Genomic DNA, 72,089 nt, shown 5'->3' with positions numbered 1-72,089 from the left:
GTGCCGCGGCTGCTGTACAGTACCGTTGGTTCGCGGAGGGGAGGGGTTTCTGGAGAACCAGAAATGCCCCCTGCATGCGCCACTGGACAGAAGGGCTAAGAGAGAGAGGTACATGCACAAAATTGGAGAGTGAAGCACTAGGGGAAAACAGAGCTGATATAGACATGAGGATGAGGGTAAGAGACACGGATGAGACACACAAACATGGGGGGAGTAAGGAGTGAGCGGTGGGCTGGGGAAAGTGAAGGACTCACCTGAGTAGATACAGGGTTGGGATCTATATTATTTAAGCTAGCTAGCAGCATGCAGTGCAGAGGAGGAGCTGTCCCTTTAAGAAGGCGCTGCCCCCAGAGCAGCAGTAGTAGGCTGCACAGCACCTCTGCCTTCTTCTGGCAGCGCCATGACGCCTCTGGGGTGATCGGACTACAGAAAAACCTCCGCTGAGGTCAATTACTGGAGGTGAAGGAGATTCGCACATAGAGGGGTTTTCCAGGCAACTGGAACCCCCCCTAGGTGTGCCCCTGAGGTCATATCATAATCATCAACTGAAAAACAGCTATACACTAAGTGTACCATGTATTTACATCAGATCGATAAACTTGATTTACATGATTATTGCTGGTATAACTAGTGCTCAGATGAAACGCAGCTCTCCGGCCAAACAGAGCATCGTAGGGCCTGTCACATGGTGCGATGACCGAGCCAAGGACCTCTACCCACAATGCTGTTCACCAGATAGAGCCGGTTAGTGTGGGGTGATTGAGCACCATCTCTATCGCGTAGGAGGCACTTGATCTTGGCGTTTGTCCAGAAGTAATGCGATATATCTGACTGAAACCTGCAGCAAGAACTTCAATAGCCCAGAGGGGCAACAAGGAATATTTACAATCTACATTTTGACACCGTGGGCCTGATTCATTATCAAAACAAAGGTATTGTGCGGTTTTTAAAAAAATGTACATAAATCGGGCATACACTCCGTCAAGGTGATACGTCTGGTGATGAATACAGGTCTAGGTCCGCTCTGCTCAAACAGACAGTACACTGCAGGATACGTCCAATACATACGTGGAATATGAAGTCTCCACAGAAGGCACAGGAAATAATAAATTAAATTAGTAATATAAGGCCTGATTCATTAAGGCATACTTACCAACTTTCTGTTGGTGAAATCCGGGAGCCTGCAGAGGAGGTGGGCGTAACGGGGGGCCGGGGCTCCAAGTGGCGTCATTTTGGACCTGCCCCCATGACGTGATGACGCAAAATGCGTCATTTGACAGCGGGGGGCGGGGCCAAACGCCGCGATTCACCGGGAATCGCGGCGTTTGGGACTTAATTCTGCCCACTTCACTAGGAAGTGGGCAGAATTATCCAGATGCGGGGGATTGCCACACTCGCCCGGGAGCCCGGGAGACTCTCGCAAAATGCGGGAGTCTCCCGGATATTTCGGGAGAGTTGGCAAGTCTGCATTAAGGAAAGGAAAAAAATTGAGTAACTTTGAACCTGGGCACAACCATGTTTCATTGAAGGGGAGGTAAATTTAAAATGTGGGGACAGATTTATAGTTGGGGTAGACCATGTCCTAGATCAACTTTATATTTCAGTGTAAAAATAAAGCTAGTAAACAGCCAGTATTGATCTTATGTGCAAAATAATAAACTCATTTGCACTCCTTGCATTGTAACATGATTTTGTCCAGGAGAAAACTAACTAATTTTTTTGACTTACTTTCCTTAATGACTTAGGCCCATAGTCATTAATGACAAAACATTACAAAAATAAGAAAAAGAGGTTTTTTATGCTTTGTTTTCCATCAAATACAATTATTAGGATGTTATTAATGTATACTGTACATAAAATACATTTTTACAGTTTCTCCTGATTGCAAACACATGTTCTGCGTGGCATATCGGCATTTATGTACCTTAATAGATCGAGCCACGTGTGTCCAGGGTTCAATCCGATACCTCCCGGGTCACAGAAGTTCTGATGGCCGCAGTTTCACACCATGTGGGATAAACCATGACGTGGAAATGATGTCATTGAGGATGAAAGGGTTAAAACAAAATCCTTTGGAAATAAATAAAAATTCTATTACTAGAATCATTTATTCTGACTTTCAACTGTTTACTAAACCTGGTGTGGAAATCCATGCCCGGCTCATCTCCAGTACTGAGACATTATCCCCGTTCTGCAACTGACATTCTCAGATTTACCATAAACACTTTTTAAAATCAATAATTTGTTTCTCCTGCTGATGAGACCTGAATACCAGAAGCCGCCCGGCTCATAGTCAGTGCCAATAGATCAATTGTGTTCTCCGACATATCTTATTTATACACCTCACCCATCGCTGGCAAATACACGTCATCTACCCTTCATACTGCAAAATATGTGATAGTGTTCAAGCCAGTAAAAGAGGGGCAGACCGGTGGGATATTGCATTAGACAGCGCACACTTCAGAGGGCAACTTAGAAAATATTTTTATGTTCAAAATTATTTTTCCGCATTTGGGCTTTTGTTCCCAGTAAAAACTATTTTGTTTTGGAATTTTGTAAGTGTTGCTTACACGTGGGTGTTTCAGTGAGTCCGATGATGACTATTATGCTCCCATCTATGGACTCTTTCCGCTGCTCTGATTGGCTTATTCACACTAACATTTGGGTTGTCAAGGCCCCTCCCCTTCTTTTCATGTAAATAAGAAGTTCACAGGGAGAGACTTTGAAAATGCCAAACAAGAGCCACCTGAGCAGGAGGGAACTGTCCTTGCTTGTGTCTGTAGGCAGGGGGGCAACTGCCCCCCGGGCCGCTCCCATATTGGACTGCTTTGGGGGCGAGTCAGTGGGCTACCTGCATTTATTCCCTTTAAAATGTTCTTAACAAACTGCCGAGCCAAGTCACAAGCCCCAGGCTAAATTATAAGAGCAAGCCCCTGACTGTAGGTCAGTACATTTATTTTATCTTGCTTAAACTTAACCTAACTTAAATCTAACTTTAGTTTTAACCTTTAGTTTGACATAACATATTAAATAATATGTTCAATGTGAGTGCGAGGGCACATTACTGAATTGGCGCAATTTACGCCGCTGTTTGCTTATTTAAACATCGGGTATGCCCAGCTGACAATTTATTTTTCACACTTTGGCATCACTGCAAAACATAGAGTAGACGATCAGGCTCAACGACATCACAAATGGATAACTGTCAATTGGCCGAATTTAGATAGGACCTTCCCATTTTGAAGACTCCGTTCCCCTCATTGTGATGTGGCCACGCCCCCATCACAATGTGGTTACGTCTCCTGCACCAATTGTAGGTTCTCTGATAGGTTCTCCAAAGTTGGGCGGTATTCATATAAATCACAGATAAAAGTCGCACTATCTGTAATTGTATTAGGATGCAGGGGAAATTTAATCTCAATTTTTTGCAGTAGTTGTAAAATGAAGTGATACAATTACTAATCCCCGATAGCAATCACATAGATGAAAAGATTGGCTAATCACCAGAAAAATAATCACTAATGATAAGAATTTGTAAATACTGATGATAACGATCCATAATCAATCATAATAACATTACTAATAATAATCATGAATCACTTCTGATAACAATAAGGATTTGCTGATTAGATTGGGAGCCCTAAGATGAATAAGCAATCCATAACCATTGATGATAGCAATGATTAATCACTGATATAACAATCACTAATCACTGATACAATTAATTAATATCCACTGATATTAACACACATTAATTACCGATGACATAGCAATCAGTAATCACTGACGAGGTAATTGTCGCTAATCACTAATGACATCAATTACTAATCACTGATGTAATGACAGTGGTTAGTCACTAATGACCTTATCTAATGAGTCACTAGTCACGGATTATAATAATTACTAATCCAATGACAATCAATTATAACAATTATAATTACTATTAATACTAATACTAGTAACTGATTATAAAAAAAACACTAATTACAGATGATATAGCACCAATCAGCTATAATTATCACTAATCCTTGGTGGCATAATCGCTAATCGCTGATGATAACAATTATTAATCACTGATGATAGAACTGTCACTTATAACTAATGATAACAATCATTAATGAGAACAATGTCCAATAACTGAAAACATAAAGGGTGAGAAGGGCTGTTCCTGAAGAGCAGGGGGTTGTACAGAAGCAGACAACTCCTTTACGTTGGATCGCCGTAAAGAACATACAGTTATGCCGATAAATGACATAACCGCCATCGTCATTTCTTTATAAGGCACCGGAGAATCCGCAGCGCCGCACAGTCAACTAGACTTTAATGAGAACAATATACAGATAAATAAGGGACGAGCGAAACAAAAGAATCAGTAAAAATCAATACAAGAGACTAGGGACAAATGCAGGATTTGTAGAGGGGGGTTTCCACACCACGCCGCCAGTGGGCGTGACCAGCATGCATGGGGGTGTGGCTATAATATTAGACAATGCTTGGCTGCTCTCCAACTCTTCCTATCCCCATAATATACATGGACAATGCTGCGTGCACTACTGTTAGGTGCACGCAGCTCTCACTTTTCAAGCAGAGCCGTGTGAAGCGGGAGCAGGGTCCAGCCACCTCAATTATACAGTGCCCCAGGCTTGGAGGGGGGTTTCCATGCATTAGGAAACCCCCCTCGGTTTGCCAATGGAGACTGAAGAGGGAGTAGAAGACACAACTAGAACAGAGAAAACATTACAACAAGGATGGGGACATAGGAGGTAGAGAGGGCCAAGCTTGTGAGCGCTAACATTCAGTATGGGCAGGGATGTTAGTGGAAGAGGTGTGTGGACGAGAGGAGGGAATTGTTTAGGATGGGGTAGGGTGACAAATGGACACAATAGGGGGCAGTGGGAAGTGAGTGGAATGGGCAGGAGGAGCGTGAGGAAGGAGTTGTGTTAGGGTGGGCAAACATAAAAATGTGAGCCCCCTGAGGGTGGGGCTGTGAGGTGGTGATAGGAGAGGGGGAGAGGAGAAGGTCACGGAAGAAATAAATGAGCATTTTATACTGACGTACAGTAAATTCTAGGATCTGGGGCTGTTGTAATGAGTTTTGCAGTTTCTCAATGGGGAAAACACAACACTTTGTAGTTATTGTCTACTTTTTTAAATGTTATATGCAATAAAATAAAGGAGGTAAAAAAAAAAACCTATGCTCTAGGCAGTTTATATCTTGATTTATATCACTTGCAGAATTTGGGACATCCTCAGAAATATGGCAGGGTTCAGTCAGCAACTTTTGAATGAGTGAGTAAAAGCTCTTCTCACATTTCCCAACATAAAATGTCTCTGCAGGTCTTGGTAGAGCCAAACTAATAGAGATCATCATCATCATCATCACCATTTATTTATATATCTCCACTAATTCCACAGCGCTGTACAGAGAATGTTTGCCCCTGCCCCATTGGAGCTTACAGTCTAAATTTCCTAATACACAAAGACTTGATAGCAGCCAATTAACGTCTGGCGGTCCTGCGATGGTGCCGCATCCGAAGAGTGATTGTTTAACAGCAGGTAAAGTGTTGCAATCCCTTGTATCTGCAGAACTCAAAAACTTCATAGATCCCATAATTTGGCATACTCTATTTGATTTTGACAGGGGTGTATTAAAAAGAAGGTAAATAAAGCTGCAGTTACAGGTCCATCACGTAAGACGAAAATCCCTCTACCAAATGTGCAAAATGTCATGGCCAAATAGGGAATTAATTATTCTTATATTTCATGTGACAGTTTTGAAGGTTTCTCCTTATCTCTAGTAGGGAGAGCGACAGTGACACCTAGTGGTGAGTTACCTAACTTCTAACTACCACAACTATTCTTTTTCATTTTAATTTTTTTTAAATCAACAACTCATTCATTAGTAATTGTACAATATTGATTGTTTTGCTCTAAATACTTTATAAAATACTTTATAAAGTAAATAAGTGTTAAATCTTGAGGGGTCTATTTATGAAAATGTAAAGGGTTCAACATACTATTTTTGACCTTCCCCAAATCATTATCTCAATAAAAGTCCTTCGTCTTCTTCTGTCTCAAAGTTTACAGACTCGACATCATGACTGATGCACAGGCTGGACGTTTGTGAAAACATTTGTAGAGGAAAACGGTGGTTTGACCAATTACATTGAATCAGATTCTAACAGTCAGTTTTCCAGAGCAGTATAGAAAATAAATGTATATATCTCATTGGGTTCTGTGGGTTCCAGCACATTTTTCCTATGCAACAATGCTTATAAATGTACAGATATATGATTAGATGCCAGATTATCTCCTAAAATTTGTATCTCCTGTGAGAATTTTTGCATTCCGCATTCTTAACTGTATTGATACATAAAATAAATGCTCTGTAGTTCCTGAACATAACTTTATTTTAAAACTCACCGATCTTAATTGAAGAATATTTTTTTTATTCATTAAAGGCACAAGGTCTAAATTTCAGCATTTGTCATCATGTAGTAATTTTTAAAAAATATTCCATTTTAACATCCTAATATTGTTTACGTTGTATTAAAAAAAAATTTTTTTTACATAGAATATTTTTTTTATTCAAGAATGTATTTTGGTTTTGACAAAACCTCCCATGGACAACTCGCTTGCAATACCTAAGCTGCCCACCCTTCAGTGTGTACTCGGAAAGAGTTTTCAGCACAGCCGAGAACTTTGTCAACGATTGGCATAGGAGGCTACTTCCTAAAAGTGAGAAAAAGATGATCTTCATTAAAATGAACTACAAAATGAACTACAAATTCCATGAGAAAGGCCTTTAATGGCATTTAGATCAAAGTACGGAAACGTCTGTAATGGTGGATTCCAGCGGGGATAAATTAGTATTGTGTAAGGATGATGTACACACTGATGAGGGTGAGGATGATGACAGTGTAGATTGCAGGTGCTGGGATCTAGCTGAGAGAAGGGAGCTAGCTGATGCTGGTATGCTTGTTAATGTTTTGGGTAGAATAGCATGTTGGCAATTTTATGTTTTTCTACAGTAAACTTTCACATTTATTAGAGAGGTGTTTTTTTCTTTAAAAGGTTAAAAGCTTTTTTTTTTACATTTTTGTTTCCATGACTTAAAACCACTATGCACTTGAACATAGGCTTTAGCAGATGAGGTAGAGGGATTAGTATCATCATGACTGAGACTGGAGAGTGACAAGAACAATGTGACTGAAGAATGGAGAGTGACAAGGACACTGCCACCCCTCCTGTTTCTGTATGAGCAATGGCACAGAGCAATGTGACTGGAGATTGACAAAGACACTGCCACCCCGCCTGTTTCTGTATGAGCTATAACACAGTACAATGTGACTGTAGACTTTAAGAACACTGCCAGCCCTATTATTTCTCTTTCAGCACTGACAATGAGCAATGGCACGTAGACTGTAGACTGTCAAGAACACTGGCACCTCTCCTGTTTATGTGTAACTTATAATGACAAAGTACAATGTGGCTGGAGACTTTTAAGAACACTGCCAGTCATATTATTTGAATTTTTGTTTCAGCACTGAACACTGCCACCTCTCCTGTTTGTGGGTGAGCTATGGCACAGTAGAATGTGACTGGATACTTTTAAGAAAACTGCCAGCCATATTATATGAATTGCTGTTTCAGCATTGAACACTGCCACCTTTCCTGATTGTGGGTGAGCTATAACTCTTTAGAATGTCACTGGAGACTTTGAAGAACACCGCCACCCCTCCTTTATCTGTTTTAGATATGACGCTGCCCAGCTACACTGGAGACTGCCAACAACCCTGCTACCCCTTCTGTGTCTCTCTGTGAGATAATGCCGACTCTGTGTGGAGGGCGGTATCTATAAATTCCAAAACCCGTGTGATCCGATGACACGAAAATGATGTTTTGCCTCGTTTTCAGTTCTGAGGGCGCGTGAAAGGACTCGGTGCTCGGATCACCTATGTTCGTTTGGGCTCAGTTTTCCGAAAACCGACCCAGAGCATCTCTACTAGAAAAGCTCAGTGTACAACGTTAATTTATGAAATGTCTTGTAATCTCTCTGTTTCAGGCTATGAAACAGTGATGTTTGTATTTATTTAGGATTATTGCAATCCCTTGATGCTAGGTGAATGCAGGGCCTGGAACACCATTCAGGATTGAAAGAGACAACGACATAACAGTGAACATTAAAGGTAACATTTATAAAAAAAAATTAAATCTTTCTAATCCCCTTTCTCACCTCTTTCATAAAATCTGGAGATCACTAGGTCATTTTGGATGCAATGTTGAACCCAGTGTGCATCTTTCAGCAAAACAATGACCCAAGCACACATCAAAAACAACCCAGAAATAGTTCAAGGCAAGATGGTGGACTCTTCTGAAGTGACCAGTAGTGAGTCCAGATCTAAATCCCACAGATCAACTGTGGAGAAATCTGAAAACAGCAATTGGGAAAAAGAACCTTGAAATCTGGGAGAACTGGAGCAGTTGGCACAAGAAGAGAGGTCCAAACTGCCAGTAGAGAGGGGCAGGAAGCTCATGCTAACAAATAATAAAGTATAGGGTGTCAATAATTTTGTCAATGCTATTTCTGTTTATTTTACAAATTAAAAGTATATTCTGTGCAACCCCACCGCTGTGTGAGGGATTTTGCTGGCAGTTAGATGGGTTGAGGAACCGACATTCCCCAGCAGCCTTCAGGTAAACAGAAAGTGAGAGGCTGGATGGAGGTGGAACACAATCAAAAGAGAGGGGCGAGTGAGGAAGGAGCGACAGCTGAAGAAGCTGAGAGAGAGCGGTCTAGTGTCTGTGGAGAGGCAGAGACAGTAAAGTCTGAGGAGTGACTATGGAGAGTGTCACGGGCACTAGGAGTCTTTACCCAGGGATCACCAGGTGATAGGCTTACCAGAGCAATATAGGTGGTATTATGGTACTCTGGTAGCAGGGTGATCACGGAACAGGAAATAGCAGATGATGAGATGCTCAGGAAAGTCTATGACTAGCAGCACTGGTAATATGGAGGTAATAATACACGAGGAACTGTATGGACAAAGGACACGTGAAGGTAGTCAGTGGTCTGCGGTAGCAAGTTGTACCACTGCTATAGTGAGGAGGAATGTCCAACAGAAACGAGGAGGTGATGAGAGTCAGCGGTCTGCGGATAGCAAGTTGTACCGCTGTCTTGAGTGAAGGAATGGAATCCAAGTGGAGGTATCCGGGGAGTCAGTGGTCTGCGTTAGCAAGTTGTACCACTGCTATGTGAAAGGATACTGGAACAAGTGACACAGGGAACAGGGATCAGTGGTCTGCCTCTAGCAAGTTGTACCACTGAATATATATGTGAGGAGGAGCACGGGGAGAGACTGCAACACAGGAAATACACGGGCACCTTAAACTTGATCCACAATAATATGCACAATATATAAATGACTGAACAGCACTGTAATAATAGAAAGTCTCTTGAGGTAATCCGGCACAAGATAACACAGTCAATGATGGCAGTAGACTCAGCGGATAGCAAACTCCAGAGAAGAACCAACACAGTCCAGCAAGATATGCAATACACCAGCACAGTCAATGAGAAGTATGCATACCGTGGTTCAGAAGCAGGCTGTCAGACAGGAGTGCAGAGATACCTGAACGGCAGGAGGCCGGCAGGATGCGAAGTCCCTGCCTGGATGGGTGAAGCGGTAGTCAAGTAGGTGCAGCGCACAGGTAGGTAGACCAGCAGGGAAACGAATACACAGGAATCAGTAGAGTGTGGAACTGGACTCCTGGAGGACCCTGAAGAATAGCGATGGTCTAGCTGGGAGGTAAGTAGTGAGACACGAATCCAATGCTGACAGGCGGGTAGAGACCAGCGGGAACACAGGAAAGCATGGAGAGTGGATCAGCAGTTGAAGGACGAGTAGAGATGAGGAGAAGCGGCAGCAGGACTCTGCGGACACACGGAGGTAGCCAATAGCAACCAGCAGGTGCAGTAACGATGGCACACGGGAGAGCAGAGTTGAGCTGGAACTGATGATCACGGAGAGTAGCGGATAGCAATAGTAGTAGCAGTCTCGAGGAAACACGGGAGAGTTGAGATGAGCTGAAGACTGAAGCGCACAGAGGCAGCGGATAGGAATCAGCCAAACAGTCACGATGAAACACAGACGAGTTGCAGGTTGAAGACTGTAGTGCACGGAGGCAGCGGATAGGAATCAGCTAACAGTCACGATGATGCACAGGTGAGTGGATGTAGATTGAAGACTGTAGTGCACGGAGGCAGCGGATAGGGATCAGCTAACAGTCACAATGATATATGATAGAGTTGAAGTGGCTTGAAGACTGTAGTGCACTGAGGCAGCGGATAGGAATCAGCTAACAGTCACGATGATACACAGGAAGGTAGAAGTGGTATGGGAACCACAGTAGTAGAAGTGGTTTGGAAACCACAGAGGTAGAAGTGGTTTGGAAACCACAGGAATCAGCAGCGCTGAATACACGAGGAAACACAGGAACACCTTCAGAGGCTCATGGGGAATGAGACTCCAAGATCAGGCAACGTGGTATTGACCACAGGTGCTTAATATAGGGAGTGTTGCCTGATCTGCCAATTAAGTTAAAGGAACATACACTGAAGGGTTAGAAAGGGCTGCGCATGCGCAGACCCTCAGGATGGAGGACGGCCACGGTTCCTAAATGTCCGGGAAGAAGCACTCACAGTCCGGTGAGTGACAGTACCCCCCCTTTTAAAGGTGGGCACAGAACGCCTGGAACCGGGCTTGTCCGGATTTTTGGAATAAAACTTCTTCAGAAGAGCTGGAGCATTAAGATCTTCAGCTTTGATCCATGAACGCTCTTCAGGACCAAAGCCCTTCCAATGAACGAGGAAACGGAGAACTCCTCGCAAAATTTTTGCATCCAATACCTCAGTAATCTTGAAATCTTCCTCCTGATGAACTTGAACTGGCTGAGGTGCTGAAGGAGGACTCGAGAAACGGTTGATGATGAGAGGTTTGAGCAAGGACACATGGAAGGCATTGGAAATCCGAAGATTCTTAGGAAGAAGAAGTTTAACACACACTGGATTGATTACTTGAATGATCCTATATGGACCAATAAAACGAGGAGCGAATTTCATAGATGGAACCTTCAAACGAATATTTTTGGTAGATAACCAGACACGATCTCCAATTTTTAGTGGTGGAATAGCCCGCCTCTTCTTATCTGCCAAAGACTTATATTTGTTAGATGTCTTCTTTAAACAGGTTTTGACCTGAGACCAGATATTTTTGAAGGTCTGACAAGCAGTCTCCACAGCAGGAACTTGGGTGGGAGGGAGGGCAGGAAATTCCGGAAAAGACGGATGGTGACCGTAGACCACAAAGAATGGAGTTTTGGATGATGACTCATGGTACATGTTGTTATGGGCGAATTCAGCCCAAGGAAGCAATTCTACCCAGTTGTCTTGATTGGCTGATGAGAACATCCTTATAAAGGTCTCGAGATCTTGATTGACCCGTTCAGTTTGTCCGTTAGATTGCGGATGGTAAGAAGATGAGAGTGCTAATCGTATGCCCAAGGTTTTACAAAGGGCCCGCCAGAATCTGGAAACGAATTGTACTCCTCTATCTGACACAATCTCAGACGGACATCCATGGATACGAAAGATTTCTTTAATGAAATGTTCAGCCAGAGTAGACGAGGAAGGCAAACCAGACAAAGGGACAAAATGAGCCATCTTCGAAAATCTGTCTACCACTACCCAAATAGTATTATAATTCTTACTAGGTGGCAAATCAGTAACAAAATCCATACTAATATGGGTCCAAGGCTTGGACGGAATGGGTAGTGGTCGCAGCAACCCTGCTGGAGTTCTGCGGGAGGATTTGAACTGAGAACATAAATCACAGGAAGCAATAAACTCTTTGACGTCTCTCCTCATTGAAGGCCACCAGTAACTTCGAGAGAGAATCTCAAGGGTCTTGTGTTCACCGGCGTGTCCAGAAAAACGAGAGGCATGGCACCACGAAAGGATTTTCCTCCTCAGAGTAGGAGGCACGAGGGTCTTCCCAAATGGTAGGATTTTGGTGGACGAAGCAGCCAGCGAGATACATTTGGGGTCTAGAATAGCATGGTTGGGAACCTCTTCAACGTCAGAGGACGTCACAAAAGCTTGAGATAGAGCGTCCGCTTTTTTGTTCTTAGCAGCTGGTTTGAAGGTTATAATTAATTCAAAACGGGAAAAGAAAAGAGACCATCTTGCTTGACGAGGGTTCAAGCATTGAGCAGACTGTAGATATGACAGGTTCTTATGATCCGTGAAAATCGTCACCGGATGGCGAGCTCCTTCCAATAAGTATCTCCACTCCTCTAATGCAGCTTTGATAGCCAGCAACTCCTTGTCCCCGATTGTATAATTTTTCTCTGCAGGCAGGAGACCCCGAGAGTAAAAGGCACAAGGATGGAATTTTTGTTGCTCCGAGCGTTGGGAGAGAATGGCTCCTAAGCCCACATTAGAGGCATCTACTTCTAGGAAGAAGGGAAGTGTCACATCAGGCTGTCGAAGAATGGGAGCAGAGGAGAAGGACTCTTTGAGAATTTGAAAGGCTTGGAGAGCCTCAGATGACCATTGCTTAGTATTAGCCCCTTTACGAGTCAGGGCCACAATAGGAGATGCAATGGATGAAAAGTCTTGAATGAAGCGTCTATAGTAATTGGCAAAACCTAAAAAACGCTGGATAGCACGAAGAGTAGTTGGCTGGGGCCAATGTAATACAGCATTCACCTTGTCTGGATCCATCTTCAGGCCAACTCCGGAAACTATATACCCCAAGAATGGAATCTGGGGCAACTCGAATGAACATTTTTCTAATTTACAGAACAATGAATTTTTCCGTAGTCTGGAGAGGACCTCTGCCACATGTTGGTGATGAGAAGGCAGGTCCTGTGAAAAGATCAATATGTCGTCCAGGTAGACAACGACACATACATATAATAAGTCCCGAAAGATCTCATTGATGAAGCCTTGGAAAACAGCGGGGGCATTGCACAACCCGAAAGGCATTACTAGATACTCGTAATGCCCATCTCTGGTGTTGAACGCTGTCTTCCATTCGTCACCGGAACGGATTCTAATTAAATTGTAGGCACCACGAAGATCCAACTTAGTAAAGATCCGAGCTCCCTTGATGCGATCGAATAGCTCAGTGAACAGCGGAATGGGATACCGATTCTTGATAGTAATGGCGTTGAGTCCACGAAAATCTATGCAGGGGCGTAGTGATCCATCCTTCTTTTTAACGAAGAAGAACCCGGCTCCAGCGGGAGAGGTGGAAGGTCGAATAAACCCTCGCTGGAGATTCTCCTGTATGTACTCAGATGTGGCTTGAGTTTCAGGTAACGAAAGTGGATAGACCCGACCCCTGGGAGGAGTCTTGCCAGGTAGAAGGTCGATCGGACAATCCCAAGAACGATGAGGAGGAAGACGTTCAGACTGAGCTTTATCAAACACATCGGCAAATGAAGCATACTGAGGAGGGAGTCCCGGTGAGGAAGATGAGATGGAAGATTGCTGTACTCTAAGAGGAATAACTTGGGAAAGGCAACGATGATGACATTCAGCTCCCCAAGACGTAACTTGAGGAGTGCGCCAGTCAATCTGGGGAGAGTGACACTGAAGCCATGAAAGGCCTAAGACAATCGGACTTGTCGTAACTGGAAGAATTAAAAATGAAATTTCTTCATGGTGCAGCACACCAATCTGAAGTGTTACTGGAGACGTACTCTGGGTGATGAGACCATGGATGAGACGTGATCCATCTATAGCAGTCACAGTAATCGGTGTTTTTAAAGTAATCACTGGTAGAGACCATTGATTCACTAGGGATTTAGAAATGAAATTTCCTGCTGCTCCAGAATCAATCAATGCCTGTGACTCAAAGGATTTGGTAGCAAAGGAAATCGTAACATCAAAAGCGCAGACTTTTAATTTCCTAGAAGATGGAGAGGACTCCAGGGACCCTAACTTCACCTCTCCAGAACTAGTTAGGGCCTGGCATTTCCCGATTTCTTAGGGCAAGAGCTGAGCATATGTGTGGAATCAGCACAATAGATACAGAGTCTATTCTTGACTCTTCGTTTCCTCTCTTCTAAAGATAATTTGGAACGTCATATCTTCATGGGCATCACAGAAGGTGAAGCTGGACGAAATTGAGGGGTTGAACGAAGAGGTGCTTTAACAGAAGTTGTTTTCTCAGATTCTCTTTCACGAAATCTCATGTCTACACGATGGCAAAGGGAGATCAAATCTTCTAGTGACGAAGGAAGCTCTTGGGTAGTCAGTGCATTTTTAATTTTATCGGAGAGCCCCTGCCAGAAGGCGGCAATTAATGCTTCAGTGTTCCACTGAAGTTCAGAGGCTAAGATCCTAAATTGAATGACGTACTGGCCTACTGTATGAGGACCTTGTCGTAAACGAAGAATGCTGGAAGCAGCGGAGGTCACACGACCTGGTTCATCGAACACACTTCGGAACGTAGAAATGAATTTGGCACTATCTTGTAGTATTGGATCATTTCTCTCCCACAGAGGGGAGGCCCAAGCCAGAGCTTGTCCAGAAAACAATGAGATAAGATAGGCCACTCTGGAACGATGGGTAGAAAAATTTTGAGGTTGGAGCTCAAAATGAACTGAGCATTGGTTAAGGAAACCCCTACAAGTTTTGGGGTCTCCATCGTACTTTGACGGAGTAGGCAGGTGAAGCGTGGAAGCTGTAGACACCTGGGATGGCACTGGGGAAACGGAGGAAAGCACAGGAGCTTCAATATTAGCTGTAACAGTCTGTCCAGATGTTCCTTGGGAGGTTAACGATTGGTAACATTGAAGTAACAGCTGTTGGCGAGCATCCTGTTGCTCCACACGGCTGACCAGATGCTGCAGCATCTCCTTGGCTGTAGGTTCCGTATCTGGGTCTGTCATGGCCTGATCTTACTGTCACGGGCACTAGGAGTCTTTACCCAGGGATCACCAGGTGATAGGCTTACCAGAGCAATATAGGTGGTATTATGGTACTCTGGTAGCAGGGTGATCACGGAACAGAAAATAGCAGATGATGAAATGCTCAGGAAAGTCTATGACTAGCAGCACTGGTAATATGGAGGTAATAATACACGAGGAACTGTATGGACAAAGGACACGTGAAGGTAGTCAGTGGTCTGCGGTAGCAAGTTGTACCACTGCTATAGTGAGGAGGAATGTCCAACAGAAACGAGGAGGTGATGAGAGTCAGCGGTCTGCGGATAGCAAGTTGTACCGCTGTCTTGAGTGAAGGAATGGAATCCAAGTGGAGGTATCCGGGGAGTCAGTGGTCTGCGTTAGCAAGTTGTACCACTGCTATGTGAAAGGATACTGGAACAAGTGACACAGGGAACAGGGATCAGTGGTCTGCCTCTAGCAAGTTGTACCACTGAATATATATGTGAGGAGGAGCACGGGGAGAGACTGCAACACAGGAAATACACGGGCACCTTAAACTTGATCCACAATAATATGCACAATATATAAATGACTGAACAGCACTGTAATAATAGAAAGTCTCTTGAGGTAATCCGGCACAAGATAACACAGTCAATGATGGCAGTAGACTCAGCGGATAGCAAACTCCAGAGAAGAACCAACACAGTCCAGCAAGATATGCAATACACCAGCACAGTCAATGAGAAGTATGCATACCGTGGTTCAGAAGCAGGCTGTCAGACAGGAGTGCAGAGATACCTGAACGGCAGGAGGCCGGCAGGATGCGAAGTCCCTGCCTGGATGGGTAAAGCGGTAGTCAAGTAGGTGCAGCGCACAGGTAGGTAGACCAGCAGGGAAACGAATACACAGGAATCAGTAGAGTGTGGAACTGGACTCCTGGAGGACCCTGAAGAATAGCGATGGTCTAGCTGGGAGGTAAGTAGTGAGACACGAATCCAATGCTGACAGGCGGGTAGAGACCAGCGGGAACACAGGAAAGCATGGAGAGTGGATCAGCAGTTGAAGGACGAGTAGAGATGAGGAGAAGCGGCAGCAGGACTCTGCGGACACACGGAGGTAGCCAATAGCAACCAGCAGGTGCAGTAACGATGGCACACGGGAGAGCAGAGTTGAGCTGGAACTGATGATCACGGAGAGTAGCGGATAGCAATAGTAGTAGCGGTCTCGAGGAAACACGGGAGAGTTGAGATGAGCTGAAGACTGAAGTGCACAGAGGCAGCGGATAGGAATCAGCCAAACAGTCACGATGAAACACAGACGAGTTGCAGGTTGAAGACTGTAGTGCACGGAGGCAGCGGATAGGAATCAGCTAACAGTCACGATGATGCACAGGTGAGTGGATGTAGATTGAAGACTGTAGTGCACAGAGGCAGCGGATAGGGATCAGCTAACAGTCACAATGATATATGATAGAGTTGAAGTGGCTTGAAGACTGTAGTGCACGGAGGCAGCGGATAGGAATCAGCTAACAGTCACGATGATACACAGGAAGGTAGAAGTGGTATGGGAACCACAGTAGTAGAAGTGGTTTGGAAACCACAGAGGTAGAAGTGGTTTGGAAACCACAGGAATCAGCAGCGCTGAATACACGAGGAAACACAGGAACACCTTCAGAGGCTCATGGGGAATGAGACTCCAAGATCAGGCAACGTGGTATTGACCACAGGTGCTTAATATAGGGAGTGTTGCCTGATCTGCCAATTAAGTTAAAGGAACATACACTGAAGGGTTAGAAAGGGCTGCGCATGCGCAGACCCTCAGGATGGAGGACGGCCACGGTTCCTAAATGTCCGGGAAGAAGCACTCACAGTCCGGTGAGTGACAGTGAGATTTAGACAGCTAAGTCTGTGGATAGACAGAGACAACAGAGTCCTGAGAGAGAGTGTAAAGAACAGCAGAGAGAGATTGGGAAGAGCTCCTGTAAGGAGTTTTAGTTTGAGAGTAAACCACCATTACCTGCATGGTGACAAGGGGAGAGGCCATTTTGAGTAAACCTGTGGCGGGGAGAGAGGCCATTTTGAGTAACCCTGTGGGAGGGAGAGAGGCCATTTTGAGTAAACCTGTGGCAGGGAGAGAGGCCATTTTGAGTAAACATGTGACCAAGAGAGAGGCCACTTTGATTGAGTAACTGCTTTTGTCCATATAATAAAGTTACAGTCAGAAGCCAGAACTTTACCTTATTTCTAAATACACATACTATGGTTCAAAACACCTCAGGTTTTCGAAGAAATGGTCAATATTAAAAGCCATAGCCCAGAATCATATTTACATATATTTTTGTGATTTTTTTTTTTTTAATAGATATCATTCACATCATTTATACAGTTCTGCAGATATTTACCTCTGGGCATCAGCACCAACTACAGCAGCAGTAACAGGAGTTCTCATAGAGGCTTAGGGGAATTTGGGGGTAGGGGGTATGAATGTGAATATATAGGAGACTAATGTTCTTTATAATACCTACTGAGTTATCTCTATGAAAAATCCTAAATTGTAATACATATGATTATTGCTTTATCCTTATATCTTTTTGGTCTCTACCTATCCTACTGCAACTGTTATCCCATTGTGCAATAAACGCACTAAGACAACTTATAGTTTCATTTGTACAAACTGTGTTCTGCGAGGGCAGGGGTTACATGAGTCAGCCGCGGGTACAAGCAACTGTCGTTCATAACCCGCAAACTACAATGGAGAGCACACCTGGGAAAGAGATTCCGCAGGGTATTATGTGAGTATTATATTCAGAATTAAAGAGAAATCTTCTGCAATATTAATCGACCATGAATTGTGGAGGCCAATTACTGTTGCCGTTTTGAGGAAATTGGGAATTATTACACACAAGGGAGCCAATATTTTTGGCTATAACTGTAGATGGAAACTCTAATGCTACAATATACACTAGAGGGGTCATAAAAATGGCTCCCTATAAGAACTCATATCAGACCATGTCATCCATGAGTCTTACGTAACCATTGTTACTATGGATGAGCGAAATTACTTAACAAAGTTCTCCATTCTCCAAGTTTCAGGGGTATAGAGCCAGCAAATAACTAAGCTGAAGTTCAGTTGAAAAGAAAATTGTGTTTTAAAGTGTTGCATTCAAAAATCAAATTCTATAAAAAAATGTAAATAAGATATTTACAGCACGGTGGCTAAGTGGTTAGCACTTCTGCCTCACAGCTCTGGGGTCATGAGTTCAATTCCCGACCATGGCCTTATCTGTGTGGAGTTTGTATGTTCTCCCCATGTTTGTGTGGGTTTCCTCCGGGTGCTCCGGTTTCCTCCCACACTCCAAAAACATACTGGTAGGTTAATTGGCTGCTATCAAAATTGACCCTAGTCTGCGTCTGTCTGTCTGTGTCTGTGTGTGTGTGTATGTTAGGGAATTTAGACTGTAAGCTCCAATGGGGCAGGGACTGATGTGAATGAGTTCTCTTTACAGCGCTGCGGAATCAGTGGCGCTATATAAATAAATGGTGATGATGATATTTAGAATAAATTTATTTTAGAAACTTTCTATAACCTTTAAAACATATTTTAAATAATGTTCTTGCTTGAACCAGTAAAATAAAATTGTGAATCTATTCATTTGGGAATGGAACCATTGAGCCAATATCGGCAAACCGGAGCGCAGGAGATTATTTTAGCAATGTCTCTACATGTTTGGAATGTAATTAGCCTTTACCTTTCTGGACATTGTGAACTGATCTGGGAGATCTTCTGTTACTTATTATCTCATGTTTATTGAATGACTCTATAGTTATCATAATGACTTGGCTTAGTATTAAAGATAACAGCTCTAATATTGATTCCTGTGTCCTAGTCAGGACTTCAGGATCAGATCCTCTAAACTCTAGCGTTACCTGACTTCTGTAACGTTTATATATAGACATCTCCTTGGTTATATGCTAGACATGCCTTATTCACCAAATCTGATATACGTTACATTTAATAATCCCGTTTTAATTCTTTGTGGTCACGACATTATCCTCATTCTGCAGAGAATGTGTAGATCTCCAGGGCTCACCCAATGTTTCGACATAAAAGCAAGTCCAAGTGAGAACTTCTGTATATTTCTACAATGTCTGAGCAATTTCCCAGGAGCAGTTTATTCGCTCGTGTGAAAGGCGCTAGAGAAATAGTCTAGTTTGGTTGGGGAATCCTGATCTTCATTGCAGAAAATGAGATGTATAGGAGGTGATTTGAGCAAATTGAAAGAGTGATCTAACAATGTCCATTTTCCAAGTCATGAAAGTGAATGACTGTTTGTTTTACTTAACCAGTTTTCCTGATGCTTCCTACATCATTTTAAAAGCTGTCCAAGGTGGAAATCTGCTTGTGTGACACCATCTAGGTAAAATTTGTTTGTTTTAATAAGAAACCGAGCAAAACAATAAATAGAACCTTTTCCTCGAAAACAATACATTAAAAGCAAAACAAAAAGACTTTCTTGTGTTTGTCACTTTTTCTTATGACTTTTGAAAACATTTCTTGAATAAGTAGTAAGTAAAGTACAGTAGACTTTGGATTTTTTTTCATTGCACAAATATTACCTATGACAAGACAAGATATTGTGGTAGATAATTATTACACCAATGCTGAGGCCACGTGTTAATAAAATAATTTGTTTATTGCATTCAGCTTAAATAGCATCATAATAAATAAAAGTAAACATGTTATATTTATCTGTTCATCTCATTATAAACATAGTACAATAGTATAAGTTACATACATAGAGACATACATCATATATTTTATAATAATAAAATGTAAACTAATAGTAGTAAAATTTGTTCATGTTTACGGCTGATTGGCGCAGATTACATTGTGTTTCCTCCAAGGAAAATGTTCCTATATACGTAATAGGTCACTGAATAAATGAATGAATTAGTCACAAATCTGTCTTCAGACTAGGAGTCACCATCGGACTTCCCTTATTAAACAAATAAACGTGTATGGTTCAAGTACTTACTCCTGACCAGAGAACTTCTGATCATACCACATGTCTAAAAGAAACATACTACATTTATATATCATTCTGCAGTATTACAGACCCCTCCCCTTCCCCAAAGATTGCACTTTATAAATAAAAAAAAAATCACTTCTGCCAGCAGTACGTACAAAAATACTAATTAAAACACAGAAAATTAAAGCGCTTTCTGTTTCAGTGCCAAAAAATTTTATAAAACATATCTCTATTAACATTTTCTGTACTTCCGCAGTGTTCCCGTATAAAGTTATATATATTTCATAGAAAAATAGAATATGATTCTCAGGGGCAAACACAGGATTTGTAGAGGTGGGTTTTCACACCACGCCGCCAGTGGGCGTGACCAGAATACATGGGGGCGTGGCTATAATTTTAGACAGTGCTTGGCTGCTCTCCAACTCTTCCTACCCCCATAATATACATGGGCAATGCTGCGTGCACTACTGTTAGGTGCACGCAGCTCTCCCTTTTCAAGCAGAGCCGTGTGAAGCAGGGCAGGGTCCAGCCACCTCAATTATACAGTGCTCCAGGTTTGGAGGGGGGTTTCCAGGCACTAGGAAACCCCCCTTTCGATTCGCCTATGATTCTATATATCAACAGCATCTGCACTTTAATATTTGTTTTGCCTTCTTAACAGAAGTTTTCAACATAATTAGAAGATAAAGTCGCATCAACTGTTCGTGTCACTACAGCCAGTGTGAACAGATTCTACACAATGTCACGGAGTCTTCAGCAAGGAGAAATGTTTTAATGAGTTCATACAATGAGGCAGAGATAGTACAGGTAGATTAGCGCTGGCTCTTTTCCTATAAGTGCTTGTAAGCAGAGAAGGCAACGCTGCTTTTCTCGGGCGAGAATTTGCCGACTCTATTTTTTGTGTATATCCACAAAGCGGACAGAATTACGACTATCAATAAGAACGCTCCCAGTAGGACTGCGATGACAATGGTCGCTGTTCTCCAACTGTAATCTTGAGCTTCAGGGACTGTAATTATCGCTGTAAAATAAAGATATATAGAAATAGTACATCAGGCATCAAAATGGAAGGATCATTATTATTATTATTATTACATATATGTGACAGATACACATATATAGAAAAGAGTATAGGTGTCTAGAATGACAACTAAGCATTTAATACTACTGAAGAAATTCTTGCTGCAGTACCACTCATGACCAACAGATGGCAGTACAGAAAAGGACCCACTTTCAGGGGCTTATGTTGATGTAAACGCAATTTCCTTTTTATGGTGCCTAATAAGCTTTTTTTTTTTACGCACAAAGCACTAGTTTCAAAGCTAGTGGTTTGTGCACATGTACAGATATAAAATAAAGTGTATTATGCAAATTGCCTTTAACGCAACATGAGCCTTTCAAAGTCTATTTCACAATGTATGATTTTAAGGTTAATATCTAACTACAAGTTAACCCGTGCATGATACTCATGCATTCTAGTCAAATCAAGCTACTTAAGGTGTTAAAAAGGTTCTTGTCATGCCTTTGGGCCATAGCCCAGGCCTCAACCACCAACCACTCCCCACTGTCACCCCCGGCAACCACCAACCACTCCCAACTGTCACTTCTCCTTCAAGAAATATATATATTTTTTTTAAATCTTTATAAACCCTTTTAACAATTAACAAATTAAATTAACAAATTAAAAACATCTTAGTATACCAAATTTCAGCCCTTTCTGATTTTTTTTTCCACACACTAAGAATTTAGTAGGTCAGTGTATAACTCCGCCCAGCAGGTGGCGCTGCAGCTTGGTTTTATTTTTTCCACAGACAGACTAACACACGCCACTAGACATTTATATTATAGATATGTTATTGGTATTTATATGTTTGTGTACTATATAGGTGTCTATAAATAACGTTTAATAATGGTTCTAGATGTTGGCAGAAAGTAGAATAGCCACTAGAGAGCGTCCAATGTTCTAATATGTAGTCAGATTTAGAGTTGGAAGGGGGCGTGTCCTAACTAAACTCTAAATTGCAGTGTAAAAATAAATGCATTGCAACATGCTTTGCTCCTATCTGCAAATGAGGCCCAGTAGTAACTAGTAACTGAATATTAGGAATATATATTAACAATATTATAAAATCAGCAGTATAATTTGGTTGTATTTATTTATATTTTATTTAATCTGATTAATTTGGGGTTTCCCCCTTCTCTGGGGAGAATAAACAAATAAATGAATGAATGAATGAAAAAAAAATAATTATTATTATACATTATGCTGTATAAATGTAGCTTATACCAACACTAACTGACGAATAGCAACAGTGCTCCCTCATGATGCACTTTGCATTCTACAGCACTGGAATGAAGACGCAGCATGTGCGGTACTTACCTGGCGTAACAATAACTGTGGCGTCCTTAGAAAGATCTTGTACACCACTCGTCAGAGCTTCTTGCAGCGCTGAGGAACTAATGGGAGTAGATGAGTTTGTCACAGCCATGAAGTGAGCGTTCACACTGCCCGGCCTGAACCCCACCAGAATAATCTGGAAGCTGCTGACGCTCAGCTTGGTTTTCATATGATTAGTGAGCTGCAAAGGAAAAAACATGACATGTCTTTAATAAACATCAGGCTAGAACATAAGTGTTTTGTCTGCATTCATCTTGGTTGTCCACTTTTGGACAACCACTTCCTATTTAATTATTCCCTCTAACATTTCTCGTTACCTGGAGCCCAGAGAGACTGCTCATGCCGCAGATCTTGGCCCAGTCGGACTGAGTCCGTCCATACCTCACAATAGAGCTCAAGGGAAGTTCATCTACAGCGCTCTGCTGCAGAGCGATGGAATGAACGTGTAAAAAGCGCTGTTCATAATTCTGTGGCTCTCAAGTTCTCGACAAACCCTTGTATAGCATAACCCCAAAAGCTATCAGCTGTTATTTGATGTAGTATTAATTTACTTACATAAACACCAAAGCAGGACACAACCAGAATCTCTGGCAATTAAATGAACTTAAATGAATGGCAATAACAAAACAACTGCAGTAGTTTCCAAGTTATCCGAATGGAGTGCGTTAACTGAAGATTACCAGTCAACTACATACAGAGGAAGCAGCTGTTTTGTGAGCTGATCCAGCATTCCGAAGAATGCAGCCTATCAATTCACCAGGAGCCAGTGACATCACTGAGAATGCAGCCTATCAATTCACAAGGAACCAGTGACATCACTGAGAGTGAAGCCATCAATTCACCAGGAGCCAGTGACATCACTGAGAATGCAGCCTATCAATTCACCAGGAGCCAGTGACATCACTGAGGATGCAGCCTATCAATTCACCAGGAACCAGTGACATCACTGAGAATGCAGCCTATCCGTTCACTAGGAACCAGTGACATCACTGAGAATGCAGCCTATCCATTCACTAGGAACCAGTGACATCAATGAGAATGCAGCCTATCTATTCACTAGGAGCCAGTGACATCACTGAGGATGCAGCCTATCAATTCACAAGGAACCAGTGACATCACTGAGAATGCAGCCTATCCGTTCACTAGGAACCAGTGACATCACTGAGAATGCAGCCTATCCATTCACTAGGAGCCAGTGACATCACTGAGAATGCAGCCTATCCATTCACTAGGAACCAGTGACATCACTGAGAATGCATACTATCATTTCACTATGAACCAGTGACATCACTGAGAATGCAGCCTATCCATTCACTAGGAACCAGTGACATCACTGAGAATGCAGCCTATCCATTCACTAGGAACCAGTGACATCACTGAGAATGCAGCCTATCCAGTCACTAGGAGCCAGTGACATCACTGAGAATGCAGCCTATCCATTCACTAGGAACCAGTGACATCACTGAGAATGCAGCCTATCCAGTCACTAGGAACCAGTGACATCACTGAGAATGCAGCCTATTATTTCACTATGAACCAGTGACGTCACTGAGAATGCAGCCTATCCATTCACTAGGAACCAGTGACATCACTGAGAATGCAGCCTATCCATTCACTAGGAACCAGTGACATCACTGAGAGTGCAGCCTATCCATTCACTATGAACCAGTGACATCACTGAGAATGCAGCCTATCCATTCACTAGGAACCAGTGACATCACTGAGAATGCAGCCTATCCATTCACTATGAACCAGTGACATCACTGAGAATGCAGCCTATCCATTCACTAGGAACCAGTGACATCACTGAGAATGCAGCCTATCCATTCACTAGGAACCAGTGACATCACTGAGAATGCAGCCTATTATTTCACTATGAACCAGTGGCATCACTGAGAATGCAGCCTATGATTTCACTATGAACCAGTGGCATGACTGTTGCACTTAAGGATCGAACATTCAAGAGGTTGCTATTGAATTGATGAGCTGCATTAGGCTGTTTCAGCCCAAAAAAATAACTGCACATACAACTTGTTAGGTGCAATATTACTGCCCAGTTGATGTTACAATATAACTTTATTGCCTAAAACGCAGGGTGACAAATTATCTTGTCCACTAGGAGATGAACGATTGAATTCAGAGTTGTTGTTTGTCTGCTGATCATTTACTTACATTGACTGTGAAGAATGAAGACAGATTTATGTAAGATGCGCTGGAAGGATTGTACAGGTCGGTCGTGAATGATTTGTCTTTCATCAGGACACTACATGGAAACGCTTGTGTATCTGAGGACAGAAATAGAAGTTGTCACTCGAGTTCATATAAGTTTCTCGTCTTCTACCGTACAGGAAGACGTCACAGACAGGTCTCGCCTGTGGCAAACCATGCCAAAATAATAACTAAAAATACTCTATACAAATACCTTTGAGTTCTTACATAACAGGTTGTAAAAAAGTTTAGAGCTTTTAAAATTTATTTATCTAAAACAGAGCTGGTAACAAATATCAGGGTTAGCTTCCATGCTGTAAAGTACTTTATTACTAAGGAACACATTTTAGGAGGATTACTCTGTAAGCTGCTACACCTCAGCAGTGGGCGGATTTATATCCAGGATTTTAGGACATTTCTTTGGGTGAAGTGTATGTTAATTGTCGACCCTTTTCATGTGTTGTAAGTCAAGTGCGTGCCAGTATTTCACAATTTATCAGCCCCTGTTTTCTCTGGTGTTTTTTGCTAAGTGTGAAGTCTAAGGGTACTTTCACATCATAAATCCTTTGGTGTAGATGCTCTGTTCACACATGATTATTTTAGCCTGTTGTCCGTTTCATAGCACTTGTACAGTAAGTAAAAAAGCTTATTGGCGTACGGGCCTACTTGTATAGTTCTAAACCCTCCCCTGACTATTATCTTGCACTTGGTCTTCCACAATGGAGGACCCAATGCTTGTCGAGCAGTTTCATCGATCAGGCCTGACCCCCCCCTCCCCTTTATCAAACACAATTAAAAGTCCCAACACTCACAGTTACGAGGGAATTTTCAAATATAAGTGTGTTGGAGAAATGAAACAGCGGGTCGACAAGCTGGAGGTAGACCCAACAGAACGTCTCCGGCTACAGGGGATGGGCAGTGGATTTTGGAAAGTACATATCCGAAAGTGGACATGTCCTTCAACACTGCTTCTCAAGGACCCCAAGCCATGAATCTCCAGTTGTACTCATCAATCATTATCTAAATTTATCAAAACATGAAAACCTAGCCTGGGTTTGGGGAGTAAATGAATATTGACAGAGAAACGCTGATTGTCAGACTTACTTGAACATATGTTGGCTTTGGAATTGATACAGGTGAAATTTTTGTTGCAGAATGTGGCTGCGCTATAACAGGTAACAGGATCTGTAAAATAAATAGGAGATCATTGACATATGACACATCTGTGATCAGATTTACTACACTGTCTACGTTATTATTTATAGATGGTAGAAATGCAAGGGTATCAAATGGTTCCCTTTTGTGGTCTGCAATAAAAATAACAAAGACACTAATGTAGGTGAGACCAAATATAAGTGGATTTTATTTATTTATTTGTGTTTTATTCAAATTTCTGATGATCACTTGTATTTTTAACCAGTATATGAATTTTAAACAAGATTCCAATATTCCTGCCATTCAGAGAGAAATCAAATTATGAGCTTTGCATTTAATTTATTTAGAGACTTCATTATATTGATTGTTTTATTAAAGTGTCAACTATTTGGATCGCTGCCAGTTTGCTCCCCAATAAGTACAGAATAAAGTTTTAAGCTACATCAAGAGACAACATTTGTCAAAGAAATGTGACCTGGCTTCGAGAGGCGTTGAGGGGCGATGTAGCTTCTTGGGCTATCGGTTTTCACAGGCTGTAAATCGGGTATCCCATAGATTTTACTAATGCTTATTACGCTGAATGCTGCTGGCAATATATGCACAAAGCTGTTTTTATTCTTGGTTGTCTATCCTTGATTAGTGGTGCAATATTACAGGGGTATTTGAGAATGATACCTGAAGACCTAGAAGTTTGAGAGGGTTTTAACTTTTCCCATTCAAACTCAGTGGAGCCAGTATGACCTTGACAACGAGCTTGGGATGAATTTGGGGAGATGCACTTGCTGTTGACTACCAAACATTTGTAGAATGAGTCTTGCTATCTGCACTAATGTACTCAGGGTGGAAGGGAGCAGAGGTGACAATCAACGTCCCTGAAAATGTATTGTACGGCTCAACTGAAGACCTGCAATACCAGTTACCACCCAGCAGGTGATACATTGCGAATAATGTGCACAATTATTCTGTGCATGCCAAGAATTGGTCTATACTCCACAGAAAGCAACAATGTTTAATTTAGCTTAGAGTGCAAAGGGCTCTTACTACAGTCTACGATTTCATGGGTGGTACAGGGAGGGCACTGGGCGTATGCCCGTAGTCACTGTCTGTACAGTAAGGGCGTGCCAAGCTTGAGCGCATGCAGTAGCGTCTGATTCTAGCTTTGGGCATCTCAAAGATTTGTGTCTTTCTGTTGCATCACTTGCACCAGCTACAGGTCTAGTCTAAGTGCTGATTACTAGTGATAATGGCTGAGTATTCATGCTAGAACATGTGTCTGGAATCGGGAGCAACTGTAAGAATGTAATTTATGTATAGTAGACAGTATTATTATTATTATTATTATTATTATTAATTTTTATTTATAGAGCGCCACCAAGTATCCGTAGCGCCGTACAAGGACAAACAATGGCACAGTACAAGGTGAAACAGCACAGTACAAGTAACAGTAAGCACTATAACTCTGGGGGCTCAGGCACAGCTAGAGAGAGAGGGTGAGTGATACTCAGTACAGGCTGGTAACTAGAGCCCAGGAGGGTGGGCGCGGATGACAGGTTGAGAGCCACTGAGAGGAGCGGAGAGAAGCGAGAGGAGACAGAGGGCAGAGGGACCGAGAGGAGGTGAGCTGAGTAGCTGGAGAGCGCAGTTAAAAGGGATGGAAACAGGAGGTAGGAGAGCCCTGCTCAAAGGAGCGAACAATCTAAAGTGAGGGGAAGACAGACAGACACAAGGATGAGACGGAGAGACGGGTGAAATGGAGACGGAGTCGAGGAAGGGGGGAAAGGGGAGAAGGGATGAGAGGGAGAGATAGCTGACAGGTGGGAGGTTAGATATGTGACTGGAAGGCTTTTAATAACATCCCGATTAAAGTATTTCATGAAAAAATAAAAAAAACAACACTTTTTTATTTTTTACTGTTTTGTCATTAATGACTACATTATTAACAGGTGACATTAACTGAATAGTTTTATTTTTTTCTGTGTGTTCTTTTTTGTGACTTGATATTCCACATATATATTGGATGTATCCTGCAGTGTATTGTCTATGAGAGCAGAGTGGACCTAGACTTATCTTTACATCCGCTCCATGTTGAATACGGACATGCGTGTACCAGATGCGTGGATGCACATTACGTTTGTTTTGCGTTTGGTAATGAATCAGGCCCAATATGCCTTCAGTTTAAGAATTTCGAAATGATTGCAGCCAGTTCCTATGGGCACTTCAGCAGTTGTAACGTCATTTAAAGTAGTTGCAGTAAGGACTCTTTCGAATGTTTTACAATTAGGATTTATGAATAGGCTGCGGAATTGTGGAAATAAGGACTCAGTGCTAACAGTCTACTCATAGAAGAATAAATATGTACTTTGTTTCACGGGATTAAACCCTTTGTGAAGTGTTATGGGAGAAACAATGATTTACGACCAGTTCCAGTTCTCGGTGGGACACTGTCAAGTGATTTGGTGACAACCGGGCAAACAATCATTTTTGAAACATCATCGTGCACCAGACAAAAGAATACACCTTTTTCTTGTATTTTATAAAATCGTGCAGCCAATCAGATTCTTATTGTTTCCGTGTTTAGAAAATTAAAGAAAACATTTATTTTAACAGCTTTTTTTACACAGTGCAATTTTTATGCTCTAAATGCTTATTTTTACACCCTCTAATAATGAAAGAAAACATCTGATTGGTCAGTACCAGTTGCAGCCCTATTTATTTTTTCTATACAGATTACAATGCCTCTGGGTTACGGTGTTGGCATCTGACTGTAAATACATTCACAGGCATGCTCATAATTTCACATAATATGATCAGTGGTTGACCCCAGGTAATGATAACTTTGAAATATAAACATATAAATCCCAGGTTTTAACCCTGAGACCTAATGTTGGTGTTCACAGGGATTCAGTTAAGTCACTAGTTCATTATTGTAAATGATTAGCAATTGCTGAACTACTTAGAAATTCCCAGATAGCTTAAAGATCCTAGCACACCTGTAATTACCAACAATCATGAGATTTTGTCTTAAAGCTCAGAAATACCACAATGCCTTTTAAATGACTGTTGTGTGTTGAAATTATGTATGGTCCGCTTAAGGGACATTATTTTGTTGGAGAATAAATTAAATTATCCAAAAACATACTGGTAGGTTAATTGGCTGCTAACAAATTGACCCTAGTATGTGTGTGTGTCTGTGTGTGTGTGTGTGTGTGTGTGTGTATGTTGGGGAATTTAGACTGTAAGCTCAAATGGAGCAGGGACTGATGTGAATAAGTTCTCTGTACAGCGCTGCGGAACTAGTGGCGCTATATAAATAAATGATGATGATGATGATTATCTTCAAAGAAAAAAAACTCTCATCAAGCTATGCTTTGAAGCACCCTGCAAATTAATGATTGCATTTATTTTGCGTGTATAGCTAGATAAGTTTATTGTACTTGTTTATCCTGCTGCTCCATGTAGAAAACTTTTAGTCGGTGTCTAAATCATGGCACAAATATAACTAAAACCACTGAGACGGAAACGTGACATAACGCACTATGCAGCTTTTCTAACAGACTACATGTCAGCAACTGATTATATTACATACTAGTTCCTGTGAAATGCAAAGTGTGAGTTAACTTGAAAATATTTAATGCTGAAGATGGTTGAAGAGATGAAAGGGCTTAGTGTAATTGCAGAGGATTGTTTTAAGATAAACTAGGTTGATTGTGAAACTACGGCTTGAGACTGCTTGATGCAAAGGTAATAATGTAGAAAGGCAAGAATAAGGGCTTAGTAAATATGGGATTGACACACAAGTTAGCACTGTCCTTCCTGTTCCTGTAAATTCAGATGGAAAGATTAAGGCTGACTCACAAAGCATATAGATACTCAGAAGCAGGTGAGAGCTGGCATATTTTAGCCAGGGGGGCAAGACTCAGCAGTCAATTTTAAAGGAAAACAAGCGCAGGTGGTCCAGCCCAAGGTAGGACACTATGGGACCGACTGGGGGGGGGGGGGGGGGGGGCAAGCCAGCCCCTCCTCAGGAACTAGAGATAAAGAGACATAGGGAAAGCACTCACCTAGACAATCCCGTCCAGGATTGGTAGCGTTTTGATCATTTATTCCTGTATAGCACTGACATTCATAACTCCCAACAGTATTTGCACAGGATGCTAATTGTGAGCAATTATTGTTGCCGGAGACACATTCGTTGATATCTGCAGATAACACAATGAACCGTAGTTACATATAAATAAAACATAACGATGAACTAATGCGTAAAGACTGACAGAGGCATCTATAACATTTCTGTAACCTTTTCTTATACTAATAAAAGATGGCGATGGAGTGTAATATCATCAAACTTCTGATCTACCCACTTATACGGACCCGGATCAGCTTTCGATGATGGTCAGAATACCGATGGACACCATTCCTTGTAAGAAAGGCGCCCAATCCATTTTTAAATCCATACAGATAACAAACCGTTACTAACGACTTCAGCAGTAAATTCCACAGTCTAATTCTCATCACAAAATCCCTTTACATTGTTTTGGATGACCCACTAGTGATCGGTGTCCTTTCCAATCATCCAAGTGTATCGATCTATGTAACTAACTGCACAATCCACAAAATATCAAGCATCTAACCTGAAAATATCAAGCATCTATATCAAGGATCCAATATGAAAAGGCATATTCCGCTACCTAGCTAAATATTCACATACCGTGACAATATTGTACAGCTAATACAACGAGACATTGAATAGATAAGCATATAGCAGCCCACTTTAGTTCATTGGAAGCAATAGTTCTCATTCTTAGGGAGAAAGCACAGAGACTGTGAAGAAACGCGTTGGGTAAGGTGTTTCTATTAAACTCGTATTTGCAATGTGTCTTAAACATAGGACATCATAGCAGTCTTTGTTGGAGACACTATAACAGCTGAGATTTGCGTCAGAATAGACATGAACCTAAGAAGCGTTGAGATTTCGCATTTGGTCAGCACTTGTCATAACTTACTTTTATCTTCAGTACCTATCCCTCTATATTTATAGTTTTGATTTTCCACTCCTGGCTTGCTCTGACACTGACAACTGCTAATAGTTTATACAGTTTCATTTTGTGTACATGTATTATTGTTGGTGACACACTCATCTATATGTGCACAGTCAGTAGACTTTCACAACACCTGGTGAGCCACAGATTGGCCAGGCCTGGCCTGTTCCTCACTTTGTGTATGTCACCTCAATGGCGAGCTAAGTTTTCTATGGATTTAAATATCTTCTTCATCCCAAACTAGCAAAACACCACTAAAGTCCCTTTGCAGACCCCTTAAGTAATATTTGTGACTCAACAGATCTCGTAACCTGGTCAATAGGGAACTACAGTTGGCATAACCTTGGTGGACTGTTCTAGTGAGAAGACATTCCACAAACTATAGGATTTACCAGGCAGTGATGCCTGGTGATTTCTGAATAGACTCCAAAGTATGTTGGGTACTGAAATGTCTTTGTGATGGGACAAGTTGTCAATTTCTGGGAGTTCGTCATATTTCTTTTATAGGGTCGCACATTAAGTAGTGTGCATGTGTGAGATATTTGCACACTCTCGGAGGTGGCGCACTTCACTACTCTGTTTTCAATGACACAATGATGCACCACTTGCTCAGTCTTGGTGTTTTAAAGAAAAGAATTGTATTGTAATGTGCAGATGAGCCAATATATTACAGTAAGCTCTTACGAGTGTGGCTCTCTCTATCCTCTGTGTCATGTCCTTCTCCGTCAACCTTATATATGTTCTATTTCATGCACTTTATGCTCACTCATTCCAAATGTATACCATTACTGCATGTCCACATTACAATGTTATATTGTGTTGAGGTGGGATATTCTCTGGGCAAGTTTACATATCCCATTACTATCACTATACAATACATAATGTACGTTATTATATGTTACTCCTGTAAATTATATCTGTATAAACGGTGAGTTCTGATGAATAAGATGTTATGAGGAATAGCGCACTACCTACTGCAAAGTATTATATATATTAGATGCCACCTTGGAGATACGTGACCTGTATCAGACAGCTCGGCTTGCATTGCCCCATATATATATAGATACAAGTTAACCCGTGCATGATACTCATGCATTCTAGTCAAATCAAGCTACTTAAGGTGTTAAAAAGGTTCTTGTCATGCATTTGGGGCTAGGCCAGGCCTCCTCAGGGGAAGAGCGTTACTTCCCGACGTAAGCGCCCTTTTTTAACGTGGTTTTGTCCACATGTCACCACCTCATCATTCTTCTCCATCACCTCATCCTTCATTTTCATCGCCACATCTATCCAGATGTCTATCCAGACACAGGGATCTCTCTCAGTGGTCCTGAGTATCCCACTCCTCTCACTCTGTCACCCCCGGCAACCACCAACCACTCCCCACTGTCACCCCCGGCAACCACCAACCACTCCCAACTGTCACCCCCGGCAACCACCAACCACTCCCAACTGTCACTTCTCTTTCAAGAAATATATATATATTTTTTTTAAATCTTTATAAACACTTTTAACAATTAACAAATTAAATTAACAAATTAAAAACATCTTAGTATACCAAATTTCAGCCCTTTCTGAATTTTTTTTTTCACACACACACTAAGAATTTAGTAGGTCAGTGTATAACTCTGCCCAGCAGGTGGCGCTGCAGCTTGGTTTTATTTTTTCCACACACACACACAGACAGACAGACTAACACATGCCACTAAGCATTTATATTATAGACATTCCGCTTACCTTGACAAAGTCTTCCTGGAACATCTGGGCTAGTGTCGTTAAATCCAGCAAAGCATTGACAAGTATACGTCCCATAAATTGATGTACAGGCGGCATTTTCCGAGCAACCGTTTAGATCAGCACTGCAGCTGTTTTGTGCTGCAAATAAAATAAACATATATGCAATAAACAAGCAAAAATGATAATGCGTACATCGTTTCATCTCTGTGACGGGTCTTCTATTGGTCAGTACTAGCTCTTCTAAGCCTGTAGCAAAAAGAAAATCCCCTCCCCATATACATACACCTGACTTTGCTGTCATTTCCTCCCACTGGCTTCCATGATCAAGACCATTGTTGGCTGCTGCAAAGTCTTACACTATGATTACTATAGCTAGACATATGATTAAACAATGGCTCACAGCACGTTGCACCGTCTAAGTAAAAACAAACAATGCCTAAACCATAGTTGCCTACTCTCCTGGAAAGTCCGGGAGACTCCTGAATCTCGGTGAGTCCTCCCGGACATCTGGGAGAGTTGGACACCCACCCAAGGCTTCTCTGTCTTGTAAACACCACCCCCACTACCTTGAAGAGGCGATCTGCGCAATCATCTCTCTCTCGGCAGACCTTGACGACGCAATTCGCCAAGGTGGCCCCACCACCAACACCAATGACGAGATTATGTCATTGTGCAAAGAAAGCTAAGGCCACGATGGCATGGATCCCATCGTCATCGTACAGTGTAAATGGCTTTTCACCTTTAAATTACTGATCTATACATGTCTACCTTCAGCTTTTACTAATTATATTGCATTATCTTTCTGGTTTCTGTCTCTGCTTTCACCAAAGCTAATCTATGATCCAGTAAGAGTGTTTCCCAAAGATACAACACACTTCAGCTCTGCTCTTTATAAAGTTGCATTCACAGAGCAGTTCTGTGCTGTGTCTAAGAACAACGGAACTGTACAAGTTTTAGTAGAGTGTATAAAGTATTTGGTGAAATATACAGAGGCCAGCCGGTAAGATAAAGCAGCATATGTAGAAAGGGCTTAAGGCTTCAAGTAAACTAAAGTTTTCTGAAAGTCCCATTATGAAATAACAATTATTTTTTATCATGATATAAAAATAACAATGAATTTTTAAAAACAAAATATGTTTTTTTTTATATATATATTCCCAAAAAAATGAGTTGTTTTTTTCTGATGAGTTTTGATATCATTTAAATCTTTTTTTTTTATTAATTTGATGAAACACATGCTATAAAACAAGAGAGTTACAATAGTCAATAAATGCAATATAAATGAACTATAACATATATAACATACAAGTTAACCCGTGCACGATACTCATGCATTCTAGTCAAATCAAGCTACTTAAGGTGTTAAAAACTCCCCACTGTCACCCCCGGCAACCACCAACCACTCCCAACTGTCACTTCTCCTTCAAGAAATATATAGGTCAGTGTATAACTCTGCCCAGCAGGTGGCGCTGCAGCTTGGTTTGTTTTTTTTCACACACGCCACTAGGCATTTATATAGTAGATATTTCAAAAGTATTCATCAACTCTTTCTACATTAATTATAACACAAAGAAATGGCGACATACCTTGGAAAACATACGATTTTGGATCTATTATGAGGGCGGTGCTTTGGTTCAGTGCATCTGTGAAATCCGCTGCCACATTCGCCACCGTAAAATTATCATTGACGTTGGTAACAATTTCATAATCCACAATGACACTCCCTGCTTTCAGGCTTATTAAAACGACGCGCATTTGGCCGGAGTTGATCAAGTTTTGCAAAAGGGCGCTCAGGAACTTTAGTAACTGAAAAGTACATTAAAAAGTAACAACGATTAGCACAGTAATTAGACATTATTAGTATAGTCTCCAATTCACTGACATTTAAAAGTAATATCAGACAAGCCAGTGCTGTTCCTCTGTCATATAACAGGGCTTTTGGTTATTAATATGTAGCGATAAAGACTTATTCTGTATCGGCACTTATTGATCTGTTTTGAAATGATCATTAGATTAGGGATACGCAGCTTCCTCTGTGATAAGGGTTAACGTACCATTTTGCCGGGGGAAAGTCTGAGGGGAAATGCGCAGTGTAACCCAGATTGTGACTTTAAGTTCCATTTATTGAAAGACAAAATAAATAAAAAAAACTAGCTAAACACAGATTAAAATATATTTACAAAAATAAAAACATATCGAAAAAATGTTGACGATACCCCCCCCCCCCAAATAAAGTATTTATAAAGCCTTTTCTTCTGTTGTAGCTATCCTAACGATAAGTACCACTGCGACCCTTTGTTTTTCTGACAGCTCTCTTGTGTTGAGAGTACACAGTGGATGGTTAGGTAGTCATCCAATCACAGCTCTCGAAACAAAGACGGTTCAGTGCTCTGAATTTTCCTTGAGCTCTTACAAATGGCATCTGCCTAGGAGAACAGAGACCTATGGCTCTAACTCAGTTTATCTCATTGATTGCTTTATGAATATCTACATAGAATTAAGATGACATCATTATTTGGCAAAACTCCAAAGGAGGAAATACATTTACACACCTATAAAGTTACTTTCATGATAGAGAGTAAACATATTGTACATGAGTGAATCATAAGCTCACAGTATTGATTCTTGCCGGCAAATATTTATCTTTCTGTGTAACCTTTATAAAAGTTAAATTTCTATTTTGAAAAGAAAAACACACACACACACACTGTGTATTCATCAGGTACCTCTGTAATATCGTATAGTCCTAGAGCTGTATACTAGGATAGGCAAAAAACCTACTAACACCCAGTGCGGTCCGGTACTATCAGTGCAATATTGGTACATGCATCAACTTTTTCAAATATTATCTTCCAAGTTTCTCTTTCTCTCTCACTGTGCCCCAACTCCCCAGATCAAAAACAAACAAAACCCCTTCTCAGGAAATACACTTTTTGACTGTTCTCACCTCAATGACAAAATTTTTCTCAAAGTCCTGGAAGGCGGGATCGTTTTTATTTCCGTATCCAGGTTTATATTCCTGATTTGTAACCCTGATTTGAGCAGCGAATACTCTTGCAGCTGTTGAGATGACAGAGAAAAGAGCGGGTTAGAAATGAGAGTTAGATCACAGTCAAACATGCAGTTAGATGGACAGCACGGTGGCTCAGTGGTTAGCACTTCCGCCTCACAGCACTGGGGTCATGAGTTCGATTCCTGACCATGGCCTTATCTGTGTGGAGTTTGCAGGACATGATTAAGGTTTCAGGCAGGCTAATACGCTTGTAGCGTCCCCTCCCTTTCCAAGGCAGGATATTACCTGGTAGGTAAAAATGAACCCATCCTTAATGTAAAATTCTGTTTTCTTCACCACCATCAATGTTTATGTTCCCGTGTTTTTTAAAACTCAGCTCCACTCATCTTTTTAAAATGGTCACAGAAATTTTTCTCACTTATTTTATTTTCAGCAAAATCGGAATGTATATCAGAATGGAGGCATAAATGAGCGCTACTGAGGGTGAAGATATGAAGGTAGAGGGGGTGGAGCTGTCGCGCCTTCTCCAGTCACCCTACTTGTCTCTCCTACTCGCTTATCCTCAAGATTCCACTCATTGTCTTCAGCATTCACCATGGGAATACGGGAAGATTAAAAACCTCACTACATTTTTCTTTCATGATTTTTTTTTATCTTGAACTAATCTCAGATATTGTAAAATTTATTTTAGTTTATATCTCTCCCTGTCACAATTTTGCGCCCCAAAAATTGTTCCCCCCCTCTAAAGTCTAGCGCCCTAGTCAGCCTATTGGATAATCAGGCCCTGGGAGTTTGTATGTTCTCCCCGTGTTTGCGTGGGTTTCCTCCAGGTGCTCCAGTTTCCTCCCACACTCCCAAAATATGCTGGTAGGTTAATTGGCTGCTACCAAATTGACCCTAGCCTCTTTCTGTGTGTGTGAGTGTGTATGTTAGGGAAATTAGACTGTAAGCTCCAATGGGGCAGGGACTGATGTGAGTGCGTTCTCTGTACAGCGCTGCGGAATTAGTGGCGCTATATAAATAGCTGCTGCTGCTGATGACAGTTGATACATCCGTAAATAGTTCTTTAAATGTGTTTTAGCTGTTGTTCGCCAGGTCATGTTTTACTCCAGCTAACTAGAGGGAATCCAGTTCTACGCACCCTGATTCTCGTGCTTTACACAGCCATCAATATATATATAATATTAATAATAACACTTTATTTTCAAACCATACTCCAAACATTGTCCTTGGTCTATCACACCAAGCTGAATTTTCCGTGCTGTGTTTGAATGAGTGGGATAGGTACAAGCGACAAAGCGTACCAAACGTTAGTGGGAAATGTAAACAAGCAGGCTGGGTGGCGGGGGTGTCCGTAGAGTGGAAAAAGAACAATTGTCATCAATCAATTGCTACCAGCACCAGCGAACATTGGAAAGGTCACATACTGTAATACTACCTGAGCTGGCTTCCTGCCAGCTACACACTTCTAGCCAATGAGAGTTTAACACTTACTAATGCTATTAATTTCCACTTAGTTCATTTCTAAATACGTATATTACATTTTTACTTTTTATTAGATTTTATTAGATTTTTATTAGATTTCTTAGAATAGTTTTAGTTAACAGGATTTATATAAAATAATGTTACCCTTTATAATATTAGGGCTTGTGCAAATTTCAAGCGTGAGCTGTAACCCACTGCAACCAATCGGATATTAGCATTTAGCAATTGCATACTTAACAGCTGCCCCGAGATAGGCGGGACAGTCCCAATTTTAATGGACTGTCCCAGGTCTCTTCAGTCAGGACTTTCATCCTGACTGCTGGAATTTGGGAGGAATGTTCCCTCTCACCGACTTCTCCTTTGTGAGCACGACAATTGATGTATTTACCAGGATTTATTATTTCTTGGTGCAAATTTATTTTTCTACGTTCTCTCTTTGATTTATTTCAGCTTTAGTGAACCTGTATCTTGGCAAAACTCTTTGTGCTACTCACTATGTGAACAAGGCTTTAGAAAATAAACGGTTTACATCCTGAAGAATAAGCTGTGAGTGTTGACTTACTATCTGCATAAGTACTTTCTAAACAAAACTTGCCCTCTTCATGGGGAGCTGAAATAGGCAAATATCATGAACTGTCGAAGAGAAAAATATTTCTCTGCATGAAAGCTTTCAATAATAGGGGGTTCTCTGAAGGTTTAAAATATATCCTGTAAAATTATTCATATGTCAAGATTTTTTGTTGTAAACATATTAACGCATAAGCGTAAAAGTTATTCCATTTAAGAAGCATTAATTTTTTGGGTGAGTTCCATTCACGAGGACACCCTATCAGTCAATGTTTACCCAATTTATATTCAGTGCATAGTGTGGATATTAGAACCCATCTACAAAGACAAACTGTTCCACCCTATTTGAAGCTTCTCAGTGTCAGTCTTGGGTATTCTACCCAGCATATGCATAAATGTATAATTAAAACAATGGGAACGGTTATGAAGAGTTTTAAGTTATTCTCTACTGATGCAAATACAGCCAGATCTGATCCTTTAGCTAATTAGGCCAAACAACCAGATCACGTCATGTAAGACTAGATTATGTGCATATGGAAATAAAATAATATAAACTATGTTGATTTTTCTGTTTATAGACACATTGTACTTACTTGTCCAGACCGCAGTGGTGTAGTTCCCTTTCTGAGGACAGGAATTTTGTTGGACTGATATTTGATACTGAATTAATGGAAGGAGATTTGTGAAGTTCACTCTTGATTCGGATGTAGTGATAACCGTTACGGTGCTCGTGCCTTTAGACAGTCTCACGGTGTACATAGCGTTGGATAATGCTCCTTGTTTGATCAACTTGATTAAAATCACATCGCTGGTGACATTGATTAGTTGTATAGAAACAGAGGCGCTTTCTGCAAATATAATAATATAGATATAATTCCATTATATGGCTATTACACTGTATGAAAACTTTGAACACAGTTTGTACTTCATAGAGCTATTATTCATATTACTGTCATGAAAGGTAGAGCCAGTCAGTCATTCGGCCATTTTTCACAATAATTTGGCCCGGCGGGGGGGGGGGGGCACTGTAAGACAGGGTGGGATGTATCAAGATTTCCTGAGAGTAGGAAAATTCTCACTGGGTATAATTTAATCTGGTGAAGTGATACATTTTTAGAATTTAAAGAACAAGATCGAAGATCTTTTCGGTCTCATGACAGTTGTAGATGGTGAGAATTATTAGACTTGAATTCTGGATAATTTAGGTTCGGATTGACGACTAATATTAGTGCAATATAAAGTATTTAGTTTATAAGGCTGAGTCTAGTATTTTGTTTCTTTGTTTTCTTTTTGACATGAACATTTTAACTTTTAAACAAGTATTTTCTATTTTGATAGACATTCGGGGCTAAGTTTAAAGCTCTTAGGGCTCTTTAATCTCAATCAGACTCCATTTCTAGGAAATGTAATGGCGAGTCTTCTATCATGGTCAACTGATGGCGATATGGCCATTATTATTTAAAAATATGCCTTGATTTGACTAATAAGAACACTTTTCCATTGGTTCCATTGGAATGCTAAGTTCGAAGATATTTTTAATCATGATGGGAAATTAAAGATTGGCAATAAATCACACCAACCTTCGCTGTATATTTTTAAATTAATTGTGTGTCCTTAGTAATTATTTTGCTTAAAGATGAAACTACAACTACTAAGTTTTTACAGCAAATTTGTAATTCTTCAAATCTAGCATGGCAGAGCAGACCTGCATATACTACTGCAATAAATTGTGAAATAGTCTATATCCTGTGCTCTAGGTAGAGATAGTTAACTTCTTTATTAAGCTTGATTGAGTTTATATAATTTTATCACTTTTTTCCATTTTTGAATGATATGCAGTAAGCATGTACAACTTTAAAAACTTCGCTATTAAATCTGCCAAATTAGTTTTGTTCAACCCAAACTGAGATCCTCATTGCATAAATGATATTCACAGGGAATAAGCAGATTCTCACCCTAGTCCCAGGAACCGTCTCCCTTCTATAGTAACTTACCACAGATTGAAGGTGTCGTTGATGTTGAAGTAGGGTTTGGACGTGTTGTTGTTGTTACAGTTGTCCTGGTAGTTGAAGTGACGGTAGTTGTGCTGGATGTGGTAGCTGTAGTTGCATTCGAGCTTTTCACGGTTGTACTTTGTACAGTATTGGAGTTATTTGCAGATGTAGTTGAGGTAAAAGCTGCTGCTGCTGCTGTTGTTGTGTTGGTTGTAGAAGTCTCTGTCTGTGTGGATGTCGTTGTGCTTGATATTGTTGGCTGCTCAGTATTGTTTGAACTTGTTGCATTAGTTACTCCAACACTAGAAGTTGTAGGGGTGGTAGTTGATGATATAGTTAAGGTGCTGTTGTTGCCTGTACTAGTTGCAAAAGTAGTCTGAGATGTGTTAGAAGTTTGACTGTTGGCCACAGAAGGAGTGACACTTGTAGGAGTAGTGACAGTTGTATTATTTGTAGTAGTAGTAGACTCTGTACTAGACTGTGTGGTGTTAGGGGTACTTTGATCTGCTGTAGACGGTGTTGATTCTGTTGATTGGACAGTAGATGTTGTAGACACTGTGGTATTGTTTGTACCAGTTGTACCAACAGTAGCTTCTGCCGTTGTAATTATACTCTGACTGACATTAGTAGAATATTGGCTACTTGTAGGAGTATTGGCTGCTGTTATATTTATAGTTGTAGGCAGGGTTGTGCTAGTGGACTCTGTACTAGACTGTGTGGTGTTAGGGGTACTTTGATCTGCTGTAGACGGTGTTGATGCTGTTGACTGGACAGTAGATGTTGTAGACACTGTGGTATTGTTTGTACCAGTTGTAACAGCAACAGCTTCTGCCGTTGTAATTATACTCTGACTGACATTAGTAGAATATTGGCTACTTGTAGGAGTATTGGCTGCTGTTATATTTGTAGTTGTAGGCAGGGTTGTGCTAGTGGACTCTGTACTAGACTGTGTGGTGTTAGGGGTACTTTGATCTGCTGTAGGTGGTGTTGATTCTGTTGATTGGACAGTAGATGTTGTAGACACTATAGTATTGCTTGTACCAGTTGTACCAACAGTAGCTTCTGCCGTTGTAATTATACTCTGACTGACATTAGTAGAATATTGGCTACTTGTAGCAGTATTGGCTGCTGTTATATTTGTAGTTGTAGACAGGATTGTGCTAGTGGACTCTGTACTAGACTGTGTGGTGTTAGGGGAACTTTGATCTGCTGTAGACGGTGTTGAGGCTGTGGATTGTACAGTAGATGTTGTAGACACTATGGTATTGTTTGTACCAAATGTACCAGCAATAGCTTCTGCCGTTGTAATTATACTCTGACTGACATTAGTAGAATATTGGCTACTTGTAGGATTATTGGTGTTTGTTATAATTGTAGATGTAGGCAGGGTTGTACTAGAGAGACTTTGCTCTATCATACTTGTTCTTGATACTGTTGATACTGTTGATTGTACTTCTGTGTTTGCACCACCAGGTGAAGTAGGGGTGCTAGTTATCATTCTGGTAATGTCAATTGTATTGGTTGTGTCTTCCAGAGTTGTTGTTAACTTTTGAGTTATGTTAGCAGATTCTGTAGGGCTTGGTAGAGTACTGATATTTGATATATTTGTAGTTGTAGGCTGGGCTAAACTAGTGGAATTCTGTCCTGTCGTAGATGCATTTGATAGTGTTGATTGTGTAGTAAAACCTGGAGTTGATTTCAGAACTGTTCCACTGACTAAAGCAGTAGGATTTAAAGAAGATGACACTGATGTGGATTCAACTTTTGAAGTTACTTGAGATGTTTCTGTTGGCAATGTAGAGCTTAAAGGTGTTGAGTGGATTGTTGATAATCTCTCTGTAATAGCTGAAGTCTCAATAACCGAGGACATTAAAGTATTAGCACTTGTGACCAGTGTTTTGGGAACTGTTCCAGTAGAAATGGAGGTGGGAGATGTTAAAACTTGACCTGATGTTTCTGCTGTTTGATTGAAAACTTCAGTAGGGCTTACAAATGAAGACAATGAGGTTGATTTAATAATTGTTGAGGGGATTGAGGAGATTTCAGACGTTAATGCAGAGCTTGGGGATACATTTGTGGTGGTGGTGGTCTCTGTACCTGTAAAAGCAGAATCTGAAGCTGCTGAGTAGATTGTTGAGAAGCTTTCTGTAGTAGTTGGAGTCTTAACATCTGAAGTTTTTAATGTGTCAGCACTTGTTGAGCTCTCAAGTGTTCCAGTGGATGTGTCAGTAGAGCTAAAAGGGGAGGTCACTGAAGTAAATCCTACAGTAGTTGAGATCAGTAAAGGTGATTCAGAGTTCAATGACGAAGTTTGAGATACATCTGTAGTAGAATAATCTGTTAATGCAGAAGACGACAGTGTTGACAAGATTGTTGACAAATTATCTGTAACTGCTGAAGTCTCAATAACTGGGGATGTGGACATGCCAGCACTTGTGGCCAATGATTCTACAAGTGTTCCAGTGGATATTGAGGTGGAAGATGTTAAAACTGGAGTTGACATTTCTATTGCTCCACTTGATGTGTCCATAGGACTTACAGATGATGACAATGATGTTGATTCAATAATTGTTGAGGATATTAAGGAGATTTCAGAAGTTAGTGCAGAGCTTTGGTAAACATTTGTGGTAGTGGTCTCTGTTCCTGTAAATGCAGAAACTGAAGCTTCTGAGGAGATTGTTGACAAACTTTCTATAGTAGTTGGAGTCTCAACATCTGAAGTCTTTAATGTGTCAGCACTTGTTGAGCTCTCAAGTCTTCCAGTGGATGTATCAGTAGGGCTAAAAGGGGAGGTCACTGAAATAGATCCTACAGTAGTTGAGATCACTAAAGGTGTTTCAGAGTTCAATGACGAGGTTTGTGATACATCTTTAGAGGAATAATCTGTTAAAACAGAAAATGACAGTGTTGAGAAGATTGTTGACAAATTATCTGTAATTGTTGAAGTCTCAATATATGGGGATGTGGACATACCAGCACTTGTGACCAATGATTCTACAAGTGTTCCATTGGATATTGAGGTGGATGATGTTAAAACTGGAGTTGACATTTCTACTGTTCCACTTGATGTGTCCGTAGGACTTACAGATGAAGACAATGATGTAAATTCAAAATTCGGTGAGGTGATGGAGGAGATTTCAGAAGTCAATCCAGAGCTTGGGGATACATTTGTGCTGGTGGTCTCTGTTCCTGTCAAAGCAGAATCTGAAGATGATGACAGGATTGTTGACAAACTATCTATGGTAGTTGGAGTCTCAAAATCTGAAGTAGTGAATGTGTCAGCACTTGTGGCTATTGATTCTAGAATTGTTCCAGTGGAAACTGAAGGAGATGATGTCAAACCTGGAGTTGAGATTTCTGTTACTGCACTGGATATGTCAGTAGGACTTACAGATGATGATACTGTTGTAGATTTAACAATATTTGAAGTCACTGAAAAGAATTCAGAGGTCGCTGAAGAACTTGAAAATTCATTTGTGGTTGTCTCATCTGATATAACAGAAGCAGACAATGTTGAGAAGATTGTCGATAAACTATCTGTTTTTGTTGAAGTCTCAACAACTAATGATGTTGTAATATCAACACTTGTAGCTGGAGTTTCAGAGTTTGGACCAGTGGATATTGAAATGGATGATGTAGCTTCTGTTGAGATCTCAAGAGTTCCAGTGGATGTGTCAGTAGGGGTAAAAGAGGAATCCACTGATGTAGATTCTACAGTAGTTGAGATCATTAAAGGTGTTTCAGAGCTTAACAATGATGTTAAAGATACATCTGTAGTGGAATCATCTATTGATGTAGAAGAAGACAGTGTTGACAAGATTGTTGAAAAATCATCTGTACTAAGTGGAGTCTTAGTATCTGGGGATGTGGACATGCTAGCAATTGTGACCAATGATTCTGCAGATGTTTCAGTGGATAGTGAGTTGGATGATGTTAAAACTGGAGTTGACATTTCTACTGTTCCACTTGATGTGTCCGTAGAACTTACAGATGATGGTAATGATGTAAATTCAACAGTAGATGAAGTGATGGAGGAGATGTCAGAAGTCAATGCAGAGCTTGGAGATACATTTGTGGTGGTGGTCTCTGTTCCTGTCAAAGCAGAATCTGAAGATGATAACAGGATTGTTGACAAACTATCTATGGTAGTTGGAGTCTCAAAATCTGAAGTAGTGAATGTGTCAGCACTTGTGGTTATTGATTCTAGAATTGTTCCAGTGGAAACTGAAGGAGACGATGTCAAACCTGGAGTTGAATTTTCTGTTACTGCACTGGATATGTCAGTAGGACTTACAGACGATGATTCTGATGTAGATTCAACAATATTTGAAGTCAGTGAATTGGATTCAGAGGTCACTGCAGAACTTGAAAATTCATTTGTGGTTGTCTCACCTGATATAACAGAAGCAGACAATGTTGAGAACATTGTCGATAAACTATCTTTTGCTGAAGTCTCAACAACTGATGATGTTGTAATATCAACACTTGTGACTGGCGTTTCAGAGTTTGCACCAGTGGATATTGTAATGGGTGATGTAGCTTCTGTTGAGATCTCAAGTGTTCCAGTGGATGTGTCAGGAGGGCTAAAAGAGGAATCCACTGATTTAGATTCTACAGTAGTTGAGATTATTGAAGGTATTTCAGAGCTTAATGAAGATGTTAAAGATACATCTGTAGTGGATTCATCTGTTAATGCAGAAGATGACAGTGTTGACAAATCATCTGTAATAGCTGAAGTCTCAGTAACTGATAGGTATGTGGACATGCTATCACTTGTGACCAATGATTCTGCAAGTGTTTCAGTGGATAGTGAGTTGGATGATGTTAAAACTGGAGTTGACATTTCTACTGTTCCACTTGATGTGTCCGTAGAACTTACAGATGATGGTAATGATGTAAATTCAACAGTAGATGAAGTGATGGAGGAGATGTCAGAAGTCAATGCAGAGCTTGGGGATACATTTGTGCTGGTGGTCTCTGTTCCTGTCAATGCAGAATCTGAAGATGATGACAGGATTGTTGACAAACTATCTATGGTAGTTGGAGTCTCAAAATCTGAAGTAGTGAATGTGTCAGCACTTGTGGCTATTGATTCTAGAATTGTTCCAGTGGAAACTGAAGGAGATGATGTTAAACCTGGAGTTGAATTTTCTGTTACTGCACTGGATATGTCAGTAGGACTTATAGACGATGATTCTGATGTAGATTCAACAATATTTGAAGTCAGTGAATTGGATTCAGAGGTCACTGCAGAACTTGAAAATTCATTTGTGGTTGTCTCATCTGATATAACAGAAGCAGACAATGTTGAGAAGATTGTCGATAAACTATCTTTTGCTGAAGTCTCAACAACTGATGATGTTGTAATATCAACACTTGTGACTGGCGTTTCAGAGTTTGCACCAGTGGATATTGTAATGGGTGATGTAGCTTCTGTTGAGATCTCAAGTGTTCCAGTGGATGTGTCAGTAGGGGTAAAAGAGGAATCCACTGATGTAGATTCTACAGTAGTTGAGATCATTAAAGGTGTTTCAGAGCTTAACAATGATGTTAAAGATACATCTGTAGTGGAATCATCTATTGATGTAGAAGAAGACAGTGTTGACAAGATTGTTGAAAAATCATCTGTACTAAGTGGAGTCTTAGTATCTGGGGATGTGGACATGCTAGCAATTGTGACCAATGATTCTGCAGGTGTTTCAGTGGATAGGGAGTTGGATGATGTTAAAACTGGAGTTGACATTTCTACTGTTCCACTTGATGTGTCCGTAGAACTTACAGATGATGGTAATGATGTAAATTCAACAGTAGATGAAGTGATGGAGGAGATGTCAGAAGACAATGCAGAGCTTGGAGATACATTTGTGGTGGTGGTCTCTGTTCCTGTCAAAGCAGAATCTGAAGATGATAACAGGATTGTTGACAAACTATCTATGGTAGTTGGAGTCTCAAAATCTGAAGTAGTGAATGTGTCAGCACTTGTGGTTATTGATTCTAGAATTGTTCCAGTGGAAACTGAAGGAGACAATGTCAAACCTGGAGTTGAATTTTCTGTTACTGCACTGGATATGTCAGTAGGACTTACAGACGATGATTCTGATGTAGATTCAACAATATTTGAAGTCAGTGAATTGGATTCAGAGGTCACTGAAGAACTTGAAAATTCATTTGTGGTTGTCTCACCTGATATAACAGAAGCAGACAATGTTGAGAACATTGTCGATAAACTATCTTTTGCTGAAGTCTCAACAACTGATGATGTTGTAATATCAACACTTGTGACTGGCGTTTCAGAGTTTGCACCAGTGGATATTGTAATAGGTGATGTAGCTTCTGTTGAGATCTCAAGTGTTCCAGTGGATGTGTCAGTAGGGCTAAAAGAGGAATCCACTGATTTAGATTCTACAGTAGTTGAGATTATTGAAGGTATTTCAGAGCTTAATGAAGATGTTAAAGATACATCTGTAGTGGATTCATCTGTTAATGCAGAAGATGACAGTGTTGACAAATCATCTGTAATAGCTGAAGTCTCAGTAACTGATAGGGATGTGGACATGCTATCACTTGTGACCAATGATTCTGCAAGTGTTTCAGTGGATAGTGAGTTGGATGATGTTAAAACTGGAGTTGACATTTCTACTGTTCCACTTGATGTGTCCGTAGAACTTACAGATGATGGTAATGATGTAAATTCAACAGTAGATGAAGTGATGGAGGAGATGTCAGAAGTCAATGCAGAGCTTGGGGATACATTTGTGCTGGTGGTCTCTGTTCCTGTCAATGCAGAATCTGAAGATGATGACAGGATTGTTGACAAACTATCTATGGTAGTTGGAGTCTCAAAATCTGAAGTAGTGAATGTGTCAGCACTTGTGGCTATTGATTCTAGAATTGTTCCAGTGGAAACTGAAGGAGATGATGTTAAACCTGGAGTTGAATTTTCTGTTACTGCACTGGATATGTCAGTAGGACTTATAGACGATGATTCTGATGTAGATTCAACAATATTTGAAGTCAGTGAATTGGATTCAGAGGTCACTGCAGAACTTGAAAATTCATTTGTGGTTGTCTCATCTGATATAACAGAAGCAGACAATGTTGAGAAGATTGTCGATAAACTATCTTTTGCTGAAGTCTCAACAACTGATGATGTTGTAATATCAACACTTGTGACTGGCGTTTCAGAGTTTGCACCAGTGGATATTGTAATGGGTGATGTAGCTTCTGTTGAGATCTCAAGTGTTCCAGTGGATGTGTCAGTAGGGCTAAAAGAGGAATCCACTGATTTAGATTCTACAGTAGTTGAGATTATTGAAGGTGTTTCAGAGCTTAATGAAGATGTTAAAGATACATCTGTAGTGGATTCATCTGTTAATGCAGAAGATGACAGTGTTGACAAATCATCTGTAATAGCTGAAGTCTCAGTAACTGATAGGGATGTGGACATGCTATCACTTGGGACCGATGATTCTGCAAGTGTTTCAGTGGATAGTGAGGTGGATGATGTTAAAACTGTAGTTGACATTTCTACTGTTCCACTTGATGTGTCCGTAGAACTTACAGATGATGGTAATGATGTAAATTCAACAGTAGATGAGGTGATGGAGGAGATGTCAGAAGTCAATCCAGAGCTTGGGGATACATTTGTGGTGGTGGTCTCTGTTCCTGTCAAAGCAGAATCTGAAGATGATGACAGGATTGTTGACAAACTATCTATGGTAGTTGGAGTCTCAAAATCTGAAGTAGTGAATGTGTCAGCACTTGTGGCTATTGATTCTAGAATTGTTCCAGTGGAAACTGAAGGAGATGATGTTAAACCTGGAGTTGAATTTTCTGTTACTGCACTGGATATGTCAGTAGGACTTATAGACGATGATTCTGATGTAGATTCAACAATATTTGAAGTCAGTGAATTGGATTCAGAGGTCACTGCAGAACTTGAAAATTCATTTGTGGTTGTCTCATCTGATATAACAGAAGCAGACAATGTTGAGAAGATTGTCGATAAACTATCTTTTGCTGAAGTCTCAACAACTGATGATGTTGTAATATCAACACTTGTGACTGGCGTTTCAGAGTTTGCACCAGTGGATATTGTAATGGGTGATGTAGCTTCTGTTGAGATCTCAAGTGTTCCAGTGGATGTGTCAGTAGGGCTAAAAGAGGAATCCACTGATTTAGATTCTACAGTAGTTGAGATTATTGAAGGTGTTTCAGAGCTTAATGAAGATGTTAAAGATACATCTGTAGTGGATTCATCTGTTAATGCAGAAGATGACAGTGTTGACAAATCATCTGTAATAGCTGAAGTCTCAGTAACTGATAGGGATGTGGACATGCTATCACTTGGGACCGATGATTCTGCAAGTGTTTCAGTGGATAGTGAGTTGGATGATGTTAAAACTGTAGTTGACATTTCTACTGTTCCACTTGATGTGTCCGTAGAACTTACAGATGATGGTAATGATGTAAATTCAACAGTAGATGAGGTGATGGAGGAGATGTCAGAAGTCAATCCAGAGCTTGGGGATATATTTGTGGTGGTCTCTGTTCCTGTCAAAGCAGAATCTGAAGATGATGACAGGATTGTTGACAAACTATCTATGGTAGTTGGAGTCTCAAAATCTGAAGTAGTGAATGTGTCAGCACTTGTGGCTATTGATTCTAGAATTGTTCCAGTGGAAACTGAAGGAGATGATGTTAAACCTGGAGTTGAATTTTCTGTTACTGCACTGGATATGTCAGTAGGACTTATAGACGATGATTCTGATGTAGATTCAACAATATTTGAAGTCAGTGAATTGGATTCAGAGGTCACTGCAGAACTTGAAAATTCATTTGTGGTTGTCTCATCTGATATAACAGAAGCAGACAATGTTGAGAAGATTGTCGATAAACTATCTTTTGCTGAAGTCTCAACAACTGATGATGTTGTAATATCAACACTTGTGACTGGCGTTTCAGAGTTTGCACCAGTGGATATTGTAATGGGTGATGTAGCTTCTGTTGAGATCTCAAGTGTTCCAGTGGATGTGTCAGTAGGGCTAAAAGAGGAATCCACTGATTTAGATTCTACAGTAGTTGAGATTATTGAAGGTGTTTCAGAGGTTAATGAAGATGTTAAAGATACATCTGTAGTGGATTCATCTGTTAATGCAGAAGATGACAGTGTTGACAAATCATCTGTAATAGCTGAAGTCTCAGTAACTGATAGGGATGTGGACATGCTATCACTTGGGACCGATGATTCTGCAAGTGTTTCAGTGGATAGTGAGTTGGATGATGTTAAAACTGTAGTTGACATTTCTACTGTTCCACTTGATGTGTCCGTAGAACTTACAGATGATGGTAATGATGTAAATTCAACAGTAGATGAGGTGATGGAGGAGATGTCAGAAGTCAATCCAGAGCTTGGGGATATATTTGTGGTGGTGGTCTCTGTTCCTGTCAAAGCAGAATCTGAAGATGATGACAGGATTGTTGACAAACTATCTATGGTAGTTGGAGTCTCAAAATCTGAAGTAGTGAATGTGTCAGCACTTGTGGCTATTGATTCTAGAATTGTTCCAGTGGAAACTGAAGGAGATGATGTTAAACCTGGAGTTGAATTTTCTGTTGCTGCACTGGATATGTCAGTAGGACTTATAGACGATGATTCTGATGTAGATTCAACAATATTTGAAGTCAGTGAATTGGATTCAGAGGTCACTGCAGAACTTGAAAATTCATTTGTGGTTGTCTCATCTGATATAACAGAAGCAGACAATGTTGAGAAGATTGTCGATAAACTATCTGTTTTTGCTGAAGTCTCAACAACTGATGATGTTGTAATATCAACACTTGTGACTGGCGTTTCAGAGTTTGCACCAGTGGATATTGTTATGGGTGAAGTAGCTTCTGTTGAGATCTCAAGTGTTCCAGTGGATGTGTCAGTAGGGCTAAAAGAGGAATCCACTGATGTAGATTCTACAGTAGTTGAGATTATTGAAGGTGTTTCAGAGCTTAATGAAGATGTTAAAGATACATCTGTAGTGGATTCATCTGTTAATGCAGAAGCTGACAGTGTTGACAAATCATCTGTAATAGCTGAAGTCTCAGTAACTGATAGGGATGTGGACATGCTATCACTTGGGACCGATGATTCTGCAAGTGTTTCAGTGGATAGTGAGTTGGATGATGTTAAAACTGTAGTTGACATTTCTACTGTTCCACTTGATGTGTCCGTAGAACTTACAGATGATGGTAATGATGTAAATTCAACAGTAGATGAGGTGATGGAGGAGATGTCAGAAGTCAATCCAGAGCTTGGGGATACATTTATGGTGGTGGTCTCTGTTCCTTTCAAAGCAGAATCTGAAGATGATGACAGGATTGTTGACAAACTATCTATGGTAGTTGGAGTCTCAAAATCTGAAGTAGTGAATGTGTCAGCACTTGTGGCTATTGATTCTAGAATTGTTCCAGTGGAAACTGAAGGAGATGATGTTAAACCTGGAGTTGAATTTTCTGTTACTGCACTGGATATGTCAGTAGGACTTATAGACGATGATTCTGATGTAGATTCAACAATATTTGAAGTCAGTGAATTGGATTCAGAGGTCACTGCAGAACTTGAAAATTCATTTGTGGTTGTCTCATCTGATATAACAGAAGCAGACAATGTTGAGAAGATTGTCGATAAACTATCTGTTTTTGCTGAAGTCTCAACAACTGATGATGTTGTAATATCAACACTTGTGACTGGCGTTTCAGAGTTTGCACCAGTGGATATTGTTATGGGTGAAGTAGCTTCTGTTGAAATCTCAAGTGTTCCAGTGGATGTGTCAGTAGGGCTAAAAGAGGAATCCACTGATGTAGATTCTACAGTAGTTGAGATTATTGAAGGTGTTTCAGAGCTTAATGAAGATGTTAAAGATACATCTGTAGTGGATTCATCTGTTAATGCAGAAGCTGACAGTGTTGACAAATCATCTGTAATAGCTGAAGTCTCAGTAACTGATAGGGATGTGGACATGCTATCACTTGGGACCGATGATTCTGCAAGTGTTTCAGTGGATAGTGAGTTGGATGATGTTAAAACTGTAGTTGACATTTCTACTGTTCCACTTGATGTGTCCGTAGAACTTACAGATGATGGTAATGATGTAAATTCAACAGTAGATGAGGTGATGGAGGAGATGTCAGAAGTCAATCCAGAGCTTGGAGATACATTTGTGCTGGTGGTCTCTGTTCCTGTCAATGCAGAATCTGAAGATGATGACAGGATTGTTGACAAACTATCTATGGTAGTTGGAGTCTCAAAATCTGAAGTAGTGAATGTGTCAGCACTTGTGGCTATTGATTCTAGAATTGTTCCAGTGGAAACTGAAGGAGATGATGTCAAACCTGGAGTTGAATTTTCTGTTACTGCACTGGATATGTCAGTAGGACTTATAGACGATGATTCTGATGTAGATTCAACAATATTTGAAGTCAGTGAATTGGATTCAGAGGTCACTGCAGAACTTGAAAATTCATTTGTTGTTGTCTCATCTGATATAACAGAAGCAGACAATGTTGAGAAGATTGTCGATAAACTATCTGTTTTTGCTGAAGTCTCAACAACTGATGATGTTGTAATATCAACACTTGTGACTGGCGTTTCAGAGTTTGCACCAGTGGATATTGTTATGGGTGATGTAGCTTCTGTTGAGATCTCAAGTGTTCCAGTGGATGTGTCAGTAGGGCTAAAAGAGGAATCCACTGATGTAGATTCTACAGTAGTTGAGATTATTGAAGGTGTTTCAGAGCTTAATGAAGATGTTAAAGATACATCTGTAGTGGATTCATCTGTTAATGCAGAAGCTGACAGTGTTGACAAATCATCTGTAATAGCTGAAGTCTCAGTAACTGATAGGGATGTGGACATGCTATCACTTGGGACCAATGATTCTGCAAGTGTTTCAGTGGATAGTGAGTTGGATGATGTTAAAACTGGAGTTGACATTACTACTGTTCCACTTGATGATGATGTTGTAATATCAACACTTGTGACTGGCGTTTCAGAGTTTGCACCAGTGGATATTGTAAAGGGTGATGTAGCTTCTGTTGAGATCTCAGTTGAGCTTTCTATTGCTCCACTGGATGTGTCACTATGAGTTAATGATGATGAGACTGATGTAGATTCAACAATAGTTGAAGGCAATGAAGATATTTCAGAGGTTGTTGAAAAGGTTGAAGATAAATATGTGGTGGTTTCCTCTGTTATTGCAGAATCAGGCAATGTTGAAAAGATTGTTGATAAACTCTCTGCTGTTGCTGAAGTCTCAGCAACTGATGATGTTGCTATATCAACACTTGTGTCTGGCGTTTCGGAGTTTGCACCAGTGGATTTTGAGATGGATGATGTAGCTTCTGTTGAGATCTCTACTATTCCAGTGGATGTGTCAGTAGGGGTAAGAGGGGATGGCACTGATATAGACTCAACAGTCGTTGAAATTACTAATGGTGTTGGTGTTTCAGAGGATAATGAAGAGGTTTGAGTTACATCTATAGTGGTGTCATCTGTTAACAATGTTGACAATTTTGTCGATAAATTATCTGTAGTAGCAGAAGTCTCAGTAACTTCAGTAACTGAAGATGTTAAAGTGTTAGCACTCGTACCCAGTGATTCTGTTACTGTGTCAGTGGATATTGAGTTGGCTGATGAGCTGGATGTTTCCATAGGACTTAAAGATGATGACAGTGATGTAGATTCAATAATGTTCGAGGTGGAGGAGGAGATTTCATTTGTTAAGGCAGAGTTTGAAGATTCGGACGGTGTTGAGAAGGTTGTTGACAAACTATCTATTGTTGTTGAAGCCTCATGGACTGAAGAAGTTAAATTGTCAGCAGTTGTTTCCATTGATTCTAGAACTGTTGAACTCTCTGATGATACTGTTGTAGATTCAACAATATTTGAAGTTACTGGAGATGTTTCAGAGGTAATTGAAGAGCTTTGAGATACATCTGTTTCTGTTAATGTCGTGCTTTCTGTGGTAGCTGACTGTTCATTAGTTGAAGATGTCCCAAAATCAGTACTTACAGTGGAGAATTCGGTATAGTCTGTAGTGGAGAAGTCTGTATAGTCTGTGGTGGAAGTTGAATCTCCAGATAACAATGCTGTAGGTAAGAATAATAATAATGATAAAGTTAGCAATTACATATAAAAATATCAAAAGAGTAATATAGATGTGTATTTTCTTAACTAAGTGAAAATTGAAATATGTACCATGAAACTTTGATTTTCGGCTTCTCATATTGGTAACTATTAATTTGGCTTGAGTTTAAGACTTCAGGAGAACATAAATGGTTTTGAGTGTTATGAGTGAGCTTTGTTTTATATAGAATGCCATTTCATACAAGAAACTTCCTACATCAGTTTGTTGGGGGACCCTGCTGATTTCACGACTTAATTCTCAGCCTGTGACTTTCCATTTGCCTCCATTCCCCTCCCTCCATCATACCAATAAAATATGCAGGCTTGTCCACACACACTAAACTGAATATTTTTATTCCACACCAAACAATAACAAAATAAATTCTAAAAGGATGCCCACCATATTTTATTGTAGTCTTTATTTATGTGGATTATCTCCTGTGCTTCTTAAAGCAATTTGGATGTATGAACTTTGATGGCACCACAATCATTCTGTTTTGTTTCTCGGTAACATTACTTTGTGCTGTTGAGAGTTTACTATCTAACCATATCTCACAACAATTGTCTCTCTAGCAGGGGGATGGGAGAGGCCACATCATGATGGGGGCATGGCCCCACACCTTACGGCTAGCCTTGCACGTACTGCCCTTGCCTCCAAACACCATTTTCAGCACCCGTTCACTGCTGCTCTTTCATGCAGTGCAGAAGTGAATGACGCATTCCCCTCAAATTTACCACCCACGGGACTTATCTTTCCCAATAGGGACAGCGGGTCAGAGCCATCAAATCGGGACCTTTTGAGAGGTATGTCAAACTCTCAGTTCTGTGACTGCTTACCTTCCTCTGGCCCCTCCCTCATTACATCATGGCACTGCCCCTGTCACATGCAGCCCTGACCTCACATAACCACATTAGTGTACAGGTCACTAACCCCCCCACAAGATCAGCACATTCATATCCTAAAATACACTGTGCTGCCATAAACCTTCTGATTATCTGATTTGCTATAGTAGTTCTATCAATCATGCTTCCAATCAGGGGGCTTACAGCCATGCAGGAGATGAAGATCGATAAAAAGTCAAAAGCACCTTAATAATCACAGACTTCTTGTCAATTACTACAACTACTAGTACTACTACTACTACTACTACTACTACTACTAATAATAATAATAATAATAATATTTATTAATAATTATAATAACATTAGCAACACAATAATACTAACAATGATAGTAATATAATAATAATAATTACTATTTCTTCACCTTATCCCCAGTAAATGGTAAGACATCTGTATTATTTCTTCTCATAAGAGCTGATCAACAATATTTTAATATTGTCATGCACCGTCCTCGCTTCCTTGCTGCCTCGCAGGGAAGGTCGTCTGTCTGTCTTGGTCACCATTCCGGTGTTCGGCACATGTGTGTCCCGTTGCCTGGCAACGGGACGCGATCCTGAACTCTGGCGGTGGTCTGTGATGTCACTGGCCACCAGAGACTCCTTATAGCCTCCCTATTTAATAATTAGGGTGCCAGAGTATTTGGTCTCGCCCAGCTCTAGCGCTCATCCTTGTTCCAGTGTCCTGTACCTGTTACTTTCTCCCCTTTCCCAGCATTTGGATATTCCTTGGTTCCTGTCTCGGCTTTGATTGTGACTTTTCTCTTAGATTCTGATTCCTGTACTGCTGCTACCTCTTGACTTCTGACCTCTGGTTTCCCTGACCATTATTTGGATATCGATTCTGTACTTCGCTCCCAGCTGGTTTGTACCCGGGCCACCTGACCATTCTCTGTTCACCTATCTACTTTGCTAGTAACTGACTCAGAGAACCGCGACCTGCGCCTCTCTTGCAGCAAAGCCCACACCTTCTTGCAGGGGTCCCCGGTGAACACTGGGGGTGCGTTAGACTCAGCGCCTCCAAGCTCAGTAGTGAAAATACTGGCAAGTAGCTAAAATCCCCTGCCTGAATCTGTGACAAATATCATAAATGTCATTTAAAGCACTATCATAAAGGGTATGACAAGCAATCCCCACAGTCAACACATACTGTTCCACAGACGCTGAGAAAGTATTTGAAAAACATGCAGTACGCTTTATGACCAGCAGGTGATGCAGAGGGCTTACAAACAATGGGGCACAACAGTGGCCTAGTGGTTAGCACTTCTGCCTCACAGCACTGGGGTCATGAGTTCGATTCCCGACCATGGCCTTATCTGTGAGGAGTTTGTATGTTTTCCCTGTGTTTGCGTGGGTTTCCTCCAGGTGCTCCGGTTTCCTCCCACACTCCAAAAACTTACTAGTAGGTTAATTGACTGCTATCAAATTTGACCCTAGTCTCTCTCTCTCTCTCTCTCTTTCTCTCTCTCTCTCTGTGTATGTTAGGGAATTTAGACTGTACGCTCCAATGCGGCAGGGACTGATGTGAGTGAGTTCTCTATACAGTGCTGTGGAATTAGTGGCTCTATAGAAATAACTGATGATGATGATGTACTTTGTAGACTATACTAGAGCAGGATTCTATATGTGATATATTGTGTGTATATTACGTGTATGTTGTACATATAGAAAAAGGTGATGAGGCACAAATTGTGTTTACCCTTGATAGTTTGAGACATTTCGAGTCCCCCCTGTTGTTTATAATCTATGTTTAAACATTGTATTAAGAAAAACATCACTGTTCTCTATTTTTGTTGATAAATAGAGCAGCCCTGATTGCAGTGTGTTATAGAACACAATGGATCTACACCCGGTGACTTGAAATCAATAAAATATCTTGATTTGAACATGAACCATGGGGCACTATTCTATGCTCAGAAACACAAAAGATGAAAACATGCTTCTCTGGATCGTGTCCTTACAATCTAACATATTATCGTACTCTACATCAGATCTTGTAGAATTCTCCGTCCTGATGAAACTCTATTTTTGTAAGAGAGCTAAGACTATATAAACTTAGACCTGTGTACATTGCTTAACCGTTTAGCAAAGATGTCTAACAAAATAAGACCTGATCAAGTTCTTTTCTTTTTTATTTATGACGATAACCTTATATAGAATTGCCGCACATCTCTGGATATAGACCGTGCTTGGCGCATGGTGCACTGTTGGCAGCACCTGTATCCTGGCAGGACAATGGACGGAGCCAAGGGTGTGATAACTAACTTACCTACACCGGATCGGGCTTCTGTATCAATTATTACTGTGTTCCTACTAAATCAGCCCTTCCCAAGTATTTATATGAAGATGTTGTGTTATGTTATAACAGATTGGTAAAATATTTTTAAAAAACATTGTCATTTATTCTACAGAGTTTGTCACTAAAGATGGGGCCCTCAGAAAAGACTTAAGGGGCCACTGGTCAGACAGACCTGTGATAAGTATAATTAGTAATCTGTAGATTGAATTCTCCGATAAGTATCATGTTTTATAACACCAGCAGCTCTTCACTTTCATGACATCAGATCCTTGTTCAGGATTAATAATTAACATAACTGTTCTGTTTTATTATAATATTCTGTGGCTGCTTTTTCTACGGCTCAGTATACAGCAGTATATGAGCATGATTAATGTGTTCCAATCAACTGTCAAGAAATTTACCTCTAGTGAAAAATAAACTTTTAAAACTTTCTTTGATACATTATATCCTACTGATTACTGACAATATTTAATTACATATAATATGGACTCATATAGTGCTGTTAACCCCTTATTCAGAATTTCTGAGTCTCCTTGCACTCAAACTTGCTCACAATTTCTTATTTAGATATATATTTAATAGTAAATCAACAATGTGTCAGTAAAAGTTTGTGGCTGTGAGTAAATAAAAGAAAAGTCTTTTAAAAACACAATGCCAGACATTGTCAATCCAAGTCCCAATACTAATCAATACTCAATGTATATATAAATGTGTGTACTTTTTTGTGTAGTTTATGTCAACGAGCCAGTGTTACTTCTATGGATCTTTATATGTAGTTTTGTTTTAGTATGTCCAAAAACATACTGGTAGGTTAACTGGCTGCTTTCTAAATTGACCCTAGTCTCTCTCTCTCTGTTTGTGTCTGTCTGTGTGTGTGTGTTAGGGAATTTAGACTGTTAGTTCCAATGGCGCAGGGACTGATGTGAGTGAAATCTCTGTACAGCGCTGCGGAATTAGTGGCGCTATATAAGTAACTGATGATGATGATGATGATTATGAATAATATGACTAATCCTCTGCAATGTGACCTTGGAAATTATTTTAAATCATTGTTAGCTATGCTAAAAAATACACAAGACTAAATTCACAAGTCCATATACTAAAACACTATGCCGTAACTTTTTTTAAACACATTTCTAAATCACCACAAGAACCAGAGTTAAAACCTCCCAATATTTCAAATGTCCAAATGTACACAAGATACATTTAAATGCATAAATCCACATAAATAGTTCATTATACATAATTATAACACAAACTCACAAAGCAAGCAAGGTGTATATACTTATATTTAAATCAAGAGAATGACAGACAGTTAAGTGTAAAGATGTACATATTGCTGGACAGGATGTAAGAAGACCAAATCATTTATACCAATTAAAAACAAATGTTATTCAAAGAATTTTCTTACATATTCATACAAAGAATGACATCCAAATTCGAATGCTTCAAAGCCTAAACTATGAAACATGTATCAATTAAAGCTGAGGAATCAGCAATATAGTACAGATAACTATTAATCAACCTACAGCCAGACAAGCATTTCATCAAAAGATTTCCCCCCTTCACCCTCTCCACTCGCTTCCATCTACATGGTTCTCTGTTAATCAGATTAATCTTTTTAAATAACAATACTAGCAACACTAACAAATTAAAAGTAACCAACAATAATAATGATGATATATTAATAAAAACATAATTTCATTAAATGTCGTCTAAATCCATGCTGTACTGAGAAAACATGAATTAACATGCGGATATACTAGATCAATGTATAACATTTTGAGTGTAAAAAATGTTTAAATTGATTTCATTGCTGCAAATTATAGAGCGGAAGTTGTTGTTTTTATTATTGTTTGTTGTTTTTTAATGTTCTTATTTATGTTCTTATTTATATTTTAATCTTATTGTTCAAAGTATAATCTGTTTCTATGTTAGGATACAACTACTACTACAAATAATAATAATAATAATAATAATAATAATAATAATAATAATAATAATATAAGTGTTATTAAATAATAATAAATGTATATCCCCACTTTAGAGGTATTAAAACATTTTATTTCAGTTTCAACACCCATCCTTCCGTATTTAATTAACATTGTATTACGTTGTAGTCTGAAGCACATTGTTTTATTAAACTGTGACTGCTAGCAATAGTAATAGCAATAGTAAATAGCAAAAGTAAAAGTAAAATGTACATTAAACATAATGCAAACACATTCTGGGGTAGTTGCTCACAAGTAGAGATTAATTAATAAAACGTAGCAGAGATGGAAACAGAAGTCAGACCCAACAATATCTCATATTTATACTAAGACTGTAAATGCATTTTTTATAAGAGATGTAATGATAAAATAAAAAAAATTAATAATTATTCATCATTCATTATAAAGTTGTAATCAAATATAACAGTCTCTGAATTAAAACTTACATTGGAGAAGGGTAGCAACGATTAGGAAGTAGATCCACGTCCCCATGGCTTGTCGTGTAAGATCTTATCTCAAGCACTGTACTGTCATATCCATCTGCTGTGTGAGAGATTTTGAAGCCTGTGTTGATTGTGGGTGAGGTTTTTACCTGCACAGGACAGGACACACCTGTTCTGTCACCCAGCAATATCTGCATCTACGTAAGAACACAGTTAGAATGTATTCTAAAAATTCCTAGAATGATGCACTGATGCTATTTAACTATTGTCCGAGTTGCACCAATAGAAATCCGTCTATTCATGTTTCGCCCTCTTGCGTTGGATTGGTGCACACAAGAAATGCCTGAAGTCTCCCCTAAGGTGTAAATGGCTTTCGGTGCACTTGTGAAACTCTTAGGGGGATTTATCATTAAAATGTTCCCCTAATGTAGTGAAAAAGCCTTATAATTAGCAGTTTAAAAACAAAACAAAAAACTTCTTGCTCCTTAGGGGTCACTCTACATTATTTTAGGCAGGAGTGAAGCTACTCCTCTTAATATTTTTAAGGAGTATACCTATCCAACGAGGAGAATGGGATTGTGGGTAATTCAGCTTGACAGTAAATTGGCATATCATGTTAGATATTCACCATTTAAGCAAAAAAATTGCATTGAATGGTTTCATCTTTCAAAACAAATGAAGGTCCGTAATCAGAAATTCTTGAAAGATCTTCAAGATTGTCTGTTATTCTTCAGTTATTCTCTTTTGTGTTGAAAATCCACATTGACAGCTTGAAGTTGATAAGGGGAGAGTGTGTAAGGGCTACTGAAGCCAAAGTAGAAAGTTCAGGATAGACTTCAACCTCTTAATTTTTGAATGAAAAGAGAAGTTGGTATAAATCAGCCATGTTCATGCCCTAGTACCTTTCAGTAGATTTGACCCTCCAAGTCATTCTTTCCCCAAACCTGATTCGATTGGTAGCTGGCACTGGTAGCTGTCAGCTTCGACTTCTGGCGCACAGGGGGACTGGTGCAGAGTAGGACGTGCGCCGGATTCCGTGGCGTATCATGCATGAAATCATTCTGAGCATGCCCAGTAATTGGGTGCACACATATAACCTTATACAGACTTATGTGTATCTAGCAGGTGAGCCCACCTGCGCCTGGAGAGACAGAAGGGGGGGAGGGAAGGGGTGTTCTAATATTGGCTATGCACACAAAAGATGCATTTACAAACATGCGACACATACAGACCTGCCAAAACACGCATACACCCTTGTTAGGAGGTGTATCGTCCTGCTAGTGGCAAGGGGCAAAAAAAAAATCGCTGCTGCTGCTGATTTGGTGGATGCACCTCGAGATGTGTACGGCGTTTCTAAGAGCAATTTACTCCATGTTTTGTGACTTACTTTACGTAGCCTCTGAACTTTTTAACAACTGTTAAAGTCAAATAATTAAAACTGTGTTGTACAATGCGATCACAATTAAATACACACATTTGCGGTTTGATGCGACCGTACACTGTTGCGATCACATCTGATTTATTACTATTGTTGTTTCATTGTGTATAAAATCCAACTTTTTATAGCATTATACTGAGCACACTTATGTGCCTCTTTAATGGCAGGAGCCAGAGAGGAATTACCTGTGTAACCAGTATTTGGTGGGTGGCTGGGGGGTGAGCAGTTGGTCACATACACAGTTCAGTTACCACGGAGAAAGACACAAGCCTCAAGAACAAAGAATTGAAGAGCTGACCTATAGTAATCTGTTATTGGACTGTCCCTGACCTTTGACCTACAGGAAAGTGACCAGTGAAACTGTGACTGAAACTCCTGCTATACAATCGCCCACCCCCCACCGCATCCTCTTGTGCATAAATGACTCCGCTCTGCACTTTGCACAGCAGGATACAATGCCCAATGCCGGTACCAGCCGTGCTTGCGCACTATAATGGTGTTACTTTTTAACTTACTCTTATTTGCGAAATAAACGTTTTTGTGCTTTTGAACCACGACCTGATTGGACATCCACTTATTTACCTTTAATACAATGGGACTGATTCATCGAAGCATGTATTCCGAGCGCAACCCGCGTTCAGTATTACACGCACATTTTTAGGCTTTGTGTACTCACAAATTTAGCAATGAACAGATCTCAAAATACGTGCACTGTTGAATTCAAGTGTATGTCTGCTGTACTCTACCACACAAGACATTGCAGGATACTTCCAATCCCTATGTGGATTATAAATTCGCAGAGGAACGCACAGGAAAAAAATATACTGAATTAATGTCACCAGGTAATAATAAAGACATTAATGAAAAAACAGTTAAAAAAAAAGAAGTATTTTTGTTTTTTTTACATTTCCCAATGAAATACATTTATTAGAATGTTGTTAATGTCTACTGAGCATAAAATAAATTTTTACAATTGGTCGTGATTGCAAACACATATTATAGCATGCATATGAGACTGTCATCACTGGTAATCAGGACTTAGACTAACCCTGTAGCTGGAGCAAAAGGTACGACATAAAAGTAAGTAACTTTGACGTGGGTAGAGCTTGATGCGGATGTGGCTGTGTGCACGTGGGTTTGGCACGCTCCTATTGTATATTGGCTGCATTAAAATGCCCCTTCCCTGCCCAGTTCACTCCCCAAGATCGTAGGCTGTAAGTGTCCTTTGCGCTTGCAGGCACATGGAACAGGGCCTATTATATATATCTAGCTGTATATATATAGAGTGGTGGAAGAGGGGGGTATACAATCATATGCTCATACTGCCACCTCTCCTGTGGCCTTCTTTGTAACACTATCACATGTTGACCAAACCCCCAATACAATGTGACTGCCCCCTCTCTGGCAGCACCGCCTCTATGTGACGGCACACATCCTTTTCCCACTCCTCTACAGAGGGGGGCCCCAAAAATATGCTGTACCAGAGCCACATTTTTCTCTCGACGGCCCTGACTGTACCGTCTCCAGCTGATCTTCTGACCAGCAGCAACTGGGAATACCCTGATTAAAGCTCACCTGTTAGATATCACCACAGTAACATAGGTGTAGTGGGTTACTATAAAAGTTCTCTCTCTGCCCACAGTAATTTTAAAGCAAAGGGTAGGGAAAATACCCAGGGGTTCACATCTCTTCTACAATCAGAGTCTGGTGGACAGAGCCAAAGAATCTTTGAGGCCCTGATACGTTAAGGAAAGTAAAGCAAAAAAAATAACCTGGGCAAAATCATGTTACATTTTAAATGTGGGGACAGGTTTATAGATGAGAAAAAAATTGGTGTAAACATACAGCTAAAAACTATTCGTGTGCAGGATGAAAAAGCAACCAGTATTTAACTTATGTGCAAAATAATAAACTAATTTGCACCCCTTGCATTGTAACATGGTTTGTCAAGGAGAAAAATGTACTCCTTTTTTGCTTTACGTTCCTTAATCAGGCCCACAGAGTGCATATAATAGATTATATACCATAGATTACACACCATAGATTACATACCATAGATTACACACCATAGATTGCATATCATAGAGTACACGCCATAGATTACATACCATAGAGTACACACCATAGATTACATACCATAGAGTACACACCATAGATTACACACCATAGAGTACACACCATAGATTACATGCCATAGAGTACACACCATAGATTACATGCCATAGAGTACACACCATAGATTACATGCCATAGAGTACACACCATAGATTGCATGCCATAGAGTACACACCATAGATTGCATACCATAGAGTACACACCATAGATTACATGCCATAGAGTACACACCATAGAGTACACACCATAGATTACATACCATAGAGTACACACCATAGATTACATACCATAGATTACATACCATAGATTACACACCATAGATTGCATACCATAGAGTACACACCATAGATTACATACCATAGAGTACACATCATAGATTACATGCCATAGAGTACACATCATAGATTACATACCATAGAGTACACACCATAGATTACATGCCATAGAGTACACACCATAGATTACATGCCATAGAGTACACATCATAGATTACATACCATAGAGTACACACCATAGATTACATGCCATAGATTACACACCATAGATTGCATACCATAGAGTACACACCATAGATTACATGCCATAGAGTACACATCATAGATTACATGCCATAGAGTACACATCATAGATTACATACCATAGAGTACACACCATAGATTACATGCCATAGAGTACACACCATAGATTACATGCCATAGAGTACACATCATAGATTACATACCATAGAGTACACACCATAGATTACATGCCATAGAGTACACACCATAGATTACATACCATAGAGTACACACCATAGATTACATGCCATAGAGTACACACCATATATTACATACCATAGAGTACACACCATAGATTACATACCATAGAGTACACACCATAGATTACATACCATAGAGTACACACCATAGATTACATACCATAGAGTACACACCATAGATTACATACCATAGAGTACACACCATAGATTGCATACCATAGAGTACACACCATAGATTACATGCCATAGAGTACACACCATAGAGTACACACCATAGATTACATACCATAGAGTACACACCATAGATTACATACCATAGATTACATACCATAGATTACACACCATAGATTACATACCATAGAGTACACACCATAGATTGCATACCATAGAGTACACACCATAGATTGCATACCATAGAGTACACACCGTAGATTACATACCATAGAGTACACACCATAGATTACATGCCATACAGTAAACACCATAGATTGCATACCATAGAGTACACACCGTAGATTACATACCATAGAGTACACACCATAGATTACATGCCATATAGTAAACAAAATAGATTGCATACCATAGAGTACACACCGTAGATTACATACCATAGAGTTCATACCATTGACCATTTGTTTAAAGTTTTGGAAGTTAATAAATTCATCTCTCAAGGGGAGGTGGGCCCAGGATCAAAATTTGTCAGGGGCCCCATAATTATTTTGGGTGGCCCTGGGCACAGCACCTCTATGGGCGCACTGGCTATTACTATTGCTACTACAGTCATTCTTGTCACAAGCAAAAGTAATTGATTCTTCATGTTCTGGCTCAAGTTCAATTATATTCTGTAATCTAGTACCGGTGCCACCCCATTCTGTTCCCTCGCTATGTACACTTGACTTGGCATGTTGCCTGTATTAAAATATTTTAACAAGCTCATCTGTTTATTTTTAACAGACTACATAGATCAATCTAAAATCCTAGACCAAAAAAAAAAGAAATATATATGCTAGTGACTGACAACCTGGATGCGTGATGCAATTTAAATCAAAAATAGATAATTTTGCAGAATTTGGAAGTCCCTTACCTGGCTTGACACTAAAGATCATGTGGTATATGATTACTGTCAACACAAGTGTCCTTTTTCCCCAAAACACAATGTGCTTCTCCTTTAACAGCATTTGTACTCGAGAAGTTGTGAGTGTCTCTCTGCCAGCCAGTTACTGATTTACTGATATGTGTGAACTTATGGCCACTAGATTTGCAAAGAGGGTTACTTTATCTTCCTGTCCCCACCTGAAACCAGGAGGTTGGTTAGAGCCTCCATCACCAGGTTGGGGCTCCGACTAGCGCCAGAATTTGGCGGAGACCATGTTACTTTTCCTACTCTAACTGGCACCATTGTAGTGAGCTTGAGCCCCAGTACAAAGCTGCTGATTATGTGTTCTCCATGCTCCTTATTTCTCACCATATAACTTACAACAACCTCTGAGCCTCTGTTTTCTCAAGGTCTTATCATAGGAATATTAGGAGTTAGCTGGAACCACTTTCTCCCATTGCACATAAGAGGATGCATTTTCAATAAGTTTGAGTCGCAGTGCCCACTGATAGACAACAGCACTGAGCACTTCTTAAATAGAGGCTGTTAGATTAATAGCACTGTGATAAGCCATTGTTTACACTTAAACAGCTGACTTTATAAAGATCGATTCGTATTTGTAAAAATGTGTTGACAGAGAACTGATATCTCCAGAACACCGTAAAGTTAATGTGTGATGCTCAGATCAGCTTAGCACTTATCCCACCACTCTGGTCCAAGCCTTGTCTGAAAAATTCCCCCTATCCCACTCAAAAGTTATTGCTATATCTAAATTCCAGTATTCAAGAAACAATCACTCACCCATTGTTGTCCTATAACTTCTCATTTGTCTCCAAACATCTTCATCACCCAATAGATAGTTTGGTCTGGTTTTAATACATAATATGTCCATAGAGGTGCAGCCACACCACGTGTTGACCATATCCCCAACACGATGTGGCCACAAACTCTCTGGTGGCACCGCCGCTATGGTGGCGCACATCTCTTTTCCCACTCCTCTGCAGAGGGGGCTCCCAAAAATATGCTGTACCTCCAACTCCTTTTTGGAAACTCTTCATTCCAGCTTAAACCCACCCCACTCTCTGCTTCTGATAATGCCCCATTGTCATGGTATTTCTCCTGGTTTCTGTCACATATCTGATTGCTTTTAGAGGTTCTTTCAATGGAGCTTCATCCACTCCCCCTCACGCACACAGAGTACTCAAATTCTTAATACTTGACCCAATATGGTATTGCTATTTACACAAAATATTCCAAAACTCTTGTCCTATCGATGTCTCTGATCTTACATTCCTAGTTATCCTCTGTGCTCTTTTAATTACTTTCTAAACAAGATTTCTCCTGCTCAACTGTCATCTAATGCTCTGACATACCCACTTCAATCTCCTCAGTCTTCACAAAACTTATATTCCAAATTCCTAACTCGAGGTAAATGCATTGTTCTTATATAGTAGCAGTAGCTACCAAATTTAGATACAAATGATAATAATGTGCCCTCACTTTGATGTACATTAAAGGAGGAGGCATTAGATAAAAGCTAACTGTAAATAAATAAAGTTAAAGAAAATATATATAAAAATAGTACAAGGATTGTCCAATTTATTGCAGTTACCTATTTAGGTACGGCTCCCCCTTAGAGTAAACTTGTAGTTTCTCCTCTGGAACTTGGGAAAAGTTTTCAAAAATACATGAACCAGTGGTGATGCGTGTCCCAGGGTACACCCACCACAAGGATCCTTCAGTCTGAGATACCCACCAAAAGTGCCCAATTTAACTGTACCACATATATTGGCTCATTTAAATTTGGACATGGATCTTTTTTCTTTTTTCTTTGGGCAAGATAAGCTTTTCTCTGAGTCCATATATAGATTTTTGCATATTGCTGCATATCCCTACACCTGGATAGAGGAAATGGGGGGAGGAGCAATGTTCGTGGCAGATTAATAGGCAGCTGTCTAGTGCTACAAAAATATCACTCACTATAGGCCAGCCAAATCTTCCCCTGCATACATTGGCTGTGTGACTTGTGCGCTTAGGTAAGTTTCCAATGCCTTCCTAAATGTTATGGAACTGGAAGAGATGTTAACAACTCCACAGAAAGTACAGCTCTTGAGAAGCCCAAAAGACATTCTGTAGATAATTATACGTAACATGATGGGTGGTAGATAAGAAATCCTAGTTTTGTGTTGGACTAAGATAGTAACTATGGATTAGGTGACATATGCAGTGTGGAGTTGAAGTATCTAATCTTGCTCAACACAGGTACAGCGCATAATCTATATTTAAAAGCTCCTAAAAAAAGGCCTGGACATTGGGAGGAAGACAAGAGTCCAAGAAACAATGGGGGCAAAAAAAAGGGAGGCAAACAAAACATAAATTAGGGCAATCCAAGTGTGACATCCTCCAGACCATGGGGCCTATTTAAGATATTATCTGGTTTTTGCCCCGTTAAGTATCATCTGTCATCGCAACAATGACAAATGACCTTTTGGGGCAATTTAATATACAAGTCATGTCGGGACAGCGCATCAGAGAGGAGTCTGTCCCAGTGACAACTCTTTTCTAAGTAAGACTCTGGGTTCTGACCCAGAGGTGGCGGATGTACAGTTGCTATTCACGTTAAACAGCACAGGGGAGAGCCGCAATGCTACCGGAGAGGGATCTTTTGATGCGATGCTGTCCCCATAGACTTGAATGCCGTCAGCCATCGGGACAAGCTCCGAAAAGCTAAGCTTTTCAGAGCTTGATAAAACTGCCCAGACCATAATTCCCTTTGAGAATTATGTTGTCTGCAGTTTAATGCGGTCATTTTGCTTAATGCTGGAGACATCCCTGCATTAGGCAATTTTACTTAAAAATGCCTAAACTATGCGGGAAAAGCAGTGTCTGCATGGTTTAGGATGTCATAAATAGGCCCCATGTGAGAAAAAAAAAGAAGGATAAACCAGGGTGAGTAGACAAGAAGGTCAGACAACGGACAAGACAGACACGATATAAGGAGCAGACAAATGAGCAGAAAAACACAATAAACATTAGAACATACTTGCCAACTTTTCCTCGTTGGCTTCAGGGAGATCCCGGGGGAGATCCCGGGGGGTGGGGCTTTATGAATCCCATCATTTTGGCCCCACCCCCTAAACGATTGTTACAATTTTGGCCAATTACAGCAGGGGGCTAAGATGATGCGATATTTGCATCATTAAGCCCCGCCCCCTGCCACTTATCTATTGCGGGGGCGAGAACCGGGAGGTTGCCCTGCTCTCAGGAAGAGTTGGCAAGTATGCATTAGAAAGAAGCAGAAAACAATTAATAGAGGATAAGGGAGTTATGTTTTCATTTTTTGGTAGGTGTGTAGTATTGGGTTTTGGAGCCAGGTTAGTTAACGGGGCACTGACACAGTTTCTGCTTTGTTGCCCATTAACCAATAACTAGGACTTGGGTTATTGGCAGTTTTCCTGTGCTTATAATCATCTTTGCTACAGAGTGCACCATCCTGTTGAAGTGATTTAACTTCCTCCACCTCCTGAATCAGAAGCACTGGGTGCAGTATCTTAAACATAAAGTTTCTTAATGTACTTCCATATGAAGTATGTTCCTGTACTCTGCCATGTAAATATTGCACAATGCTGTGAGTACATAGCATGTTGAAATACAATAACGACACTAAATGTATAAAGAAATAAACGTCTTGCTTTCTGTGAAAATTAACCCCACATACCAGAGAAGGGATAGCCCCTTCCCTGTTACTTCTTCTTACTTCACAGCAATCTCTGGACCTGCCATTGTGGACTGGAAGTTAAGCAACGCAGGGGAGAGCAGCAATATCTGGACCTGCTATTGTGGACTGGAAGTGCATGGAGAATTTCAAATGGTTGTCCATAATAGCTGCATAGTACATGTGTTACCTGATTGGGTGTCAGTTGAACCTAACCAATTAAGTGAAGCCTTTACTCCACAGCTGTCTTCTACAGGAATTTGAATTACTTCCTCTTCGTTCAGTCTTTCAGAGCAACAGCCAGCGTTGGACTGGCCCGCTGGGGTATTCCCCGATGGGCCCTGACGCCTGATAGCTCCGTCCTCTTCGTTGGTGGGGCGGAGCAGAGTACTTTGTAAAAAAAAGTTTCAAAACGCTAAAAATACTTACCTGATTGCGGCATTGGCACCCCTTCTCTCTGCTCTGTTCGCACTGATTGTCGGACATAACATCATCACAAGCGACATATTCAGTGAAGAGCGGCGCAGAAAGGAGCCACAACAGGCAAGAAAGACGACAAGAAGAGAAGAAAAGAGAAGAAAGAAGCCAATAGGAAGATAAGTAAAGGAACGGAGACAAGGGGGAGCAAAAGCAGCATGGCACAGTGTGATGAAGGGGAGCCGAGTGAAGGGGAGCAAAAGCAGCATGGCACAGTGTGATGAACGGGGGCAAAAGCAGCATGGCACAATGTGATGAAGGGGTGCCAGGTGAAGGGCGGGCAAAAGCAGCATGGCACAGTGTGATGAAGGGGTGCCAGGTGAAGGACGGGCAAAAGCAGCATGGCACAGTGTGATGAAGTGGGGCAAAAGCAGCATGGCAGAGTGTGATGAAGGGGGGCAAAAGCAGCATGGCACAGTGTGATCAAGGGGAGCCAGATGAAGAGGGCAAAAGCAGCATGGAGGGCGCAGTGTGATCATAAGGGGGCACAGCGTGGTGATGATGAAGGGGCACAGTTTGATGAAGGAGAAGTGTCGGATGAAGGATGAGACGGCCCCCTCTATTTTATCTTTTATGTTTTTATTTTGGCCTAGGGGTGCCTTGAAAAAATTACTGAGACACTATGGGTGCCTCAAACTGAACACAATTTGGAGAGGGAGAGGGGTGGAGAGTTACATCCAAGAAATTTTTGCTGTTTAATGTATTTATTTGTATTACTCTCTTTAGCACAGTTTATTATATAATTTGTGCTGGAAGAAGCAAAGCATTATTGAATAAACAAATAGTTCTAATAGGGGGCGCAAATTTATTTTTTGCAAGAGGGCGCTAGACATGCAAACACCGGCCACGTACAGAAAGCCAAGACGCGGCTCTCTGCACCTGCGGTTACATTGTAGCTTTCAATGACGTTGGACGAGAAGATCCGCTCCTGGAGGAGGAGCTGCCATCCTGCCGCCCAGAAGAGCTGGAAGAAGGACTCAGGAGTCATTGCTGCTGACCAGCTTAGTACAGCAGCTGCGCTCTCACTGTAATAGAAAGGAGAGAGGCTGGAGAGCCGCTTCCAGTCAATAAAGACTGATACTCCATTGATTTAATTCAGTTTATATTACCTGTTTACAAGAATGGATTATTCTTGCATGTTAAATTGCATATGAAAGCATATAAACGAGTTTAATTTAATTAATGGCCTATTTACATTGGGAACACACAGCTATAGTCTGTATCAATAAGTAAAGTATATAATTATGAAGTGTGCATATTGATATTATACATTAAAGGGAGGTGTATGCCTAATCTCTTGGAATGTGTTAAAACCAGGGATGGTCAATCAAAATAAATAAATAAGGGTACCTCTGTTTTATATAAACAGCATGTCACTGTAAAATAATGACTTGCCAAGGGACAGTTTTAAATCCAAGAATGATGTTATTAACACTATGTGTTTAGAGACTTTTGACTTGATTCTTTTGAAGGACCTGGTCGAGAAAGTTATTTGTATCCTATCAGAATACAAGTATTATGTACTCTATACCAAGGGTTGGCCACACATGGCACGCAGAACAGATGACTCATGAGGTGAGTCGTACACACAGCTGCCTAATGAGGCATTATATTAATTGGGGGCACTTATTTGTGGCATAAAATTAATTGGGGACATTACTATGGTGTAATATGAACTGAGGACATTACTGTGGCATAATATATAAGGTGGGCGCTTAGCTGGCATAATGTGAATTGGGGACACTTATGTAAGTCATAATATGAACCGAGGGCACTTATGTGGCATAAAATGAATTGGGGGCACTACTGTGTGGCATAACACTTGACCATTACACCAATAGGGACTGTAATGACATTGTATTCAAGTACATATACTTTATTATGGAGTTGTTTTTGCAGCAATAACAGCTTCCACTATTCTTGGAAGGCTTTCCACAAGATGTTGGAGTGATTCTGTTGGAGTTTGTGCCCATTCATTCTGTAGAGCATTTATGAGGTCAGACACTGATGTTGGACGAGAAGGCCTGGCTCGCAATCTCCGTTCCAGTTCATCCCAAAGGTGTTCGATTGGGGTTGAGGTCAGGACTCTGTGCGGGCCAGTCAAGTTCTTCCACACCAAACTCATCAAACCATGTCTTTGTAGTTCTTGCTTTGTGCAATGAGTCACAGTCATGTTGGAATAGAAAAGGGCCTTCTCTAAACTGTTGCCAAAAAGTTTGAAGCACAGCATTCTCCAAAATTAATTAGTATGCTGAAGAATTACGATTGCCCTTCACTGGAGATGAGGGGCCTAGCCCAAACCCTGAAAAACAGCTCCATACCATTATCCCTCCTCCACCAAACTTTACCATTGGCATAATGCAATCAGGCAGGTAACATTCTCCTGGCATCCACCAAACCCAGACTCGCCCATCTGACTGCCAAACAGAGAAGTGTGATTCGTCATTCCACAGAACACATTTTCACTGCTCCACAGTCCAGTGTCAGTGTGTTTTACCATCCGACTCTTGCCATTGTCTTGGTGACATGAGGCTTGCATGCATCTGCCCGGCCATGGAAAACCATTCTATTAAACTTCCACCGCACAGTTTTTATGCTTACATTAATGCCAGTGGAAGTTCGAAACTCTTCAGCTATGAAATCAGCAGAGCATTGGTGACCTTTACGCACCATGAGCCTTAGCAGTTGTTGACCCCACTCTGTGATTTTACGTGGTCTTCCGCTTCGTGGCTGAGTTGCCGCTGTTCCTAAACATCTCCACTTTCTAATAATATCACTTACAGTTGACCGTTGAATATCCAGCAGGGATTAAATTTTACGAACCGTCTTTTTGCAAAGGTGGCATCCTATCAGAGTACCACGCTTGAAGTCACAGAGCTCTTCAGAACGTCCCATTTTGTATTCTCAAAATTAATTTCTCTTCTGTCCCCCAACTCCGATGCCTGGGCGTCACCCTTAACTTCTCCTTCTCTTTTATCCCCTATATTTAATCCCTTGCCCAATCCTGTCGCTTCCAACTATGGAATATCGCCCACATCCGGCCCTTCCTATCTCAGGATGCCACTAAAACCATCATTCATGCACTCACCATTTCCCGTCTTCACTACTCTAACCTTCTCCTCATCTACCTCCCCTGCTCTCACCTTGCCCCTCTCTGTTCTATATTTAACGTGGCTGCCAGACTCATCTTTCTTTCACGCCGCTCTTCTGCCTCCCCTCTCTGTCTTCCCTTACATTGGCTCCCCTTCCCCTACAGAATCCTTTTCAAACTCCTCACCCTCACCTACAAGTCTCTCTCACACTTCACTGCCTCATACATCTCCAACCTCCTCTCCATTCAAGCTCCCTCCCGCTCACTGTGCTTGGCCAAAGACCATCGCCAATCCTCTACCATGATTACTTCTTCACATTCCCGAATCCAAGATTTTTCCCGAGCTGCCCTCCTCTACTGGAATGACCTCCCATGTTCCATCCGACTGTCTCCTAATCTGTGCTCCTTCAAACAGGCACTCAAAACTCCCCTTCCTTAAAGCCTACCAGCCATTCACCTAACCCTCTCACCCTCTCGTTCTTTTCATCTCTCTCTTCCCTGTCCCTTCTCGCTCCTCCAGCGCTTGATCCCTACTGACACCATTTGTGCCTGCTGTTTGTTTGCCTTCCTCTAAGGATGTAAGCTCTTACGAGCAGGGCCCTCTTCCCTCCTGTCTCCATACCTATTCTTCTGCTCCAGCCTCATTATAATTGCTCTGCCTGGAGCCCCGGGAGTCTTGGTAATACTCATTTATTGTTCTGTTCTGTTTTACCCTGTATGGTCTACTGTCTTATACTGTGTACGGTGCTGCAGACATCTTGTGGTGCCTTATAAATAAACTGTACCTCCCAGAGGGAGGTATCTTTCTGATCGTGCATCCGGATACCTCCCTCTGGCCCGACATTGTGATATATGTTTTGCACTAACCCTATTTTTCCCACACAGGCGAGGCACAGTTGTCGGTAAGAGAGCATTGCAGTCAGCAGTCAGATAACATATGGTGCTGGTAAGGATTGGTCACGAGTCCCTGCCCCCCTCGAAGTCACCAAACTCTTGGTCCTCCTGTGAGGA

General features: G+C 40.6%; 1 protein-coding gene across 2 annotated transcripts; it reads right to left on the bottom strand.

The window, feature by feature from the left end:
• Positions 1–19,630: 19,630 nt before the first annotated feature.
• On the bottom strand, positions 19,631–58,495 carry LOC142139577 (uncharacterized). 2 transcript variants are annotated; one of them, XM_075197299.1, is made up of 11 exons: positions 58,393–58,495; positions 52,644–52,720; positions 38,180–38,434; positions 35,469–35,581; positions 34,108–34,327; positions 32,522–32,659; positions 29,810–29,947; positions 25,698–25,778; positions 24,558–24,670; positions 22,368–22,566; positions 19,631–21,008 (listed from the first exon to the last, which is right to left on the bottom strand). In XM_075197299.1, exons 3-11 carry the CDS (start codon positions 38,343–38,345, stop codon positions 20,818–20,820), a joined length of 1,359 nt encoding a protein of 452 aa, XP_075053400.1. In that variant the 5' UTR covers positions 38,346–38,434; positions 52,644–52,720; positions 58,393–58,495; the 3' UTR covers positions 19,631–20,817. The 2 variants fall into 2 exon arrangements, with proteins under 2 accessions (XP_075053400.1, XP_075053399.1); XM_075197298.1 differs by lacking the exons at positions 52,644–52,720; positions 58,393–58,495 and adding an exon at positions 39,581–48,037.
• Positions 58,496–72,089: the final 13,594 nt, after the last annotated feature.

The sequence above is a fragment of the Mixophyes fleayi genome, chromosome 2 (genome assembly GCF_038048845.1).
Source record: "Mixophyes fleayi isolate aMixFle1 chromosome 2, aMixFle1.hap1, whole genome shotgun sequence".
NCBI lineage: Eukaryota > Metazoa > Chordata > Amphibia > Anura > Limnodynastidae > Mixophyes > Mixophyes fleayi.
The sequence above is the reverse complement of the archived record's forward strand: the minus strand, read 5'-3'. Positions and strand labels throughout refer to the sequence as shown.

Coding starts and splice junctions, on each gene's coding strand:
- LOC142139577 (XM_075197298.1), bottom strand. CDS start 47,996: ATGTCAACTACAGTTTTAACATCATCCAACTCACTATCCACTGAAACA. Junction 34,328..35,468: donor AGAAAAATTTTGTCATTGAG/GTGAGAACAGTC, acceptor TGTACTTTTCAG/TTACTAAAGTTCCTGAGCGC. Junction 29,948..32,521: donor TCCAGGAAGACTTTGTCAAG/GTAAGCGGAATG, acceptor TGTTATCTGCAG/ATATCAACGAATGTGTCTCC.